General features: G+C 43.5%; 2 protein-coding genes across 5 annotated transcripts; one reads left to right on the top strand and one right to left on the bottom strand.

Moving 5' to 3' along the window:
* Positions 1–15986: 15986 nt before the first annotated feature.
* MAP3K8 (mitogen-activated protein kinase kinase kinase 8) lies at positions 15987–34313 on the bottom strand. Of its 3 annotated transcripts, none has more exons than XM_052694907.1 (9): positions 34215–34313; positions 32266–32390; positions 30985–31345; positions 28110–28274; positions 26296–26557; positions 23314–23420; positions 19741–19893; positions 18862–19108; positions 15987–17335 (listed from the first exon to the last, which is right to left on the bottom strand). In XM_052694907.1, the coding sequence occupies exons 2-9, from the start codon at positions 32298–32300 to the stop codon at positions 17202–17204; spliced, it is 1464 nt and encodes a 487-aa protein (XP_052550867.1). In that variant the 5' UTR covers positions 32301–32390; positions 34215–34313; the 3' UTR covers positions 15987–17201. The 3 variants fall into 3 exon arrangements, with proteins under 3 accessions (XP_052550867.1, XP_052550868.1, XP_052550866.1); XM_052694908.1 differs by lacking the exon at positions 34215–34313 and adding an exon at positions 33836–34158; XM_052694906.1 differs by lacking the exons at positions 32266–32390; positions 34215–34313 and having other exon boundaries at positions 30985–32252.
* Positions 34314–36653: 2340 nt separating this feature from the next.
* On the top strand, positions 36654–63941 carry MTPAP (mitochondrial poly(A) polymerase). 2 transcript variants are annotated; one of them, XM_052693814.1, is made up of 9 exons: positions 36654–36797; positions 38658–38830; positions 39347–39580; positions 39887–40111; positions 44329–44540; positions 46979–47205; positions 48620–48712; positions 48806–48879; positions 50640–63941. In XM_052693814.1, the coding sequence occupies exons 1-9, from the start codon at positions 36668–36670 to the stop codon at positions 50976–50978; spliced, it is 1707 nt and encodes a 568-aa protein (XP_052549774.1). In that variant the 5' UTR covers positions 36654–36667; the 3' UTR covers positions 50979–63941. The 2 variants fall into 2 exon arrangements, with proteins under 2 accessions (XP_052549774.1, XP_052549775.1); XM_052693815.1 differs by lacking the exon at positions 50640–63941 and adding an exon at positions 48976–50595.
* Positions 63942–70878: the final 6937 nt, after the last annotated feature.

Below are 70878 nucleotides of genomic sequence, written 5' to 3'. Positions count from 1 at the left end.
GGAAAACTTCAAGTGACTGAGAACTCCTTTCACTGGAAACTTCCACAAGCTAAAGCTTTTGCTGAGCTGCCAGTGGTAAATAAGCGGTTTGTGTATGCCTTTTATTGAGATGCAAGTTCCAGGCTTGCAGAAGACAGGACTGGTGGTTTATACTTCAAGGAAATGACATTGTATACTGAAGATTATTTTTATAGGTCTTGTTGTTGTTATTGAAACATGAAAGCGCTTATCTTTATGTAGTTTCCTCTATCGTTATCAACCAGTAGTAAACTCTATTTGATTTTCCAGATCCTTTTCAGTCGAATGTTATTTAATAAGCACTGCAGTGTATACAGAGCAGAGCAGCCAAAGGGCAGCTTTAATTTGCGGGCTGAAGGAAGTGGCATTATAGCCAGGCAGGGAGGAACTTCCTGGCCTTTTTTTTTATAAACTAATAAACTTTTTTGAGTGAAGGCGACTCCTTACTGCGTGATTTCTCTTCACCTGGTACAGGAGCTTCTTGCCAACAAAAGCAAAGATGTTTGCAGAAATCAGTTCAGCTCAGCCTTCACAGTCCTGCCTGTAGATGAAGAAGAGAGATACCAAAATGGATGCATACATGGGTAAGCCCTTGCACAGTTGTCGAGGAAGTGAGATGAGCTTCTGGGAAATCCATACTTCCTGTTTAATGTATCATCCAGTTAACAGTGTTGTGTGGCTTTACTAGCAAAGCGATGTTTATATGGCTGGATAGTGATAATCTCCAGGGTGGGATGAGTTTTGCTTCCTTTCAGGTATATTATCTTTTCTTCTGAGCCACAAGCACAGGTATTGACTTCATTTATCCTTACCGGCTTGTGCTTATTACATAACACCAATTCGTTTTGCAAGTTGTGCTTACAGGAGTTTGTAGGACTTCATATTAGCTCAAAACCCACTGTATGCTACTTCTCAAAATGTACTTTGACATTGAGAACAAGTTGTCTGTTAAAAATCTCCCCATACCAAATGTTGGACATGCCTTCCAACACTCAAAGGGATGCAAGATTTTCTTCCTGCATTCAGTTGGTGAGGAAGCATTGGGATGTAGCAGCGTTTTGGCAGAGGTCTGCTGAAATATTCTGTCACTGGGACAGTGTAGTGGCCCATGCTGGAGTGAGTGTCCATACTGGAGAGGTGGCCCATCTTGGAGTGGTGGCTCAAACTGTAGCAGTGGACCACAATGGCAATGCAGTGGCAGCCCAGGAGACTGGTGGCCCATGCTGGAATGATGGTCTCGACACAGGCGTGGTGGTCTGTGTTGGAATGGTGGCCTATGTGGGAGTGGTGGCCTATGTAGTGGTGGCTGGTACTGGAAGGGTGACCCATGTGTGAGTAGTGGCCCATGCTGTAGCAGTGGCCCAAGAGTGGCCCATCATGCCTGTGACGGTGCACATGGTCATGGGCCACCAGTGAGAGAGGACGAGTTGGCTTCCTATGCTATTTTTAGTCCTTTTCCTCTTCTCCTGGGGCCCACGCTCTGAAAACCTGTGGTATCATGGCATAAGCATTATTTCCACTAAAGCACTGTGGTGAGCCTGCACAGCTCAGGCTTCTGAACACAGGAGGATGTTTGGATTATTTCTTATGCCAGGAGAGGAAGAGCCAGGGACAGCCCTGTTGTCTTCTTGCAACAAAAAAAAACCAAGTCAGTACTTGAGATGGACTCAGAAAACTGTTTGTTTGTTTTCTGATCGACAATTTCACAGAAAAAGTGATTTTGCTGGAGGTGGGTGTTGTTTCATACATTATTATTAGGATTATTTGCTTAATGCTGGAAGAGGAGTTGTTGATAACTGCTGATCTGTAAACTGTTTTCTTGTGTATTTTACAATGAATAGACCATGATCAAACTTTTGGTCTTGGCAAAACAGAAGTGATCAGTAGTTTTTTGTTTGCAAAGTTCTCAAAAAGAGATTTCACTGGTAAGTAGCTTGTGGATTTTGAGTATGAGGCTAACTTACGACAGCTATTCTTAGGCACTGGTTTGAAATCCACTGGAAACCCCCTGCACCTAGTGGGCAGTTTCTGACAATTAATTAATTTTCAAAAATACTACTTAGAAGTGATGATACAAACTAAGGGCAGTCCAAAAGCCTTTGTTTTATAATTCTGACCAAGATTAAAATACAAATATATGTCCCAGTTCATCTCAAATAGCAATTAATAAACTCTTTTTCAATTCCATACGCCTTTGTGTATCTCCTTGTTTTTAAAGGTCATTTCCTTCATTTTATTTATTTTTATCCTAGTTTTTTTGTTTCTATTCACTGCCTTCCATCACAAGTGACCCCACTGGAAAGTCGAAGAAAGTCTCAACAAAGAGTTCGTAAATTTTTGCCATTGAAGAATGGCAAAAGAAAAAGGAAAAAAGAAAGAAAAGGAAAAAGGAAAAACAAAAAGTGAAAAAGAAAAAAGGAAAAGAAAAAGGCTGCTCAGAGCATATGGGCACAGATAGAATCTGGAGAGCTGGGGAACAGCACAAGCTGGTCAGAGTGAAGCAGGCAGGAAGGCCTCTGAGCAGTCACCTCAGTGCAGTGTGTGCAGGAATTAGGGCCCCCAGCACCGGAAAAGTGCTGCAGCCCATTTGATCTCAGCTGCCTCAGTTGCTTCCTCCTGCACTGCACAGAAAGGGAACCGGGGACTGACTTGTGCCCAGTGAAGCTTTGAGCACTGCTAGTGAAGGGCAAAAGTTGTTTGGGTGAAAGTGAGACCAAGAAACAAAGGGAGAAGTAGAAATGCTGCACATCAGCAGATGCACAGAGAGAAGAAAGTGCTGATGGCACTTGCACAGCAGCTGGTGAATCGGCAGATGCCCATCACTCCTAGAGACTTCCTGGCTCCACCCAGCTGCCAGCAAGAGCAGGAGTTTACTATTGCACTTGAGTACTCCATGGTGAAGTAGAGAGAGGAAGAAACTCAAAAGGAGGGAGTGAAATTAGAAGAAATTCCAGGAAAATGAATTTGGACTTCAAAATCAAAGGGAAAGAAAACTAAAAGCTATGTTTATCAGGGTATCTTTCCACAACACTCAGAGACTGCACGTTTGGGATCAGAGACTCTACAGAAGTGCAGCCAAAAGCATCCCATCTCCCCATCCCTGCCTGCTCATTCCCCAGATTATTTGATGTTATTGTGACATCTTTTTAAAGTCAGATAAATTTCCAGGCTGGAGTGAAAGGGAGATGTGCCCTGCGTGGGGATGGGGAAGAATACCTGGAGCAGAGCAGAGGATTCTGTGTTCCAGCTTTGCAGCAGGGCTCATCTGACACCACCTATGCCAGCCCCTCCAAGAATTGTGGCAAGCTGTGGACAGCTGTAACAGCTGTTCCTTAACCTTTTCACACAAGTATTTAGTTTTTCTTCCTGTGCATCTAGGTCCTCCTGCTCTACTGCACAAATATCTCAGGGCGTCTCTTAAAAGTTTTGTATTTAAGAAAATTCATAAATGCAATGAATGCATTTGCATCCCTGGTGGAATAATTGACAAATGCATGGCATTTTCTGCTGAACATTTTAATGAGTTTATTTTTGTGTACAGAACATGTAGCTGCTCTGTATTTTATGTTTCATCTCTGCTTCACATTAACTTTTGCATTTGATGACTTTTAAAGGCCTGACCTACATTCATGGCAGTAAAGCTAGAATGCCAATTAAATGCTCCCAATGACCACATATTTATATTGCTGGTTTAACCTGTGAAATGCCAGTGAGATCACACTGTACTTAGGGCTTTGAAGCAAGCCTTGCTCAGATCTTGCTCTGTGATGGAGAAGCACTGCCTGGTTGCTCTCTGGCTGCTGTGTCCAGAGGGGCTGCCCAGAGAACAGAATGTGACTGAGCGGCACTGTACCCACTGGAAGCACACAACCTTTGGGCCCTCCTCGCTGTCCCTGGAGGCTGAGCCACATTTTGGAAAGATGACATCCTCAGAGGACAGCAGGACCTTGGTGCACCGTGCACCAAGCCATCTCATCAAGGGCACAGCAGTGGCAGTGGCTCTGCTCTCGGTCAGTCAGTCATTTTTCCTTATCGGTTTCAGAGAATGAAACTGGCCAGTGGGAGCCGCTAAGCTCCCGAAATGTTCCTTTACGTGCGATATCACTAGATGGCGATCGAAGTTTTCAAACAAAGCCAAGTCTGAGGATTTGTGCAGGCTTATAGGTTCAGGCTTGCTCTGTCCGAAACTGATCTGGAATTCAACCTCATCTGCAGAAATATCAGCCAGGAGAGAAGAAAAGACCTCACATATTGTGTTAATATTGCCTTGTACACTGCCAGAATAACTGCCTAACTTCCCCTGCCTATATATAACCCTGTGGGGTAGAAACCACAGGTTGGGCTGTTGCTGGTCATCACTTGCTTTCTTTCCATCAGAGGAGATAAACCACAGTATACTTGTATTCATTTTAAGACACAGAAGCGATGTGCTGGGCTGGGGATGTAAAGGCAGCTGGGGGACCTCTGCCTGCCAATGTGGCCATGCCAAGAATCACATCCCATCATACCTGCTGCAGCTACCTGAGCTTGCCAGCTGGCCAGAACAACACCATGGTGCCCAGAGCAGTGTTTGCCATGTCACATGGGAACAGAAGTGTCCAGGCTCATTTCCAGGATGCATCCCAGCCCTGGCACATCTCTGCCCCTGGGGAATAATCCTGCTTGCACGATTAACATTAATTTAGCTTGATGCAAGCATGTATGTGTATAAGGGAGAATAGAGCAAATGAAGAGAGGCCATGAAGAAAAGTAAATTTAACATTATATGCAGTCAGTATCTTCTGCAAGGAAGTCACTCACCATTCTGGAGTTAAGCTACTCCCTGGGGATGCTATGGCAGGCGTATCTCCTCATTATGTGCTGTAAATGTGATTAACTTGTTTTTCTGTATAAATGATCCGTGATTCATTGTTGTCAGGCAATCTGCACAGTTTCAGTTCCAGCTCAATTTTAGAAAGGGTTTGAACAAGTTGGTGTTTTCTGGCCCATCACACACAACCGTGAAATCACACGAGGGTTAATTACTTCACATGTTTTGGCATATTACTGAAGTTTCCAAGGCCAAGAATGCCTGTTTCCCACATGTTCCTGTTTGCTTTCTGCTCTGCTGCTGATGGTGGTAGGGAGCAGAGATGGCATCCCAAAAACAAAGTCATACCTGTACCTCACAGCAGAAACAGCAGGTCCTGCTGGGGCCAGGAAACTTATCATGGAATCATTAAGATTGGATAGGACCACTTGGGTCATGTAGTCCAACTATGTAGTCCCCACCATGACCAACTTTTCCACTGCTCCTCCAGTACGCATATCCATCATCTGAAATATCAGCTTCATGGGCTTGATGGATTTGACATGTGCCTGTGCCTCAGATCTCCTCAGTGACTCAGTAAATGTCACACCTTGCTAGGGATAAATCATTGTCTCCTTTGAGTCAAGGATGAATGCAGACATAGGTAGGGTCTGGTCATATCTCTGCAGCAAGAATATGTCTTTGCTGGGGAGCGAAAGCACATTGCCATGGGCTGCTTGTCCTTGTGCCACCCTCTCAATAGTTTGCCTTTTTTTTTTTTTATCTCCCACAGCCCCTTGCCATGCAGTGAGGATCTGGATGAATTTGTGCTCCATGAGATAAGAAAGAGGAGTAATGGTCTGTAGTCTAGATGACAGTCTTTCAATTTCTAACTGCTAGTTGTAGCTAAGAGAAATGGGCACCTCAGATGCTTCACTGCCCCCCGCAAACTCTGCTTGCCTACTGCAAGGCTCAGTGAGCAAGGTGATGCTGTGCAGCATCCGAGGAATTATGTCAGCAAGCATTTGCTGTGCTGTTATCAACATGGTGTCAACATGGCTTTGGGGAAAGCCAGTACTCATTGCCAGCAGTCCCTGGAGCTTCTCTGCTCCATTTCTCAGAAACAGAAGCCCAAACAGTGTATCTCCCATCCCCCAGACCACTGTTACTTGGATGCTGCAAGGGCAGAGTACTAACTTGGTATGATGAATATTGACCCATCTGCTTGGCCTGACTCCTCCTGGAGCCAAGGATGCTACCAGGCAGTTCACACAGTCACGGAGGCTTTGCAGAGGAAAGGTCAGGATTGCATCACTCTCTTCTCCTACCAGTGGAAATGCCCACAAATCCTGACAGGCCTGAAGAGCTCAGGCTGAGATAGAAGTCTTCTGACAAAAAGTGGAGCCCAGCATCAGTGCACCCCTCTCCCATCCAAGGCAAGGTCTTGGAAGGGATCTTGAAGGACAAGTCAAAACTGCATCCTGACAATATCAGCATAACCTGGGGGGGGGGACGGAGGGGAAGGAGGGGGAGTAAAAATGGAAGTCTCAGAAGCTGCAATGCTCTGTTTTGGCCAGTCGTAGTCAATGTCAGCAGTTTAATATTTAATACCTGCATCTCAACAGGCAGCCAGCCTGCAGGCACGCGAGCTGGCTCTTGCCCTGGGGATGGTACCTGCAGTCACACCAGCTGCTCTCTACAAGCTGCACCAAAAGCTTGGATGAAGCTGGGAATTTTAGCTTTTTTTTTCATCAGTAGTTCAAAGGAGTACATGTCATTCTCTTTCTTCTGTCACCACCATTTTCATTGTCATGCTCATCTGAGCTTCTGGTTTCTAGTTACATCAGAAAACAGAAGTAAAAAAGCAGCAAGAAAGGCCATTCTCAGGGTATTTTAGGTTCAGGCAGCGTCAGGAAGTTTCAGAAACAAAATGGGCATTATGAGATAATTTGGTTTTGCTTAGCTAAACGAAAACCAAACTCTGACACTTATCTATGCCTGTGAATCAGCCCTATACTTTTTCCTCCATCTGAAATACCCACTGGTGTCGGCATCCTCAGGACAGTTCCAACTTTCATAACATGATAGACACGTAGAATATTCCAAGTTGAAGTGGACCCAAAAGGATCATTGAGTCCAACTCCTGGATCCCCACAGAATCACCCAGAAATTAGACCTTATTTCTGAGGGTGTTGTTCAGATGCTTCTTGCCTAGCAGAAAATGTTTCTGAGTAACAGTGTTTCTCTTTTCAGAAGGAATTCCTGTCTGGAGGTCTCAAAATACATAATAACTCTCATTTTGCCAAAGAACCGAGAAACATCAGATTTGCTGAACAGGAGGCTGAACCTTACCTGCCCATGCTAATGCTCTGTTGCTGGGATAGAGCCTAGGCATCCTCTGTCCTTACCTAGGCAGTATTTCCTCACATTTTCCTTCAGCAAGAAGGCCTACTTTGGTAAAAATAATGATTGTCTCCTTTTCACGGTCACTTCAGTACAGATTTGGTGTTAGCCTGTGGTCAGGATGGGGAGGGGGGGGCAGATCTGATGATGCACTGCACACTTCTTGCAAAGGAGCACGATGGCTTTTTCTGCAGAGCAAACATGTTTTCCAACAACAACGTGAAGTGTGAAATTGAAACTGAAAAGATCATTTAGGAGTAGTGAAAGGCTGTAGATTTTTCTTTATGTTACATCAAATGCCTGTGAGAAATTCATTCTGGAATAGGCCATTGCAGAACAGTTATGGAAGCTTCTTCAAGGGATGGAGTTTTAGGTGATGTCCAGTGGAGTTTTATGGCCATAGAGAAGGGCTGCACAGTCCTGGCTGTGCACTGAAAACAAACAGATGATTTAAGATTTTGTTCTTTAAGGACAGTCTGGGGATAAAAGACCTGAAGGAGGCATTCACAGAATGAAATCTATCCACCTGGAAAACTGAGCTCTGGGTCTGAGCCAAATCCAGGATGCTTCAAGTTAAATAAATAAAAAAATCCTGTCTGGGCAGGGAATTATCCTTGCAGCTCATGTTCTGTCATCTGGGCCACTTCCCATTCAGCTCCAAATTTTAACAGTTGAAAAAAGCTTGCTTTGCCTAGTCTTACAAGACAGGAAGAGGGAAATAAGATAAAGTAGGGGATACAAGAAGAATGTGTGTCAAGGAGAAAGGAAGTATCATGCTGATAAGGTCATTTATTGAGGAAACATTACAGAAAATGAGAAAATGGTGTCTATTTCCACTAGCATGGTGATGACAGGCAAAAAGAATAACAACAAAAAATAACTTCAAGAAACTGAGGAGCATTACACATAAACAGCCCAGGTAGTAAAACAGAAGAAATGAGGAGAACCTTGATCTTCTGATAAAAGACATGAAATCAGCTTGTGTGGTATAATAGCAGGGAGAGTGTCTCTTCAGGGCTGTATGCTTGATGGAGGGCAGGAAGGAGAATGGTACTACGGTGGTGATGGAAAGCATACCTCACTTTGGTAGTGGGAAAGAAAGTAATTTTGATCTGTGTTTGTTGAACTGGTCATTGAGAATTTTGTATTGTGATGGCAGTCTCTAAATACGATTACAGCAGGGGTAATAATGACAATTTCGGAGAGGAACTTCAGCTCCTGTATTACTGAATAGGCACTGGCAATGGCCTACCTTTCCCTGGCAATGGCCTACCTTTCCCTGGCAATGGCCTACCTTTCCCTGGAGGTGGTAGCCAGCAGGCTTTTCTCCTTGACTTCATGAGCTGCAAAGCAGGGCAGCAGTTCTGCTGCAGAAGCAGAGACGTGCTTGTGTTTCCCCTTGTCCTTTCTCCACATACCACTGAAAAGAGACTGGCCTCACCACTATGGCCCCCACACCTCAGATACTTATAGACCTGGATTAGATCCTCTCTCAGTCGTCTTTTCTCAAGGCTGAACAGAGCCAGTTCACTCAGCCTTTCTTCATAAGAGAGATGCTCCAGGCCCCTCACCATCTTTGTGGCCCTCCGCTGGACTCTTTCCAAGAGATCCCTGTCTTTTTTGTGCTGGGGAGCCCAGAACTGGATGCAGTGCTCCAGATGAGGCCTCACCAGGGCAGAGGAGAGGGAGAGGATCACCTCCCTTGACCTGCTGGCCACACTCTTTTTAATGCACCCCAGGATGCCATTGGCCTTTTTGGCCACGAGGGCACACTGCTGGCTCATGGCCAACCTGCCGTTCACCAGGATGCTCAGGACCCTCTCTGCAGAGCTCCTCTCCAGCAGCTCATCCCCCAGCCATTTGCTAGTATGATACCTGCATGCATGGACACAGGCCCCACCGGAGAAAAAAAACAAACAGACTCCTTGATAGCAAGGGTGACAGAATGGTCTGTGGGCTGGCAGGGCCTTCCCCTGTCAGGGATAAGTGGCAAGCTTGTCGAGAATCATAGAAGGGCTTGTGTTGGAAGGGACTCAAAGATCATCTAGTTCCATCCCCCTGCCACAGGCAGGGTTGATGACCACTAATAGATCAAGCACTAGATAAGATTGTCCTGGGCCACATCCAGCTTGGTCTTGAACACCTCCAGGGATGGGACATCCAAAACATCTAAAAAGGGCACAAGCAGCCCGGGTTTCTGCAGTTCCTAGTGGACCATAGAATTTCGAATCTCTCAAATATTTCTGGATAAAGAATGGGAAAAATGGCCTTCTCTTTTAAAGCTGAAATACAGTCTGTAAGGCCATCCAGGGCATCAAATCATACCAAACAATTGATTTGCACTGGATCAACATCAGCCAGACTTGAAAAAGTTTTCATTCAGTCCTTAAGATCTCCCTTCAACTCATCCTCCTGGAAATTTATTGGTAGATGACTTCTAAGAGTCCTGCACTTCCAATAACTCTCAATGCTCTCTTCCTCATCAGATGAGGACGATGAGGAAAGGAATGGTGAGGATGTGGCATCACTGTTGTGGGCTGCACGTCTCTGTCTCTTACACCTTCCTTTTGCTGTCGTCTGTTGAGTCACTGCTTTGTGTTCTGAGTAGCAAATGCAGAATCTATTTGGCCCTGCGAGACAAAGAATAAAGTTTGGGAAGGCTCCATCTCTGATGGGATGAATTAGTGTGCTTTCAGGTGCAAGAAGAAAACTGCAGAAGCTGGAAAAAAGAAACTGAGCAGCTGAGGGACATCAAAACAAAGAGCAAAGCGTGGGTTAAGTGGAGAAAGAACTCACCACAGGAACCTTCCTCTTTTGTGCAAGGTCTGCTTGCAGCAGTGCTGGGGGCGTTGCACAAACCAAGACAGTGCAGACATTTTCCCTGACAGTGTTTTTGCTACATCCTCTCAGTTTGTTCAAGTTTACCTCCAGTTTCTAGGGAAGTATATTCATAATGGAAAAAAAAAAAAATAGAGGAGGAGCCCTCAGACATGATGTTAGCATGACATCAGCTGATCAGTTCCTGACTTCAGTTCCTAAGCCTTTTTTAGGACCTGATTCCAGACACGTTCCTCCTTCAGGCTCTCAGGAAATCCCCCAGCTTCCAGTATTTAAAATAAAGCTAACTTAGATGTCCCAGAGTAGAGAGAAGTGCCTGAGAATGTCAGAGTTTTTCTCTGCATTCAAGTGAAGCCTGAGAGTTCTTTTCAAATTCAACTTTCCAGTCTGCCAGCTCATTTCTGCACTGTTCTTGTGCATAGAGAACTTCAGCCCAAGAGCCTCAGATTTTCCAAGAAAGTTGTTGAGGAGGGCATGAAATGGAGGCATTCCCCATAATGGAGTCACCACCCCATCTCCACCTTCATGCCCAAGGACTGGCATGATGAGGAGTTCATCCCCATCTGCTCCAGGGAACTGGAGCGGGGGAACTTCCTGCAAAGAGGCTCCTACCTTGCGTGACACAACAATTAAAGCAAGGTGATAACTCTCCCTTCCAGCTTGAAGGTTTCTGAACCACTTCCTCTCCATCTCATGTGTTCTCACTGTTTGTTTTGCCCCACACCAGAGCTCCCCCTGGGCCTGCAGCTGTGGAGCTGGCTGCCTGTGGTGAGCTCTGCAGCCAGGCATCTCCTGCATCGCACAGTGACTGCACAGAACCCCGCTGGGGAAAGCCCCCAGGGGCTGGGGAACCACAGGGTAGGGCAGAGAGCACAGAGGAGATGCTGCTGCTCTTCTTTTTCACTCTGTGAAAGATGAGCTCAGGCACAAATAAATAATCACTACACTGTGCTTAGCTCTCAACAGCAAGGAAATAAGTGGAAGCAGCTAGAAGCCCTTTACAAATAGGAAGGCATCTCATCCCTGGCAACGTGCCATATGGTGAACAGTGTGACGCTGGGAACAGCTGAAGTCAGCCTAGGGGGGCTGCAGGGTTGTGAAAGAGCCGACATTCCCTGTGATGGGAAGCTACGTGGAGCTCATTGCCAGCGGGAACATAGCTCCCAAAATGCACGTGGCTATGTGCTGGCCCAGCAGACACACAGCAGGCATGCTCTGCCTGGAGTTTCTGAAGAGCGTGCCTGGGTCTGCAAGGTGGAAGTGCAAGGTGGAGTCTGGATGAGATTCGTTTCACTGAAAAAAAGCACCTGTGTGCATGTTATAGATAAATGCATTAGGGAAACAAATACAGCTGGTCTACACTCCATGCCTTTCTCCATTTCTACCTTCTTGGTCCCCTTTGGGTGGATGCATCACTCTATGGCCTTGACTCATGAGATGGCAGTGGAACGATGGCATATTTGGATTTACAGCCTCATGGTCTGAGAGAAGAGGTGGAGTCACTGACAATGCTGGGAAAGTGGAAATAAATCATCTCTCATCCTTCCGCCAGCACAAACTGCGTAGTGGGGCTGCTTGGTGCTGGCTCATGAGCAGTGCAGGATCTGTCCCGTGGTGGCCAGCTTCCTTGGATACTTGGCATGGAAGTTGGTCCCAGCACAGGCCAATTCTGCTCTTCAACTCATTTTGGTGACTTCTTAGTTACGACAAGTCTTGTCCTGCACCAGCAGCTCTGACACTTTCAGCCTTTCTGCCTGGTTCCTCTCTCAGTAAAACTTGCCTTGCAGGGGCTGTAAGGAGGTAGAGCCATGCTGGTATCACAGTGTTTGTGCTTATGTGATTATTGCTACTTGGAGAAGCACTGACCTGTTGTGGTCCCTTCTCCAGGGAGAGGGGACAGCAGATAATTGAGCCATAGCTATTGGGCATGTCCCTGCCCCACAACACATCAAAGGATGCCTGAATGGGGGGAAAAAGGCTTCCTTCTTTAGTTTTTTCTAGGAGTAGCCTGGAGGGATAGAGAGGAGAAGACTCAGTGTTACAGGAAGGTGGAAATAATAGAAAACATTCCTGTGACGTAGCAAGGCTAGGTGTCAGAGCACTGGTGAGCAAGCCAAGGAGGATGGGTCCCACTTCTTGGGCAAATCAGCCAGATGTGAGCATGCAGGCTGCAGGGAGACAAGGTCTGCCACAGCTTTTATCTACCAGCCTCTGCTCTCCACCAGAACTGTGTGTCAGTGGGCAATGGGATGCAGCACAGCTCTTCTTTCCCCTGCTGCTTGCGGCCCCACAACACTGAGGTCAGGCAGTGAGCAGGAGGTGTCGCAAGTCCAACCTCTGCTCCACACGAGACAACTGTGAAGTCAGAACTGGTTCTTCAAGGGCCTGCACTTCCATGCTTCAAAAATTCATCAATTTATCTGTCCAAATACAAGTCTGCAAGCATAAGGTGACTGGCTTTATAAATTAGACTGGAAAATTTATGTACCTTATGTACATATGCCTTATGTACCAGTTGGTCGCTGGTATCTCCAGAAGCCAGGTATGAAGATGTTATGTCATGGCAAGTGTGTGACTTCAAAGAAACAGTCAGAGCCTCGCGGGCTGGGGCTGGTGAGAGGAGAACCCAACAGGGATTGCTGCTGGGCTGAATCACCCATGCAGGCCAATGTTCAGTCACTGCACATATTTCCCTGGTGCTTAAACTCTGCCTCATTTTGTAATCTTTCTAGGGCAGAGGTGATGTGGTCTGAGACAGCATGTGCAAGCAGAACCACATTATCACTTCTAAGAAGACAAAATGTTTTCAGAAGACAAGATGTCTTCAAGTCTTCTGGTGCCAGTTGCTCCTGTGAGCACCTTGACTGCTATGATGGCCTTACACGTAGCATCAGTTCACTAAAACCACTTCCTAAACATAGATAAGACCTTTCCTGTTTAAAAAGGCATGATGAAGTACTGTAATATCAGTAGCAGAAAACCTGGAAGGAAAGTACCAACTGAAATATAAAGGCTGAGCACACAAAAAGTTGAAGTCTAAGAGAAAGCAAGTTCCAGCTTATGACTGAAGTTCACAAGGAGAGCCATGCTGCCTTGCCTGAATCCAGAATTTTTTGCTTTCCCAGGACACTGATGCACGAATGGCCCATTGCCCACTGTCTCCATCAGGCCTCCCCACCTTGTTTCATCCCTTAGGTAAGTGGGCTTTGTGACCATGTTGGGTCTTCTTTCACACGTCCTCCAGAGGTCTCTTCTGACCTCAGCCATTCAGTGATCCTGTCATTCTTAAGCCCACAGAGCTTGTGCTACCCGGAAGCATGCATGAGAAGAGACTCATGTCCACAAGCAGCCTACTCTGCGGCCTGCTGGTTGGCTCTCCCCATCACTGCCAGCAGATGAGGTGTGCATGGACACCTGCTGATGAGCACATGGGCCAGACAGATGCCAAGTCTGGCTGCTGGTGGCTGAATGTGCACCACTGCCCAAGTGCCTGCCCAGTAAATGCCATCTGAATGTCACCCCACACTCGTCACTGAGGCAGGAATATTTTGGCCCCATGTACAAGTTAATGGGTGCAGGAGGAAATACCAGGCCTCTCCGTAAGGTATGCACGCACAGTGACACACCTCGAGGCTTCCTCCTTCTATCTCATCTCTGCCTTCTTATCAGACGTGCTTATTCACATGCATTACACAGGCAGTGAAGGGATGGTTCTGCAGTCAGCGCTGGAGAACTGCTGCACAACTGGAAAACAAATCCTGGCTGTGATAGCAGTTGCATAAAAGTACGAAGTGAGCCAGAACTTCCTGAGCCTTTTTGTCATTATTTGTGTCATTTCCCTTCCCCAAAGTGTTGCTCTTTTGGCAAGATGAGTTATTGATGTGTTGCCGCCAAGTATGTTTTCATATTTCTGTGGGGAAGTCAGTCTGCCTCCAAAGGGTAGCCTGCCTTGCTTGAAAGTTTTTACTTCACGCATAAGTTTGTTTGATCGCCCCTGAAAATAATCCAGCGTGTACCTGGAAACGGCTTATGGCTAACTGCATGAGCAGTGACACCTGCAGTGCCAAGGGAGGGTGAGCGAGGTGGGAAGGGAGCGCTGCAGGCAGGGGTGATGGGAAAAGCCTGGCAGTGGGAATCCTCACACTCTTTTTGAGGACTTCCTTTTGCCACAGACGAGCTCACCTTCCTGTAATGATACCACCCCACTGCCCACGTTGCACAGGCACTGCCAGCTGTGGGTGTTGTGGGGTGGCCGCTTGTCTCCTCCCCAGTGAGTCACTGTGCCCCAGCACCATGCAGCAGGGCTATTCCTGAAGTAGCATGAGCACAGCCCAGGATCGTAATGAGCCACTCCCACGGTCTGTCTGAAGTTTTGGGGCGTTGTTGAGTTTTGTTGGCACGCAGTTTATAAAGGAGTTGTTTATGCATTGTTCCAATTATTAGCTTTGGATGGGGATGGTTTTAGAAATGCACCTTGCTCAGCTTTCCTCAGGGAAGAGAAATGGATGCTCTGGCTCCCAACAGTGCTTTGGTGCTTGTTTAAAGGGAACAGGTATCAGAGAAGACAGGCAAGAAAGCCCTAATTTCTGCATCATCCAAATGCTCCTGCAGGGCTCTGAGAGAGAGCATGGGGAAACTCTGCAGAGGACAGCAGTGGAGGCTTCAGTCTCAGGTTGATCTCAGGACAAACTTGACTGCTAGCTCTTCTATGCTACCTACAACCCAGAGCTGTGTGTTCTCTACATACATAATTTTCTCTGCAGCTGGTGTCAGTCTCCTTGCAGGTAAAAATGAAATGACACAATAGCAATTAGCACAAAGGCAACCTGCTGGCAGAATCCCACTGCGTGGGACACAATAGCCATCCCCCTGGGTGGCAGTGTTCCTACCACTGCTTTTCATTCCTTCCCCATCATCGGTTCACTTCCATTGCTTCAAGTGCATGGGGGACAATCCCTGTGGGATACTCCTGAGAGGTACAGTATGCAATGCATCATTCTGGAGAGAAATCCCTGCTTAGCTGCAGCCTGCAGCTCATCTAAAATATCATCCTCAACTATTAGTGCCAGCAGCACTGCTTGGTGTTTAGTGTACCTGAACAGCCATCTGTTGGTTGTGTACCAGCCCTCTGAAGGAGTGTTTATCATACAGGAAGATCACATTAAAAAAAAAAAAAAACAAGCAAAAAATTCAGCATAACACTTTTCAAGCAATAGTAAAAGTTTCCGTGCAACCTTTAATTCTTACATGCACCTCATTTTTGCAGTATCTTAGCACTCGATAAGCACTTGCATAACATCCAGCCACTATTTGGCAATGATAAACATCTTAACTTTATACAATGGAAACTGGGGAACATATTTTAAACTCACCACCCCCTAAAGTTGTTTCCTATTGGTTCTGTAAATCTCAGAGATCAAAAGGCAGCAGCAAGGTATCAGAAAATTGAACACTGTTCTCTCAAGAAAAAGGTGAGTATCCAAACCATTATGGCACCTCTTCTTTAAGTCAGCGACATTGGAAATCTGATCCTCAAATATCCTGATAGCTGCAGCCAATGTAAATATGAAGGGTACTCCCCTGAACAGCTCTCCTCCAAGCTGATGGCTGTCTAGAGATTTGCAGCCAGCACTGGGCAGCTTGGCTATTCCCATCTGGTTTGGGTTTTTTTTTTTTGCAGAAATAACCATCAGAACTTAAGTGGTGCATGTTGCCCACATCTGCTGTGCAAGATTCAGGCAGTCCAGAAGGAGTGTGGTGTTCCAAGAGTAAGGTTTTGTCAGAAGCATTAATTGTTGGTTCCAAGTCCAAAATCTGTTAACAGCACCCTCCACCCAACACTTCAGCCTGTGGAACAATGCATGTAGTGTAACTGGGTTGTGGAAGGAGACATACAGGGTCACAGCCCCATACTGCTTTCAAAGAACACAGCGACCACTTCTCAAGGCACTGAGCTGGATTTATTCATTCGACCATATCAGTATCAAACTGGAAATAATCTGTTTAAGATTACATGTTAGAAAGGAGCAGCATTAAATAATGGATGTATGAAAAAGAGACTGTGCTTCAGAAAAGATTCAGTGTACAACATACATAGTATGCCATTTTAACAAAAATGCTTAAAAAGAGTCATCCTAAGCATCAAAGAGAGTTTTATAAAAGTTTACGTTCTCATCCCATGGGATGTACAGAACTATGCAGTTTGCATAGTTTTACTATCATCCAAAACATCGTGTTTCAAATGTATGAGGCACAGCAAGAACAATATAATTCCATTTCCATAGGAACATAAACACAGCTTGTCACTAATGACACGCTTTCCAAACCGTAGCGCTCACGCCAATCATACACAAGTTTAAAGCATTAAAAAGCAAGAGACTGGAGATTGCCCACTGTTACCAATATGAACTGACACTTGCCCTACCCTTGAAAACTAGCTGAGATATCCTTGCAGTAGCTGCAACATTAAAAGCTGGTGGAGGCAGGGCCAACTTGCTGTGCCACTCCCAGAGCTAACAGATACAGCCAGATACTCCCTCTGCCCAAGGAGCAGGGGGACAGGGAAGATACAAAGCTAAAACATATCTGTAACCAAGTGATGCTTTGACTCCAGAGACACCTGATATAGAAACTAGCTCAGCTTGAGGAAGCTCCTGATTTACATTGAGAACAACCAGAGACTGGCCAGGTCTCAAGACTGAAAAAAGACTTTTTGGGGGAAGGTTTTCACTACGGACAGCTCAGACAGACCAGATCTTATGGCCCGCATGCTCTTTTTTTTTTTTTTTTTTTTTTTTTTTTTCTTTTTTCTTTCTTTTTTTTTTTTATGGCAATACTTGTAAGCGTATCATATAAGCTTTACAAAAGTGTAAGGCCCAGCACAGGAAGGTCCCCCAAAAGAAGACATTCCTGCAGTGTTCTTTTTCTTGTCTTCTTGTTGGTCAGCCAGTAGATGCACCAATACCATTGCTTGAGATCAGCTTATTAGAGTCCCTAAGGGCTTAGCTTAATCATCTGTGCAATTACAAACTATTCACATTTTACAGCCTACAGTGGCAATATTTTTATGTACAGATTTGAAAATCAAGTCTTAAAATCAAGTTTTAAGAGGTAGAGGTCCATTTCTGACCTGCTGATAGAAAACGTTATTGGGTCAGTCATATTCTAATGCTGGTGGTGCCCTAACAATATTGAAGTAACCAGCAAGAGCTCCAAGGTCTATGTAAAGTGATCTTTGCCTCTTTACCAGGTCCGACTCCTCCATGCTCCCAGTGCACAATGAGGAATCTAAGAAGAAAAGACACAAAGCACGCCGTTATTGCACAGATAGCGCATCAATGCAATTTCATAGTTAAAGGCACTATTGGAATGATTAGCCTAGCATTTGCTTTTATTTGTTTGTGGTTTAGAAAGCTTCATTTTTAAAGCCAACATAAAATAAATCTCATATAAAATAAAGTGAAAGATAACAAATCAACCCATAAATCCAGGACAAAGAAAAGTAAGCAGCTTGGTACTGCAAATAGCAAGTGTGCTCAGTTGCAAAAAAAACCCTGTCTGCTGGCACAGCTACAGAGAGCTTCCTCATTCTCTGTGCCACAGCGCTGAAGGAGAGTTTGGTGCAAGAAAAAACTGCTGGTTTTCTGACAGTCGAGAATTCCCCTTCATTACAGGGGACTTTTCATTTAAGTAAACGACATCCTCTTTGTGACAGTGTAGAACAAACCTGGGACTGTCTGTCTCCGATTATTTTCTTTTAAGTCAAGGTCTGAAGAAACTTTGCAGCTGCAGAACTCCCCTGAATACTTGTGCAATGAGTGTCTTGGAATCTCAAGCACCTAAATTAGAGTTCCAATGTAATGGTCAAATATTCTTTCATCTTCAAAAGAATTGATTGAGATAGCCTGTGCTGGTCATAGGATTATGCACCAATGAGGCAAAATCCAGAAGGAGTAACACCACTATAGATGTAAAGGCAGTGATTACTTTAAATGTTTCATTTCAACAGTTACTCATTAGAGCACCCAAAATTTTGCACAGGTATCTCTTCAAGTAATTAGTGCAATTAAATGAACCACTTGTCTGGGCTCATTTTATAAATGCCCTTTATCAGGGTGATCCTAATATATTTTAGAAGTAGAAGAAAAGCATTTTGAAGCCTGCTAGTAAGTTGCTGACACCAAAATTCCCTTGAGCTTGATACTATCTGAGGCCACATATTTATGGGCTTTTTCTTTTTGTTTGTTTGTTTGTTTAACTGGCTCATGTGTTATCCTTCATAGAGCAATTATCAATGCACAAGGGAGCTGAATTCCATCCTGCAGTCATTGCCCTTTTTAAAACAAAGGGCTTGTGCTGTTGACAGCATCATTACAGTTAGATTTTATGTGTGGCTTATCTTTAAGGAGGCATAAAGTATTTATTTTCATGGCAGCTGTTGAAACTTTGCTTGCTGAAAGACAAATCGCTGACATAAATAAAACACCTGTAATATAGGGATGCATTTAGTCATCTTGGGACAACAATCTATACTTAATGAAAAACTGCCCCAAATGACTGCCAAGGCCTTTTCATGAGCCAATTCTTCTGGAGCCGCAGAATTCAGGCTAAGTTCTTCTGCTGAAGTCAATGAGTGTTTTACATAACACCTAATGAGTGCTGGGTCTGACCTAATCTGATTGGGATTTCTACTGATCTCCTTCCAGAAGCTTTCTGAGTTTAGCTCATTTCCAAACAATTTGTCAAGCTGAAGTTTGACACAATGTAAAATCTACAGAGTGCAAGGTAAGGCTGCAAGGTAAGGTATTACTTACCTGTAATGTTTTCTGGCAACTGCAGCTCCTTCCTTGCAAGTAGCCTTTTCCTTTCAAACAGTGCTGAGTCCAAACTCTGGCAACGTGGCTGGTCTTCTGGGGGTGGGTGTAAAGCTTCATGTTTCAATAACTCTGCTGCAGACAGTCTATGGTTAGGATTCCTTTCTAGAGCTGCTTCTAACAACTCCCTCATGGAAGTGCTACAGTCTTCAGCAATGTCCTCTAAAGGGGGAGCTTGTTTGTGTATCTGTTGGAATAATAATAATAATAATAATAAAGACTACTGATACAGTTACTGCAAAAACAATGGAAAAAGAAGTCACAAATAATCACCTTGGTGGTCTGGGAATTCCTCATTTACAACTTACCACATCTCCAAGCTAGTATAATCAAGTAGAACATAATATGTAACAACAGCAAATCCACCTTTTATCAGATGTTATCATAAATTTTAAAACTCAAAGCAATTCTAAGAAAGTATAAAATCCAGTGCAGCACAAATTCACCAGACTTCTGTACCACAGCCTGTGAACTACAGAATCAAGCTCTTTTTATCTGCAGCTTCTAAGCAAAACAGACCAACAGTGGGACAGAGATGAACTTGTTCCAATCAAGTTTCACCCTGTTCTATCCCTGTTCTTGCAGGAAGCCCAAGGCTTGTCAACTTGTAACAAAACCACAGAGATTACTCCAGCTCAGTTTCAGCCTTCCACTAAATGATCAAAACCTACTTCTTCCCTCCCTCCCCCAAAGCAAAAAGGATGATATCATCTCTCTGACAAATATTTTGACAGTCTTTATATGACTGAAGCTTTCCCAACAAGAGTACAGGAGCCCCTTCAATGAAAGCAGAGATATGGTTTTTCTAAGGGCACTCACAATATAGAGGTAGGATGGATATGCAGAACGAGGATATCTGTTCACCCAGGGCGGAATGCCAGTTTGCATGTGAATAATAGTAGCTCCCATGCTGTAGATGTCTGCTTTGGTTGTGTGGCCTCGGCACAGGATAACTTCGGGGCTCATGTAAATCTGTGAAACATAGCAGAAAAAAGACTATCAGCAGTGGAAAACAATAGGCAATGACCAGCCATGATATGTTGCGATTTGAAACACACACACAAATCCCTCTGATACTTGCAGCCTAGAGACCAAGCACCAGCTGGGGAACAGATTTTCTGCTCTGTTACACTGAACAATACACAACTGTTCGGGCAGAACTGGCTTTCTTAGTCTTCTCTCCACTCATTATCCAATAACCAGCACGGTGGGGAACCACCCTAAGAAATGGGGCAGCGAAGCACAAGCCAGGTCTAAGGTAAGGCACAGATTAAAAGTCAGCTCCTGCTGTGTGACCAAGCCCCAGAGCAGCTATTAAGGCAAGCTCTCTCCCACTTCTTTTTAAACCAGAAATTCCTAAAACCTTAAACTAATTTCTAAACCAGAAATTCCTTGCCGTCCAAGTTATGGTTTCCATCCAAAATTTTCCACAGAAAAGCTGAGCTTTGTCAGAGCAGTTGAAGCACTCTGAGGGCACCTCCCTGCTGGCTGAGCTGGGGTGAGGAGAGCTGAGATGCGAGAGGCACTGCCTGCCCACCGCTGCCGAGCACCTGGCCATGCGCAGGGGGAAGGTTTCAGCACCAAGCTGCCCTGCTTGTCGCTCCTGGTTTCCACTTTTCCCTCACCCAATTGCCCTCTAAAGGAGCCAAACAGATCTTTAATTAGTTCATGTCACCCTGCCACAAAGAATCACATTAAAAGCCATTAATTGAGACAAGGGCAGGAAGTTAAATCATCGCCGCATTGCTGGCCTGCTCGCTACCAGATGGAGAATGGCCACAAGGCTCACGCAAATACCATGGAATATTTCCCAGTAAATCACACATCACATCTGCAACCAGAGCTGTGGACTGGAAGCACACGCCCAGGAGCACGTCTGGAGCTGCTACTGACTCCCGTCCATTGCCCTCCCCAAAGCTGTGGTAGAAAGAGGCATCTGCCACAATTAAGTCTCACAAAGACCAAAGAGCAGAATCCCATTTTTATGAAATAATTACAACTGCATACAATGCAAACAGTGCAACTACAGTGAAATCTGTACGAATGAAAAGCAGTTACTTTCATGAGTAAAAAGGATGCTGGAAGTATAACCTGTCTGCAGTTACAGCCAGAGTGTGAGAAAGGTCAAGACACACCCCGATTGCACAAGGACAAAAAGCAAACATGAGATGTGCACCCACACTGTGATTTCAGACTGATTTCGGCTTGAGCTCAGCTGCCATCAAGGTGGGCAGCCCAACCCCTGATCCTGTCACACTGCCACTGCTCTCTGCTGCTGGGCTGGCAACCCAGCCATATCAGCCTTTTTTTTTTTTTAAAACACTGTGCTAGTTTTAGTTTAGCATTCTTGCGAATTAACCACACCCTCGATATTTAAATACCTCAGCAATATTTGCAGCTGAAGCTTGTGCAATTTAACACAGTGACAGAAACGTGGCACAATACGTAGCTAGTACCCAGACCCTCAGAGGAGAACACTGACTCCAGCTGTGGCCTCCTGAGTGAAAACCAGCCCCGGCCAGTGCAAAAGGAGCCAGGCAGTTCCTATGTATTGCTGCACGGCAGCAATACAGCCCTAACAAGGGGATGTCATTACACAGCCATATGCAGAAACAGCCCTCCTGGACAACAGCTGCATCACTTCTTAAAGCTATGTAACAGAGGTGTAAAGCTCAGGAGGACTCTGGAGCAAGAGATGAGATCTTACATGGAAGAAACAATGAGAAAACAGTGCTGTGCATCTGAAGAAAGCATTTGCGAATGACTGGACTCCACAAAGCTCAGCATGAGTGCTGTGGGTCTCGTGAGCACAAAAACTCATATGCTAGCATTCACAATGTTCCTGTAAGTCTTCGACTGGAATTTCAGCATCTCTTCTCCCAGTAATCTTTCCACAGCCTACTTGTCACCCAGCGTGCTGCGGCAGAGCACCAGATGGCCAGTTCTGAAAACCAGCTGCCCCTCTACACCACTCTGTAGGATACAGCACACCACAGGACCCTGCATGTTTTAGAGCTGCATGGACTGTCTGCTTTCTGTGGGCATGACTGCAGGTGCTCAACAATGCAAACTCATTTTTCTTTCTGAAAGGGAAGGATAAGCGTTTCTCACAATTGTGCTTCCCAACATTAACTTGACCTGTCCTCCAACAGCCAGGGTTGGACCATCACCTGCTCCACAAACCCGCAAACTGCCCACCTAAAACAACTCTATCCTTGGGAAATTACATAGCAGGGCTTCCATCTCATTTTTTCTATCATGTCCCTTCCCCTCCTTTTTTTTTTTTTGATTCTTATTAATAGCATGCATGCACCCACACACATGATCAAAGCACATACATTAAATGCCAGAAAGCATATTACTTCCAATACAGTAAGCATTTTAAACTCTTAACTCCTCTGACAACACAAACAAATGCCTGAGTATTTTCCCAAATATTCTGAAAACAAAAATCAAACAAGCTTGGCATTCTGTGAAATATGAGTTTATCCTACCCTTCCAAGGAAGCAAGATGCTCTCTGTCAGTTACATGAGTATCTCTTCTGTACACATGCCTATGCTGTGAAAGAGCATCAAAATAGTAAGTGCCAACAGTTTAGCTGGAGTGTTTCCTGTAAACAGCCTCCTGTGGCAACAGAGAGCAAGCAAAGGCCCCTTTGTAGCAGCTATCCAAGCTAATTGCTGCTGCTTCGCTGTTTGCTAAATTGCCAGTCTAGAAACACTTTGGTATGAGAGTACTCAAATGGTGAGCAGGACCTCTCTGCGTGTTCAGAGTCCAAGTCATTGAGAATGTTTAAAGCCCCTGCCTCCTTTGCTGTAACACCTAAGCATTTTACCAGATAATCATCAACCACGCAGTACATAATCTCCATAGGACATAAGGACTACAGACATGTGGGAAATGCTAAAGAACCCACAGGTTTGTTGTTTCTGTGGTTTCAAAGGTGGAGTGCTCAGCAGGTCACCCCAGTCAATGGCTGGTATCTTGGGAGAAATCTTTGACAGAGCAAAGAACTAAATTCCAGTCTGAAGCATCTCTGACCAGCAGCTGGTGCACTGCAAACCACCCTCCCCAGCACACTGTTCCTTTGTTTGGCTTCAGAGCATCCCGACTTCCTCCTTGACTTCATGTTGAATAATCACTAACAGGCGGGACAGCAGGGAAGCTAACACAGCTTTCAAAGTGCAACACCTGACTCCACTCAGCAAGTTAAAAAAAAACAACACCAAAACATTAAAAACTTACAAACAAATATTAACATCAAGTAATATATGTATTTACTCTCAAGCTCCAAAATTGAATGTGGGCATCACAGTAATAGGAGTGATACAACACTGTGCATCACTGTAATAGGAGTGATACAACAGATTTTTGTCCCTCTTTTGTCTTACCTCTGTTCCTCTAAGGTCTTTGGGATAGTAAATGTCCTCAGTCATTTGAACACTTAAGCCAAAATCCACCAACACGGCCTTAGTTGACATAAACACAATGTTGCTTGCTAAAAGAAAAACAAAAAAGTGGCATTTAAGGTTCTAGCATGTTGGGCATTTATTTCACAATGTGACTGTTTCATTTGGATGTTTGCCTGAAACAGGAGGCCAGCACAACCAGTCCCAACAGCCAGTCCTTCTGCTAGCCAGAACATGTCTGTTAGTGATCCAAGACCAATTTTTAATTATATCTCAGAAAATCAAGCAGGACTGGTTTGTTTAAAAGCAGAAATTAATGTCTGGTCATTTTTCTAACAAAACAAAACAAAAATAAAATAGAGTGAGAAACAGAGAAAATGGCTGAAGGCAAAGGATCAAGCTGGGGGATTGATGGAGATCTCTGTACAGCCAGTCTGCTGGCTTGCTCTGAAGAGCCTTCCTGTCTCCAGAGTTGCGAGCATGCTGTGCAACTATTGCTACAGACAACAAAACTGTGGTCACCAAGGGATTTCTTAACACTGGCAAAATAAATAAGAACTGAGGCCCCTCCACAGCCACCATACCTGTCAGCAACAGTGGCTCAGCATAATGAAAGAAGATAAATGCAAAAGTAAGAAAAGGCAGAGTTCCCTGTCTGAATTGCAGCACTATCTAGGAGCTTCATTCACCTTCCTTCATCAAACTCTGCCTAAGGCACAGTGTACTCAGAGACTTTCTCTGCAGCTGTATTTCTGATCAAATATTTATGAACGTAATGCTTCTTTTTAAGTCTTGAGAAATTCTTATTCATTTCTTCTGCAGCTACATATAAGTCTCCAAGTTATGCAAGAGAAATATATTTTCCCCCCAAAGCAAACAGTGGAGTCAGGTGATTTCCCATCTTGACAGTGCCCGCCGTGGCCCACCAATACAGTGGGAAGAAACTGAATTTCATTGCACTATACTGATTCCTCAAGTAATCTCCCAGAAAACCGCTTACTTACAAGTGCTATGAATAAATGAATAAATCAGTAATTTTAAGTATAACTATGAAGACACAGATTTTACACAACACATAAAAAAATCACATAGAATGCAGCATTGCCAGAAACATGGCAAGTTTTGCTGCCTCCTTGGGATTGCATTAAACTGCAGCTTCTGTCAGGCTCTGCTTCACTTCTTGCGTGACACAGCTGAAAAAGCCCAACACTGACCCTACACTCAATTAGGCCACAACAACCCCAGGCAACATTACAGGCTTGGGGCAGAGTTTCTGAAAGACTGCGTGGAAGAAATGGGCCTGGCAGCGTTGGTCAATGCTCAGCTAAACACGAGCCAGCAGTGTGCCCAGGTGGCCAAGAAGGCCAATGGCATCCTGTTCTGTATCAGAAATAGCTGGCAGCAGGTGCAGGGAGGTGATTGTCCCCTTGTACTCAGCTCTCGCGATTTAACAGCTTGAAGGGTTAAAACAACCCACTGATCTACTGCTAAAATCCAACAGAAAGTGGTTCCTCCTTCTTGGCTCAAGGAAGCCTTTCTCTCACTAAAATCCCAATCCCCCATACGTCAGCATGACGGACTCAAGAGAAGAGGATTCAATCAGGAAGAAATCAGATGTATGGGGGCTTTTTCTACATCAGGTATCTGAGGCAGAGCACTGGGTAGTACTCCAAATAAACCTTTTGCTAACATAACAGAATAACAACTGTTGGAGTTGGAAGGGACCTTTAAAGGTCATTTGGTCCAACACTCCTCCAAGGAACAGGGACACCTACAGCTTGATCAGGGTGCTCAGAGCCTTGTCCAGCCTGACCTTCAGTTATCTCCAGGGATGGGGCACCCACTATCTCTCCTGTTCCAGAAGCACTGGTAATTCCTAATAATCATCCTGTCAACTAATTATTCTAACACTTTAAGTTGAATATTTCTATTTTACACACACAGAAAAAAAAAAATCTACTTTAAGCAAAAATAAATTTACAGAGGAAATATGTCTTAATTAGAAACACTCTTACTAGAATGGCAGGCAGATTTTATCTGTTTGCAGTGAGGAGGAGATACTGGGAGGAACAGTATTCAATATTGATGTTATAATATATAATATATATAATATATATAATATAATATTATATGCAGTGCATTAAAGCTGTATGATAAAGCAATTAAATATGATTCCAATAATTTTAGTTTTAGTATCAATATATTTTGATGATTTACACAAGTTAATGCCCAGGGGATTTTAAAAACAAACAAGTTGAAATTTGAAATAATTGTTAAAAGAAAAAAAAAACAATAGAAATTATGTATTTAGTTCCAAAACGGAGTCAAACTGAGGAACAGCCATGTACAGGCACAGAACTACTAAAAGCAGGCACAAGAAGAAGACAGGAAAGATTTAGGTTGGATGCTGGGGAAGTTCTTTATCAAGAGCATGGTGAGGTGCTGGAACAGGCTGCCCAGAGAGGCTGTGGGATGCCCCAAGGTGTTCAATGCCAGGTTGGATGGGGCCCTGGGCAGCCTGGTCTATTATTAAATGGGGAGGTTGGGAGCCCCGCCTGCAGCAGAGAGGTTGGAGTTTGAAGATCCTTGAGGTCCCTTCCAACCCACACCATTCTATAATTCTAGGAAGGGAAATATTTAGGGCAAATTTCCACAGAAAGAAGTAAACTTCTGGCTTAATGCACTCTGATAATTTTGCTCAAACTTCTTTTGATTTTTATTTCAAATCTGTATTGCTCAAGAAAGGCAAAGGACTGATGACTTTTGAATCATCCTCTCTATTAACATAGCAATAAATAGTGTATATAACTTATCTGAAGAACCGACCTTGTTATCTGTTGGCATGATCCAGTTTCTCCATCCCTGTGATGCAAGGCTACGCACCCCACCTCTGTAGCAGGTTTTTAGGAGAGCCCCACCCTGATCTGGAACAGAGAGCACCCCCAAGGAACAGAGCACACTTACGTTTGATATCATGGTGGATAATCCTTTTGGAGTGGAGAAAGTCGAGCCCTTTCAGGATATGCTTTGTCACCCAAATTATTTCAAATTCTCGCATAGGCCCACAGCTCTCCAGCTTCTCCATGACAGATCCTCCCTCCCCAGCTTCCATGAAAAGATGAATGGTCTCATCCCACAGAATAGCTCCATATAATTCAGCAATGTTTTCATGACGGAAACATGCCTGTATTTCTACATCTGATGGTTTGAACTGTTCCACTGGCACCTAGGAGGTGGAAACAGAACCACATAAAAGCAGCTCAAAACCCAGGTTATTTATACTAACATTAGTTTTCCTATAGATTAAAATGGAAGAAGGAAGCAAAGGGCTTTTAACTACTTGTTTAAATATGAAGCTTTATTTTGATCTTGTGCTTTATTCTTTTCTAATCCAAATACATCCTGTTCAAAAATAAGAGAATTTTTGGAATCTTGCCTTAATAAAAAGTGCAGTCTTCCAGAAAAAGCAATGTAGCAAGAGTTATTCCCGTCAAAAACGGGTGGTTGTTACGCAAAAGCTCTATGCAAACTTCCTGGTGAAGGAGATAAAAATCCCACGGCTTTTTTAGCTAGCTTTGTGCAGCCTCATCTGCTCTACGAGAACTGTACACACTTTTGACATGTGGATCAGTGCTTGCAGCACAACAGTGCTCAGCACTGTCTGCAGACTGACAGTACTCTGCACCGTTACTGACCTTGTTTAACTCCTTATCAGCCTTATTTTATGGCTTCTGAGAAAGGAAGTCTGCTTTAAAGTGAGCACTCAGCAACACTTTATTTATTTTAAAAGTACTGATGGCAGATTATTAAAGCAATAGTTTGTTTAAAGCAATATTAAATATTAATACTAAAGCAATGTTTGTTTACACTCAGGAAGGCTATTATCACTCTTTTTATTTTCTGCCCCTCAGGCTTGTGGCTGTGAAGCAATTAACACACCAATAATTTTAGTGCAGTGAGAAATACTTTTTGCACATTCAGAAACATTAGATAACTTTAACCCTGCAGTGGGTTATGCAGGACTGGCAAACTAAATCCTTTTCTAGGCCCATAGGTTTGGCAGAAGGGCAGGACATACAACTCCCTGCCTATTCTGTTGCACGTAGAAGGCAGGTACTTATTCACGAGTGGCGGGGTATAGACAAGCATACCACTTGAGTTTTTGCTGACCCTCAATTCAGAATAGTTCATTGACAGGTGATGTTAAAAGAAAACACAGGCTTGCATTAACATAGAGGGGTGGTCAGCAATCTCCCAGAGACATCTCTCAAGCTTATGCTGAGTTAGTGTCCAAAACACCATGAGATCTGCACATAAGCTGAGATCACTATGACATAAATTCCATTGCAGTAAAAAAACACATGTTTGAAAGCCCCAGTTGAAGGGTGGGATCCCAGAATCATCTGCAGAGGCAGGGTTTCGTTATCATCTCCAGCAGGGACATGATTCGATGTTCATACATTACTGCCACAATTACTGCTGGACAAGCATAAATTCTTCCATTTACCCCAGGCACAGCTGCAGAGGGTAGCAGGCCTGCCCACAGGATAGCTATACAGGCTTCCAGACACTTCCACAGCGCTTAAACTTTTTAAGTCTCAAGGCTGAAAACAAGTTAACAATTAAAAACATCCATTTCTCTTGCTTTACGTAGGCCAAAGGAACACAGGCAATATTCAGCCCAGTAGTGGAATGTAATGCAGACACATTTAAAAATACACTCCATGCTCTATGTCACACAGTATCTGCACATAGATAAAGCTCCTGAACTAACATACCAGTTTACATGCCATCCGTTTCTTGGTTTCTCTATCTTGGGCCAAGTACACCTTCCCAAAAGCTCCCCGCGGAATAAAGTCAGAGCCAATATTCCTATAAGTCAGCTTCCACGGAAACAGGAGCACATCCGAGTCAATCTGATAGCGGCCATTCTTGGGAGTGATCTGTGGAGTTAAGTTACAATGAAATAATAAATCACTCTGAAGTTAAAACTACATCAAATCTAATTAATCTTATGCATGGGATGGAAAAAAAATATATGTTGCTTATGAATGTACACAATGCACGCAATCTGTTCAGCAGTCTTTATTTAGAAACACCAAATGGGAACAGCATGTGAGGTGTGGCATCCATTCACAGCCCAGGCATCCACGTTTCTCTCAAGTGACTAACTCACAAAGTGTAAGTTGCAATTAATTGTCTTGAAACAACAACAACAGCAGCTGGGTTAATGAAATTACCCACCTCTTGTTATTAGATTTACCCGCACACGTTTGCCCTTCCTGCAATCTGCTTACTTGTTATGCCACATAGCTGTTACTCACAGGCTATCTTCTATGATGTGAGCAAGAGTTTCAGCATTTCCTAATATCAAATGGACTGCTAGAAGAATTTCAATTTTCCATCTCATATCAGAATTTCTGCTGCTTACGAAGCAGTTGAAGAAGTCCGCTGTGATTTCACCAGCTACCTTCTTGCAGTTTTACTCTGCAGCTGAAAAGTGACTGGGAGTCACACTACCTGTTTTAGGTGGTCATGCATAGAGAGCTTTGGGTCTCTGCACTATCACCAGGGCAAGGAGGTTCCTCTACGAAGTGGTTCTGAGCATCCAAGTCAGTATCTTGCTCTGAATCGCCCTTTGGAAGAGCTCCTTCCCTCTGCACATGCCAGAGACCAAACTCCTAACTGTAGTGATGGAAGTCTTGCTTCAGGTTTGATGTTGGTTCTGAAGTCTCTTCATATTCTCTTAGCTAAAACAGCACTAATGTTTCCAGCAAATATGCTTCTTATTAAATCAGAGATATACAGCATCACCGCTAAACAGAATATTGTTAACCTGTTTACTGACGGGTAACCAAGATGCTTAAAGACATATAAAAGTAGATCAAAGATATTTATCACTGTCTGTCACATGGTCTCACTGTGCTCAGCTCTTCTGTGGCCCTTTGTAAGATAACAACATCTCAGAAGATAACCAGTTTTAGATTTAAGATGTCACGCACAGAATCTGTGCTTTACCTTGGTGGTTTTGATTTAGGAAAGTATCTAAAGCTGGCACTTGTGACTAGTATTTAAATATGTTAAATAAGTTCATTCTTACTTAACTTTTGGGAGGATAAGTTCTTAAGTGATGTGGAGGGTGCCTTTTTAACACAAGCGCTTTGCTCAGGATGAGCAGAATGAGCCTCCCTGGTGCTTATTAGAACCAAGGCAAAAATTGTACCAGCTCCTGCACCTCCCCTACGCACTTCTATGTTTCACAGGCAGAAAGTAGCTAGTCTGCATGTGTTACAACTGTCTAGTAAGCAACACGGATACAGGGTGGATCTGCAGAACAAAAGAGATCAACAAACAGCACACTGTTCGCATTTCAGCAGGCTTTGCATCAGACTAGATCCTTGCCTGACACTGTGAACTGAACGTTCTCCTGTGGCTGTAGACTGCTGTCTTCCAGCTTAAAAAAACTCAGTGTGGGCACTCAGAGGCCCTTCGCAGTGCAGTCTGTGGGGTAAGCAGACAGCCAGGAATGCTCCTGACCCTGGCTAAGGAGCAGCAGCTACATGCAGTGCAGATGTGCCTGTTGAAATGCATCCATTGGTGAGGCCCTGCCTGCAGTCCTCAGTTGCTCAATGAGTCACGTGCACCTAATAACACCTGGTCCATACCAATTGTATGCATCTATAGAAATAATATCCAAGCAAAACAAGTGTGAGTACATAAAACAGTGCCTACCCTAAGTATAGGACACATTTAATATTAGTAATTGTCATTTCAGTGTTACAATTCAAGACGTGACCATTTCGCAATATTCCCTCAAAATCAGGATAACTCGTTACGCTTTGCTGTTTCAGTGCTAAGAAACTGGCAAGGCTCAAGCAATGAATCCTCATGTACAAAACACACTGCATGCAAGAATTTTAGATGACAGATCTAAAACATATTAAGAAAACAGCAAGACAAAAATATATGAATAAACTTCCATTTTATGATTGGTTGTTTCCAAAGCAACATTTTGATTTTACTAGCAGTTCAGTGACACTAATATTCATAGGTGTTTATAGAAGAAAGGTCATTTTAGGAAAAAAATTGTTAACATCTCTCAAGACACCGCATCTATGCTTGCATTTAGCATTGTGTGATATATTACACAATATTGTATTTCTAAACATTGCTGTTGATGTTAAACACCTTTTCTCCTCGTTGTTACCGTGTTTTGCAACCTTTTGTGCAGATAATGAATTTAGAATAGATTCCAGACCTTTACTTGGGAATTGAGCATAATGATTTCTGCTACTGCATGAGCAAAGGCACTGGAGAACTCCCAGATGCTCCTTGTAAGCCCTCACATCTGTGGCTTTTGCTTTCTTACTGCACGTATTAAACTTGCCCCCAGCACTGGGAAATGCCTTCTAATCTCCAGGCTACCAACACGCAACACAGACTGCATCTTTCTGAGCAGATGTTTCTTCACTGCTGCCTGGGACTGCAGGGGCTGGATCTGATGTCCCTAGGAATCCCCTCCAGGCTCAAGCTTCTTGTTACTGCTCAGTCTGCCTGTTACAGCTGGGACTGGAGGTGATCTCCACTTAGATTCAGCAATAACTTGTAACACCTATACCTACTAATTTTCAAGTGAAAAGAAAAAAGACATACCATATTCAAGAGGATTCCAGATTCTTGTTGTCTGCATCCTTTAAATTGTTTTGCAGCGTTAGACACCTGATTTGCAAAAGCAAGCAGGTCTTCCACAGTCCCATATTTGACGGAGGACATCAAAGAAACCTCCCTCTCACAAAACAGTAAAGATTCTGCACGTTCTTCATTTTGATTTTCCTCTTCACACATCGTAATTAAGCTGTCCTCATAGACGCCAAGGTCTCCACCTGGATAAAGGTTTTCCATGATGTCTATCACTTCAGACATATTTAAATTAGTTAGCAACAAGTCAATTTCCTCTTTGCTATCACTACCCGTGCTCATATACTCCATTACTGTCCACTTTGCAAAACCACTCCTGAAAAAAAGAGAAATAAAACAAACCTGAGGACATTTTTTCATCTGAATCTACAGTAGCAAATCAAGAAGGAAAAGAAGTGATCAGAGTGAGAGTAGTTCATTGTTACATGGTTAGATTTTTAAATTACTTTGTATTAAGAAAAGTCATAACGAGTAGAATGGGTATAGAGGAGAAGAAGAAAAAGTGTCCACTAACAACCTATTTTGGAAGTTATTTGTGAACTCTTCCAACCATTCAATTTTAGACTTTACATAAAGTTTCTCAGTGAAGGTAGTGACACAGTAAGGAAGCATGAGCCAGTTATGCTTTGCTGGATATGCAAAAATGGAGCACCCTCAGTGCCACTGCAAGGACTCATCATTTGGAAATGGCTGACAAACAGGGATATAAATGCATCATATTAATTTATCCCCAAGATTTTGTGAACAGCTTATGTGATGTGTCCAGAAAGAGCAGAAGATCACAGAGCAAAGCTAATAAGCATCCACCAGTAATGAACACCTGTTAGTATCACTGCATGAAGCACCATCCATCACCAGCTGAGATACAACACCCACCTTTTCTGCAAATGACTGACTAGAATTAGACTTGAACTGAAATTTTTACCAATTTACGAAAAAAGTCAGAAATAGAGTTACTATGAAAGTAATGAACTTCTAAAGCAGTTTCAAGCACTTTACTATTCCTACTATCCCTTACTATTCCTAACAACAACTTTTAAGATACATCTCGGCCATTTGGCTGAAATGGACTTTAGCTCTAAGGAACTGGATTCAGCATCCCAAGAAGTCCTTTCTCGTCCCAGATTCCCAGATCGAACCAGAGTTATTCTACCCAAGTGAAAGGCATATACACGATCAGCCATTACCATTCTTACACACACAGTTTTCAACACGTAAATGTCTAAGTGAACTTACCTTATATTTATCCCGGTTACATCACACAAAATCATCAAAAAGGTCTCAATATAATGGGTAAAGACGTCATGTTTCTCCAACCTGTATTTACCACCGATGATAGATTCAAAGTGTTCCTTTGCAGTCTATTAAAAAAGGCAAAACAAATAAAGCCATGGCACACCAGCTCAAGCAGAAGGACTGGTTTATGCTCATATGATCATTTGTTTCACAGGCTTCATGGAAAGTAAAAGTAGTAATCACAAGGCTGAGTGAGATAACAGGGGATTTTTTGCAGAAAAAGATGACAGCTAAAAAGAGTCAAGCTGCTGTATGATCACCCAGATTTCCAGGTACTACTGCAAAATAAGTTTTCCATGGTTAGGTCTGGAGTTTTATTCTCTCTGCCTCATGCTTGATGATAGCAAAGAAGAGACGAATCTTCTTTTCCTCCAGTAGCACATACCCCATTCAGAGAGCTCTCATTTCCCTTTTTCATAAAGCACCTATTCTCAGTAAAAGATGACAAGCAAACAAAAAAATACTTACAAAAGAAAAAAAGAAAAGAAATAAGCACAACCTATTTATCTCAGGCACCACCAGCAGACTCAGTCCCCCGAGGTCATGAAGCAATGCAGCTTGCCCAGATACAGTTTCTGGTTATGATCACTATCTTACGTCCCCGCAAGGACGTGGAAGCTTTGCGGCACATATTTCTCATGGGCTGGAAGATGCTTACGTCAGCTCTAACGTCGAAGAAAAATGAGTAAATTGGTGCAGCTGGCAGAGAAATTCAGACCATGTGCTGCAAGCTCAAGAGGCAGGACAGGAAAACTCAGCATGGGCAGAACAAAAAACGGCATGAGAGAGCTGCGGTACCACATCCCCCCTTCCAAAGCCCTGTGATGGGCTCAGCAGCCTGCAGTCTACGTGCTGGCACCCAGTATCAGGGCACGGAGGGGAAACCCCCAAGCATTTATCTAGCAGGGTGCTGAGAGGGGTCAGGGTTTTGTCAGCCTACACCTATACAAGAACTAGCAGAAGCCTAAGCTGTTATCTAACCCCTAGCATCTCACCCTACCACGCTACTACCCTAAAAGCCTACAAGTGGTTACTCTCAATCATAGAGGAGATTTCTAGCCTTTGCCCCACAGCTGGGCTTTTATTTGTTGCTTTTATGATGCTGAATTATTGGGAGTAAAGAGAAAAGCATCAGCCAGTCTACTAACGGGAACTGTGGGGCTGCTTCTGAAGAGCAAGGCTGGGTTACACACCAACCTCGGGGGACTTTGTGCAGAAAAACACGAGCCTCCAGAGGCCCGTCCCTTGTGGGCAGAGACAAGTGAGCGCCACAATTAAACCAATTCACTCCTTGATAATACTTTCATACCATAGACCACAGTGCAGCTGACAGCAAACGCAGCTCTCCATAAGCTCTGTGCCTCAACATGTTCCCAAACCACAGCGTGAAGGTACTCTCAATTCCATACCAACGCTTGTGTTGGGCACTTAAATAAAGCTTTAAGTCTTTCTGTACAACCCAGGTATCCGTCACTAATCACGAGAAATCACGTCTCTAATAGTGTTCTACCTGTGTTCTCAGCGGGATTCAGGTTTTATCTCAGCTTGATCTCTCAGGTCAGTTGCTACAGCACGGGACTGCTTCTCCAATTCTATCATTATTTCAACACCATCACATGAGCCGCCTGCCGGCCAAGAATTTATTTTTCCCGTTTATGACGAACGGCATTTCCTTAAAACGATCTTTCTGAGAAAAAGATCTCCTTAACGCGACCTCATACCCGCCCTTCGCAAACAGCAGCAACCGCACAGCGGGGAGCGCAGCTCCGACGGCGCTGACCCGCTCACCCGCAGGACAGGGCTCCGCCGCCCCTCCCGCTCCGCAGCGCCTCAGGTGCCGGCAGGTGCCGCCCGCCCAAGACCCCCGCGCCACCTCGCGCCGGGCTTACCTGCGGGGCGCCGGCAGCCTCCCGCCCGTCCTCCCGCCCGCTCTCAGCCGGCGCCGCGGCCGCTCGGCCCGCAGCGGGAAGCCCCGGGGGCGGGCGGGGCGCGGGGCGGGCTCCGGCCGCGGTTTCTATTTCGCTTTACGGGAAGGCGGGAGTCAGCGCCGCCCCGCCGGGACGCGCCGCCGGAGCTCGGAAAAGCGGCGCGGTGTTTTCCGCACCCCACGCAGCGGCGGAGCGCAGCCTGGGGAGCTGTGTCTCGTCCCGCCGGCAGCGCTGTGAGTCCTGCCGCAGCGGGTCGCAGCCCCACGCGACCCAGAGCGTTGCACCCGTTCGGAACGCGAGCACGGTGTAAGCGTTAGCTAAATAAAAGTTGAGCTGGAAGTCTGGTGGAATTTAGGACAACAATGTGTAGGATTTGATGGCGGCATTCGGATTAAAATGCTCCGGGTGCCGGTACTGTTAGCTTGGCAGTTGATGCAGAGCAGCGCTTTGCTTCTCGTCCCAGCGGCGGTAACTCCGGCAGGGCTGTGCTGACCCGCGGCCTCTGCCGGTGTTTCATCGCGCAGGGAATGGCGCCTCTGGTCGCCGACCCTGCACCACGAGCAGCAGTGGGGCAGAACCGCCACACCATCCCAGGAGACAAGCACTGCCTTTTCTGTCTATTATCTGCATTATAAAGGACTGTTTGCGTCCATTACAAAGCTTTCATTACATATGTTTGGGACAGGCTCCCCCCAGGGCTTCAGTGTTGGGGCATGCGTGGCTTTTTTTCTGTTTGTCAGCCAGACACACTGAGTACCCTGTCTGAAGGTCACAGGTGCATCCCCTGCTATTCAAAACAGTTCAAAATATGGCGCAAGTGGTGTTCTGGAGTGCTCAGGGACCACGATGCACCAGGACAGCAGCAGAACAGAGCATGCAGAACCCTGCCAGCAGCACTGACCTCTGCTTTCTCCTCCAAAACACACAGGTGATAAATACGTTGGCAAACCTCCACTAAGAAATACGTACCTTCTGTGTCAGGTTTGAACTTGTTCAGTGGTGCTACTTTGGATGGGATGCCATCCAGAGGGACCTAGACAGGCTGCTCAGTAGGTACAGGAGAACCTCATGAGGTTCAGCAAAGCCAAGTGCAAGGTGTTGCGCCTGGGTCGAGCCAACCCCAATAAGTGCATGCTTAGGGAGGTAAAGATGGAACATAGCCCTGCTGGAAAGGACCTGGGGGTACTGGTGGACAGCATATGGACATGAGCCCTCACAGCCGTGTAAGGCAACTGTATCCTGGGCTGCATCAAAAGAAGTGTGCTAAGCAGGGCAAAGGAGGTGATCCTGCCTTTTCACTCTGTAGAGTGAGACCTCACCTGGAGTACTACATCCAGTTGTGGAGTCCTCAGTACAGGTGAGATGTAGACCTGTTGGAGTGCATCCTGAAGAAGGCCACAACACTTGTGGAACACTTCTACAAGGACAGGCTAGGAAAGCTATTGCTGTGCAGCCTGAAGAAGAGAAGGCTCTGGGGGATAGACTCTTTAATGGGGCTATGTCAGGGTAGGATGGGGGAAATGGTTTCAAACTAAAATAAAGGAGATTTATATTGGATGTAGAGGAATAAGTTTTTACACTAAGAGTGGTGAGGCACTGGCATAGGTTGCCCAGGCTGTTGAGCAACCTGATGCAGCTGTAGGTGTCCCTATTCATTGCAGGGAAGTTGGACCAGATGACCTTTAAGGATCCCTTCCACCTCAAATGATTCTAGGTTAAGGCTGAGTAACATATCCTTCATGCACAGCAGCTAGCACGCTGGTTTTCCTCCAGGAACATGCCTGCGTTGTTAGTTTTCCTAAACCCACAATTAATTTTAATGAAACCATTTTCTTTTTTTAGACCAGCTTCAAAGGAGGAAAGAGGAGGAGTTTCTCCCACCCCACATCAATGAATTTGGGAAGGATGTGCTGTAGGATTCCTGAGGAAGCTTATGTACTTGTTATGGACACGTGGAGGAAACCGGAGTTCACGCTCTGTGAAATAGGGTATTAATTCAAAGGCAGTGTTTTACAAGCAGTCTTCTGGGTCATCCAGGGATACAGAATCAGGGTAAGTTACACAACCATAGTCCCCACAGGACATACAAGAGTGCAGCTTGCCAAAGAGCGCTGCTAAGTAGGCACTAATCTCACCCCTAACCTATGCTACCGGTGTGCCCACAGGTCTTATGTATGTGACTGCTCGGACGCGTTTTATTTTACTTTTTAATTAATCGCTCAGATGAAAGCTATGCTTTCAGGCTCTCCACAGGCTCTCCAGGCCCACCTTTCTGCCCACATTTCCCTCCCCCCAGGTCTACACGACTCCTGCCGAGAGACGCGCGGAGGCGCCGGGTTGAGCCCCGCCGGCTGCCGTAGGCCGGGCGCTGTGCGCGTGCGCGATGCCGGCAGGCGGCACGGAACGGCCGGGCGATGGCGCAGCGCGCGGGAGGGCGGGCTCTGTGCCTGCTGCGGGGCCGCCTGCTGCCCCCCGGCCCGGCGGCCGCCCGCCTCGGCTCCTCGGGGCCCGCGCTGCAGCGGGCGGGCGGCGCCGAGGAGGCAGGTGAGGCGGTGCGGGCCGCGCCGCGCTCCCTGCTCGCCTCGGGCCGTCGTGTGTCCTCTTGGGGGGCGGGCGGACGGGCGGTGACGCTCCGGGAGAGGCCGCGGGGCGTCCGCTGGTCGCGGCGTCCCGGCTGAGACCGGCCGAGGGCGGCGGGGTCGGCGTGTGACCTCCCGGCTCGGAGTGCAGCCGGGAGAGCGGGGCCCGCGGCCCGGCCTGGGCGTACTGCGTGCGTGGAGGCCGGAGGTGGGTTAAGCGGAGATGGCCGTCCCGCTGAGCAACCCAGGGGTTTAGCTGCGCCTTCAGGACGAGTCACGGAGCAGAGAGGGCTGAGCGGTGTGCCGTGGCCGTGCTGTGCAGCTCGGTCCCTGCAGCCAGCCTGTGCCCGTGCGCCTGAGTCAGAGCTGGAAAGGCCTTCGGCGGCCACGTGTATGCTCGTGTTTCTGAGCCTGAGAGGCATTCTGTAGTTCTGTAGCGGGGAAGGCTGGGCTGTAGTATGACAGTCACACAGAAAAAACACAATTCTGTGGTGTTTCTGTCCCTGGATTAACAAGCATGCAGCAAGTTGGGTGAAGGACTACGTCCAGATTTCAGTTAATGCTCTTGTTTTGGTGTATGCATTAGGTCGTTTGTCTCACCTGGTTTGCTCCATGCTATGTGAACAGGTATGTCGGTATCACAGAGGGCAGCATTAGGGTGCATTGAGCACCGCTGGGGACCAGTAGCAGTGCAGGTGAGCACCTGTTTGGTGACTGCAAGGCTATGACACAAACCTGAAACATTGTACAGAAAAAGAAAGAAAGCAATGAGGACTGCGTCTCAAGCATTTAAAATGAACACATTCATCTGAGGACTGTCTACTGTTGATACTCAGTGACTTGTGCCTCTTCATTATTTTGATGAGAGGTGCTACGTACAACTAAGCTGTGGAAACAGCTGCTTTGTGTTTACAAGCTCGTGTAAAAGGCAGAAAGAAACCATAGAACTTCTTTTTTTTTTTTTTACATAAGTATAGATGCTAACAGGTTTGGTTAGAAGATCTTCTTCAATCCGCAAAGTCAAAGAAAGCAGCCTATTGAATCTTTGTAGCAAGTGGTAGCCACAGGGAAATAGCTGCATGCTCTCTGTCTTCCCAATCTTGAATTATGAATGGTAGTGTGAACAGGAAGCCTTAGACATGTAACATGGTGTGGTCGTTTGATTATTTGAGTTGTGCAGGTTTGCAATTATAATTCCGGTTTGGGATGTGTTTTCTGTATTTCTGGATCTTCCAGCATATCTTATTTCCATGCTGATTTTGTTGACTGTCAGCAGCAGTAGTATAGATTGCCAGTAGTGTGGCAAGGTGTGACTGTTCTGCGCGTTATTTGAAGTGAGTTGATGAAAATACAGTACAGAAAGAAAATTTTGTGTAGGAGTTTGCTGTAAAGGAAGATGATGAGTTGTAAAAATAACCAAGTGTAGAATTGTTCCAAAGGTGAAAGTGCTGTTTTTGTGGTGGCAAAGAGGCATTATCTTTTTAGAGCAGCTTGCTAACAGTGTAGCTCTGTCCGGTGCTGATGCTGGACTCACATGCTGAATGGTGAGTAGTAAATCAGAGACCAAAGATTCCTCATATCATCAGATGTCCTGTGGTATCGAGGAAGGTCAATATTGTTTCCATCCTACATTTTCTATTCTTTGTTCTTAGAAAATGTATACATTTATGAGAGAAATACACTTCTGAATGTATTTCTTTCTCTCTGGAGTTTTCTGTTTTGCTGTGATCCTCCCAGAGTGCAAGAGCAAACCCAGAGCAGAGAACAAAAATCAGTTTTATATATTTGTGTAGAAGGAAAGCTTGATGCTTGTTTCTTCTTACAGATGCTGAAGTCAGTAGCAGGAAGAAGACATTCACTGAGGTTCAGACAGAACGATTGGAACAGGCAGATCGGAGTGTGTTAATTAAGTGCCCATCAAAACTTAATGAAAAAAAATTACTGCAGTATTTATCCAGTCATGGAAACATTGACAATTACTTCTTTTTTGAAAATCGTGTAAGTAGCTGACAATACAAACTAGAATCTAAACTTGGATGAAAACAAACACAATCGTTTGGTCAAGCCTTCATACATCTAAGTTATGCATGTTAAACACAATATATTCAACTAGTTTTTGTCTTTATTATTGTTTACAAGATGTTGCACAACAAATTTGTGTGTTTAAATTCCTAAGCAATGCCTGTTTTTAAGTGAATCTCGCCAAAGATTTTGTGCCAAATGTTTGAAATTTTAATATTGCACTGCTGATTGTCTGAAAAATAGAGCTAACCCTTTGTTATGCTTCTTTTTGAAGGTAGATTTAGTGCTTACTATCAAGAATAACAGCTTAAATTTTTTTGATGTTTTGTATAAAATTATCTTTAAAGTATTAACGTGCAGAAGCTGCCATTCAGCTTCAGGACTCTTACTAATATGCCATAGTATTCCCAGGCAGATCTGAATAATGTGAGTGCAATCAGTTCAATGCTCATATGCATTTATCTAACACTGTTTCCATTTTTAATATTTTAGGGTATTCATGCTTTAATAGAATTTTCAGAGAAGAGCAGTGTAGCCTCACTACAGGCTGTTACTGGAATTCCAAGGGCTGCTGAGCATCATGTTGTCCCATATAAATCCAGACTTTTTACTTTCACGCTGAAAAACCCCGGTAGTCAAGCTGCTGAAGAAAGGCCAGTCAACCTCTCTCCTCAGTCTCACATTCCAGTGAATGAGCTTATTCCAAAGCTTTGTCGTGCAGACAGTGTAAGTATAAGTTCTCTCAAATGAAAACAAACCTTGTCCATGTAACATTTGCAAGTGGTCATGTGAAGCTTCTAAAGCATTTTTTTTCTGTTAAAAAAATCACCCCTGTTAGAATTGTGGCAATGGCTGTCATGCATTGAAACAAATAGAAAAAAATGACTGATGCTTACAATAATTTTGTCTGTAGGAAATAAACTTGTTTGAGTCTAAGTTGTTTAAGAGCAGTGATAGTAAGTGGATAAAAATATATATCGGTAGGCAGAAGATGGGTCGCTATGCTTTAGCAATGTTTATTTTCTTAAATAGGTAAGCAGTCAAATGTACACTCTGCTGGATGAGTATCAACTTACAGAAGAAAACATCAAGCTCCGATACCTGGCCTGTTCTCTGGTTCGGGATTTTGCACGCGCGTATTTTCCAGACAGCACTGTAAAGCCATTTGGCTCTTCAGTGAACACCTTTGGCAAATTGGGGTGTGATGTGGACATGTTTCTGGACTTCCGTGATATACAGAAGCATCCTACAAAAATGGTAAGATGATGCTGGCGGCTCCAGTCCTCATTCTTTGTAATAGGAAGAAAATAATTTGCTGGTTGTGCAGACTTTGTGTGTACTGTCAGACTGAAGAAAACCTTCATCCTCCAAAGCTAATTCAGCAATACCAGACCTTCCAATCCTGCTGCTTTTTTCTTTTCTGGAGTTGCTGGACTTGACCAATACTGGGCTGTGATTGTTAGGGTCCTCTCTATCCTGATACATAATAATCTTATGCATGTGTGTGTGTGTGTGTGTGTGTGCATTTTGAGAGTGCTGTCAGATCGTTTTTCCTCAGATTAAAAAGTTACTGTAACAGTGCTACAGAAACATTACCTCCAAGGGTGTGTGGAGGTGTTGGGACCTGCTGGGGTAATGCTGGTGGATAATTGCAGTTAGTGCTGTTCACGTTTGCAGTGTCTGTCCGGAGACAATTTATAGTGTTAGCATCCTATGGTTTCATTGAGAAGGGAATTGGTTTGGGTTACTCATGGAAGGAACCTGAGGGTGTGCTGGGAGTAGGACCTAGGAGTGAAACAGGAGCTGAGCCAAATAATAATGCGGACGTCCTTAGTTGTCACACTTTCCATAATGTACTTTGTAATTATTTGATTATCTCATTGATAACACTGCAGTTAGCACCAAGACAAGTGATGCTTACTAAGCAAGTGTAGAGGCTTGAAATTGAAATATGTTCACTTGAATTTGCTTACCAAATGCAGAATTTCCATCTGTATCTTGAGAAGTTGGATGGTTACACAAGACTGCCAATAAGCAATACTCAGGGAACAGCATTGCTTTCTTCAGCACACGTATTAAATTTTATCTTAACCGTGTCTTCACCCATGCGAGGATGTGGAAATCTCTGCTGTGTATCCCTGTATTGGGATTCAGGCAGCTTCAGATTGTAAAGGTTGTTTAGAATGGATTGTATCTTAGTCCTGGTGCATGTAGGCAATTCCTTTTGAATTGGAGAAGGAAATACGAAAGGAGGTGAGAATTGGGACACTTTGAAAGCTGATTTGCTCAACTTTTCTGTGCTACTTCTGTTTTGCCCTGTTTTTGATTTTTAAAGAAATATGCCTTCAATTCAGAGTTTTCATTTTTATTGCAGTGATTGATTATAATGAAAGATATGTCAGCAGAAAGACAGGATGACTGAGAGTTTGTTGGAAGGGTTAAAATCCAAGAACCCTTTACATTTAGTTGCCTCTTGAGTTTTGGGGAAAAAATCTAAGTATAAAATGCCTGTTTTCAAAGCACATATTGTAACTAGCTGAATTTGGTATTGATGCTGTGCAGCAGTAAAATCCTTCTTTCATGTCATACTTTCAAAAGAAAACTCGTACTCTGAAGGCAGTCTTGCAATGAAGAAGATGAATTCAGAATTACAAAACAGGCCTAAGGAAAAAAGGCAGTGGGTCATGGTGAATCTTAGGTGTGAAAACATCTTTCCCACAGTTTAACATTTGTTTTAATCCTTTTTATATGCATATATCTGTTGTTCAGTCAGACTGGTATTAGAAACTGTGTTGGATTGGTAAGCATATGATTTCTCTGAGCACATGTACTTCAGCAGGGCATTAATCCCAGTTCTGAGAAAAATGAGTATACCTAAAATGTATGACTTAATGTGTGAAAGCTGGAAGAGAGATCATCAAATTGGTCATTGTTCTGCAGAAGTCCTAACTGTTTTGTTTTTTGTTTTTTTTGTTTTTTAATCTTTTTAAACTGGTGAGGGGTCTGGAGCACAAGTTTTATGGCTGAGGGAGCTGGGATTGTTCAGTGTGGAGAAGAGGAGGCTCAGGGGAGACCTCACTGCACTGTACAACCTCCTGAAGGGAGGCTGTGGTGAAGAGGGATCTGGCCTCTTCTCCCAGGCAACGAGCAGGACACGGGGTAATGGCCGCAAGTTGTATCAGAGGAGGTTTAGGTTGGACATAAGGAAGAACTTTTTCTCTCAGAGTGGTCAGGCACTGGAATGGCTGCCCAGGGAGGTGGTGGAGTCGCCGTCCCTGGCGGTGTTCAAGAGGCATCTGGATGACGTGCTGTGTGATGTGGTTTAGTGCTGGTGGAGGCAATGGTGATGAGGAGACGGTTGGACTGGATGATCTTGTAGGTCGTTTCCAACCTTGTGAGTCTACGATTCCTGTATTAACGCCATGAAAAAGAACATTTGGCTGTTGATGTCATTTATCCTGAGAGGTCAACTTTTTATTTGTGGTTTTGAAAAACATTTGCAAATCAAGAAGGGAGGCAAGTGTAATCACAGCTGCCCATTGTAAAATATTTTTTCTCTTTTGTTGTTTTTTATGTTTTGAATTTTGAAGTGATGACATGCCTCCATATCATGGAGTATTAGAGAATGCTTAATAAATTCAGATTAAATTGAATGATTCGTGTCACTGCAGTCCTATTTTGTAAGATCAGTGGAACAGAAATTCTCACTTTAACATCGCTGTGCTTGAGATCAGCTTCTAAAATAGTTTTGAAATCAAGGTATAGAACAAGGAGATTTTCTTTTGATTGACATAATGAACGATGTCATTCTAATGACAGATTTCCTAGACAATAGAACTTCCCTTAGTTTTTTTTTTAATTAGCATTTCTTTACATGTTCTTAGATGCCTCAGATCACAAGGACAACTAGTTCATGGTTGCTCTCCCAGTATTTAGCCTTTCTAGAGATGTTTCAGTCCATATCATCAGTGCTTCAGTAATTAGTTCCCTTACCAAGATCAGATTATCAGCACAGCATTTGTTTCCAACTTCTGGTGGTTTGGCAGATCAGTGAATGACTTAAAGCAGAGTTCTGTGATAAGTTTAGAGTAACAACAGGTGTTTGATAATAACATTTAAGCTACCAAGGGTAATGAATTTACCCCCAAAGTAGTAGTTTGTTCAAACCTGTTTTGAGTGGCATGGTAAGAACTGATGGAGAATCACAAGTGGTGTCAGTACTTCATTCTCCCACAAGAGGAACCAAAACTCCATCTGTAAGTTCTACCAACTAGGAGCGTCTGTTTCATCATGAAAAAGTCCATCCAGCTTCTAAGATATCGAGCTGCTGCCCAGGATGCCTATGTGTCAGCCAAGTCCCTCTATATTTTTTCTCCTGTTACCTCTCTCAGAGTTCATAGTTGCAGGCTCCTTTGAGCCAGCACTGCTGTAGCATGAAGCTGCACAGCCCAGTGGGGTTAGGGACCACTCTTCTGATACGCTCACACATTTGCTAGCTCTGTTGGCAGTAAGGAAAGGTTACCTTCGTTGTTATCACGGGGACGTAAATTTCAGTTCCTGAGGTGTAACTGTAGGAAGGGTTGCAAGGTCTGTGATTTCTGAACTGTTTTGCTGGTCTGCATTCTTTGCACTGGCATGGTGACAACAAAAGTGACCACCTTTACTTGTCTCCTGGAGGACTAATTAATTCACCATGTAATGCTCTTTGTATTGTGTGAATTCATGTTCTATTCATCGTATGCTTCAGAGGGGAGGATAAGCCACTATGAAGCATCAGGTCAGCAAGCAAAATTAGCTGAGGCTTAAAAACTGAGAGAGAGTATAAAGGGAACAGATTTTGTAGGTTGTTTTACTGGGGTGTAAACTGCACGTGACAATTCAAAATTCAAAGATCCACAGGGAAATTTACGCCTGATGTCAGAAGGCAGCTGCTCTGGTGTGATTACTTTAAATCTTCAGGAAACTAACCTTCATCTTGAAGCAGCAAGCAACTCGCGTGCTGATTTTTTATTTTATTTTTAAATAAAAAGGCATTTTCCTTTATACTTGTACTGACTGGTACACTGTACTTTGAGGTTATGAAATAGAATTACTGGTGGTTTGAAATTGGCAAGTTACAGTTTGGTTGTGTTTTGTCCCTCCTGCCTTGTAATACCTTCTTCAGTCAACATATGTGCCGTCTTGAGAATCCCACATGAACTGTTTTAGGTAATGTAGTGGCATTGCACCCTCATCAGAATAGCCAACTTCACAGTAAGTTACTCACTATCAGCGTGGGAAAAATTGAATCACTGAGAAAAGAATTGTACAAGAAAAAGCAGTGTGGTTTAACTTTTTACAAGGTCTGCAGACTGCTTTGGAAAATCCACTCTACTACACTGCTACTCTGCAAACTCTTGTAATCTTGCAGAAGTATTCTTAAATTTCTCTTTAGTTCCAGAACTAACAGTTGACTTTTCAAAATCTTTCGTTAGAAAAAAGGTCCCTTTGAAATGGAGTATCAGATGAAAAGATTGCCATCGGAAAGGTTAGCAACTCAGAAGATTCTTTCTATAATTGGTGACTGTCTTGACAATTTTGGTCCTGGGTATTCAAATGTACAGAAGATACTCAACGCTCGCTGCCCCCTGGTGAAATTCTCCCATCAACCAACAGGATTCCAGTGCGACCTGTCAGTGAGCAACAGGTAAGACCTGGTTTTAAATGGTTCAGGGTGAATACTAAGTTCTGGAAACTTGTCATGAGAAGTTTTCAGCCAACTCAGTTCTGTGTTTTTTATCAAATATGAATGTTGGGTCTGAAAGGGATATTTTTGCCTATTAGAATTTTGTTTCCCAGTGTGTTAAATATCAGTTTCTCCAGTGTAGTAAGTAATTGCTAGCAAAAACTGAAAAACAGCCTTCCCAATAAGGTTGTCTTGTAAGGAACTGAAAGCAGACATGGTTCTTCAGTCATCTCTTCATGTACATGTATATGCAAAGCCTTGTTTGGATTGCTTTCCAAATTAAGCAGCCATATCATGATAATAGTAATTATCAGCTGATTTGCAGTCATTGGATTTCAAGTTATTTTGGGTTCTGCATCCTTTTTACGGGCAAAAGATTTGGAATACTGCATTAACGTTGTGCATTAGAAAGCAGCCTGAAGTTTTACTGTCATTTGTACCATTCACAACAGCACCCAGTAGAGGGAGCAGGCATCTCACAAATTGTTCTCTGCATCTTTTTTCCTTTTCAGCTTGCTCCCATGTTTTTAGGTAATCAGTGGCTGATAGTCAAGCATTTGATTTATTTGTTTTGCAGTCACTTACTTTATTAAGAAATAACCACCTGAATCCAGTATCCATCTGTTTTTAATTCTGTGATGTACGCATCACAGAATTAAAAACAAATACATCCCCATTTTTGTTTGTTGGGGACGGTAAAACACAAGTGATTATCTTTCAAAATTCTTTTCAACTCACCTTCTACTACAGATTTTGTAATTTGCACACATCAGATGCAGTCAGGTCAGTCAGACTGAATTTTCTGAATTACCCCACATTCTGTTTCAGAGTATACAGGAGTTCTGTGATATTTATATGCGATATATATATATTAGGATCAGAGGAAATGGTTTCAAGCTACAGCAGGGGAGATTCAGGCTGGACATGAGGAAGTATTACTTTTCAGCAAGGGTGGTCAGGCACTGGAATGGACTGCCCAGGGAGGTGGTGGAATCACTGACCCTGGGGATGTTCAAGGAAAGGCTGGATGTTGTGTTGAGGGACATGGTTTAGTAGGAGCTATTGGGAATAGGTGAACGGTTGGACTGGATGATCTTTTAGGTCTTTTCCAACCTTGGTGATTCTATGATTCTAAGATTTGTTCAGTATTGTCACAACATTAACATTTTTTTAATATTTAGCCACAGTGAGAGTCAGCATAGGTTTCCTGGCAGATTTTTTTTTTTTTTTTCTTTTTAATTCTCTGCAAAAGATAGTTTTGTGGGACTGTGTTAGTATTGTTGCTTGGAGAAATAAGACATCTTTGTGGACACAAGGAGAACCTCACAATTGAAACTTTAGAAATGCAGGTATTAGAAGGCTTTGATGCAGCAGCCATCCCCAAATGCCTTGGTGAATTTTTAGAGGAATTGAGTGCAAGACTGGAATTAGAGCAGGGTAGTTCAGCAAGCACTTTAAACTAGTTTTGCAATGTAAGTCTTGCTCTCACATTCTCCTTCCATTTATTATCTGTTCTATATTGCCCTCCCATTTGTACACTATAAGAAAGTTTGTACAACCATGTGATGAAACAGAGCTGATCCATCTGAAAACTTCTGTCCTTCCAGATTAGTTGTTTTGCAGCAGGACCTGGATTTGGGTAGTTATTACGAACAACATGTCAGCACAATGGATGTGGTAACACAGAAATAAGAGTGAGCACCTGGGAGCAAAGCTGCTGCTTTCAGCTGCAGTGTCTGCTTGTGTTTGTTTAAAGAATTTGCTGAACAACTTCAAATTTCTTCCAGTCACACCAATAACATTTTTAATACTTCAAAATTATTTTCAAACAAGATTAAGTGCATTTTATGCTGTCACAAACTGAATGACATCCAACTTCAAACGTTAGTTGTTGGAAAATCAATAAATTGTTAAGTCTTTAGAGTGGGATTGTAAGATAAGTTTATTTTGTATTTTTTGTATTGATTTTTTCCCCCCTCTATGTTAGGATAGGGATGTTCTCTAGTACAGTCCAAAGGCAATTATGGCTAAATTATGTGGTTTTGGCCTCGACTGTGTGTAGATCTAACTCCAAATACATAATGTTCTTTTTTCTTTTCCACTATCCTGTGGAACAAGGAAACAGGAAACAGCACAAGTGCAGTATTATTGTTTAACTGTATCCTTTTTATTATTGGCAGTTATCAGATACATTATCCTGGACAATTTCAGACACTTTCATCTGTTTTGTTTGTTTGTTTTTCATGAATAAAAGTTATGTGTGGATTTTTGTTTGTTTCTTTGTTTTTATATTGATGCTCTCTTCCCTTAGAACTGATAATTTGTGCTGAACAGCCAGCGCTGGCATCATAATAATAATTGCATAATTATTTACGTCTTACTTCTTTTTTCTTCCTCAGCATTGCTATAAGGTGTTCAGAACTCCTGTATATTTACGGCTGTTTAGATCCCCGTGTGAGAGCTCTGGTGTTCAGTTTACGATGCTGGGCCCGTGTTCATGGCCTTACAAACAGTGTGCCCGGTACCTGGATTACAAACTTCTCTTTAACCATGATGATCATGTTTTTTCTGCAAAAGAGATCGCCACCTATCATTCCAACACTAGACCAACTTAAAGAGCTGGCAGGTAAGAGCAACTGTTTGTGAAAGAGCTTGAGGCATTTCTCACAATTATTGTAACTTTGTAAGGTTAGGAATAAACCCAATCCATTCCTCTGTGCTCTCAAGTAGCAATATACATTGCCTGTGCCTGATGTTTGAGGAAACGTGTAAGTTTCATATGTACTTTTTGTAAAAGTAATTTATCCTATAATGCAAACCACATCAGTTTTCAGTACAGTGCTTAATTCTGCTCAGAGTGCCTTGGACAACTTAAAATCATTTATGTTCCCAGTGCTCTCACGCTGTTTCTTTTTGTTGTTTATTTTGCAGCAGACTCGTAAGATTTCAAATGTCTCTGCAGGTTTTAAGGATTTTGTGCAGATTGTTATATGTGCCAGGGGAAGTTCAGGTTGGAGACCAGGAAAACTTCTTTACAGAAAGGGTTGTTAAGCACTGGAATAGGCTCCCCAAGGAGGTGGTTGAGTCACCATCCATGGATGTGTTTAAAAACTGTTTGGATGTGGTGCTCAGGGACATGATTTAGTGGTGGGTTGTTAGAGTTAGGGTAGGACGGATAGGTTGCGGTTGGACTTGGTGATCTTGAAGGTCTTTTCCAACCTGAGTGATTCTGTGATTCTACAATTCTATGTTTTGTTTTAAAGACACCAAGTGTACCTGTATTCCCACACTCTTTGTAATGTCCTTGAGACTATTCAGGGCAATTGCAAATAATTTTTTACCTTAATAAGCAAGTTGTTCTGACTGTCATAATATTTCAATTTCAGAGCATGTTATCTTCAGCTAATTGAACAAAGCATGGAAAATGACATCCCAAATTCTTGATTCCTTGCTTTTTTCCACAGCTTACTGACATGCTTCCTTGGAAGCTTTGAGAAGATGGTCTGCCTTCTGTTGCTTTAAAATTATTTGAATGTTTCCATTAGCAGTTACCAACAGACTCTCAAAAATGAAGCACTTGTATACGCAGAATAACGAAACAGCTATTTATGAAATTTTTACAAGACATTCCTAATAGCTTTTCTGAAAAAGAGGATGGACGCTTGAGATTAGCTGTTGATGTCTTTGTGTAGTTATTAACCTCAGAAAACTTTACTGGTTTAGTGTATTATAAAGCTCTGTATGCAGAGATACCATGTTTGTTGCTTCAACTTCAGAGATATATAGATGTCATACACCTTATTCCTGTAGGTTTTTGAAAATACAATTTCCCTTAGTTTGTCCAAAGATTTGTTTTTCCTTTTAAATCTTTAACCATTTAATTTGAATCTTAGCCTTAAAGTTTGTTATGAGTTTGTAATTTGCATTACTTAATACGATACGTTCATTGAAATCAGTCGTGTCTTATATCTGAATTTTGTTATGTACAATGGCATTTTACTTTTTATCTGTTCAAAATACCCTTGCAATTTTTGTTTCAGATGAAAAAGACAAACATGTAATTGGAGGGTATGATTGCTCATTTGTGAGCGACTTCAGCAAGGTTAAGCCCACAAAAAACACGGAAACGCTTGGTAGGTAAATCTTCATCACCTTTGCTTTTTCTGAGCGTGCTGACAATAAACATCTCCGTAATGCTCAATGCTGGTTTGCTTTCTCTCCCTCAGATGAGTTGCTGTGTGACTTTTTTCAATACTTTGGAAACTTCGACTTCAGAAAGAATTCCATAAATCTTCGAAAGGTAAATGAATTTTAATTTCTCATCGTTATCAATTAAACTTCTGATGTCTTCAGTTTGAGAAACTGCCCGTGTTAAACGACTGCTTTCATTTTTAAGTATGTATGCAGTGTGCATTCAAATTGGTTGTTTCCAGAAACTGAGTCCTCTGCTTGAAGGAAGAGCTTTCTCCTCAAACCCTGATTGCTTATGGTAACATTCTTAACAGTGCTGTGTCAGTACTTGCATATGTTGGAAAGCAGAAATGATGCTAAGTCTTTATGATTCTTTTGTGACCACCCTATATAAAAAGTGACTGTTTTAAAAAGCAGGAACTTTTAAAATGTCACAATATTTGTCATAGCAAAAGTCAGTGACAAACATAGCACACTTAAAAACTTTGCATTTCAAGCTGTGAGTACAAATCCAAACAGTGTCCACATTAAAATTTAAACTGAGTTTTGAAACTTGCTTTTTACACTTCTGTTTCTTGCTGCAGTTACCATCAACCTTCAGTTAGCCTAGTTACAATTCAGTGAGCATGACAGATAACATGATTGTATGCTTACCAAGAGGTCTGCACTGTAATCTTGTTTTCTTTATATAATTAAGTCATGCTCTTTGGGGATTTCTGTGTGTGTATGTATATGAAGGCATAATAGAGACATATATGCAAATACAGTAACTACTAATACCTGTTCCTGCTGGGCTTCTTGCAGACTGAGGGCTTTCGTTGCTTTGTTGCTGTGTGGTCACTCTTGGTTGTGTTTCATTTCCTACTTTAGCACTAACAGTTTCTGGCATAAAAGTTGTTTGTTTTTCTGATATAGATCAATCTGGAAACTAAGTAAGCTGGATAACTGTTGTTTGCCACTACGCCTTAAAAGGCAAGTTAAAAAATAATTAAAAAAAAAAAATAATAAAAAAAACCCAAAACAACACCATAACAAACCTCCTTGTGCTGATCCTGAACTGGACAAGGGAAATGTCTACGTTGTGGATGTTCTTCTGTTTAACTAGTTGTCCTAGCCCTGGAGCAAGGGTATGCAGCATGCATGTGAACACTTCTGGACTAGCATTAGCTGCTAGGTTCCTGCTAGGGCATGCAGTGGAAGGCTTGTAGAGATGCTGTAATGCAGAGCAAGTCACCTGAGGAGTGCTGATAAGCAGTGTGATGGAAGTGTGTATAACTAGCAAACTACATAGTTGACAATAACTTGTATTTTACCATACTAACTGCATAAAAGTGGACCATGGTCTAAATAGCTCTGTACTTAAATGATAAACTGAACTGGGGAGAATTTCAGCCAGGGCAGTAATCTTGCTTTATTGTACCAGCTCTTAGTGAGCACTGTGAGAGAAATGATTTGAACAGGTGAAGCTCATGAAGTCATTTATCAGACTAGGCTGTGCATGTTAACTTGATACTCATGCTGCCCTACACAAACAGAGATAGGAGTAGATTGCAGCAAGTGGAGTTTGAGGTTTGTGGAAAAGCAAGTGGGAGAACGGCCAAAAAGACAGGGTGAGTTGTTGTAGTACATTCTTTGCCTTGAAGGAAATCTAAGTTCAGTGTGGCAAGGAAAGCAACCACAAAGAGGATTTAGAGAACAGGAGTCCTACACTCAGATTGGCAGGAAAATTAACTTGATTAATGATGCCTATTTTTTTCCCCAGAAAGTGGTCTTCTGGGTCAGAAAACTCTCAATGTAGTCACTTGAGTGATTTGTTCCTTGCTCAGCGTATGATGCATATGTGCAACTTTTTCTTCACACTATCTGCAGGGAAAGGAAGTAAATAAACCTGAGTCGTCTCCTCTTTATATCTGGAATCCTTTTGAACAAGACCTTAATATCAGCAAGAATGTTAATCAGCCACAGCTGGAGAAATTTGTTGCTGTGGCCAGAGAAAGTGCCTGGATTTTACAGAAGGAAGATAAAACTCAGCAGATGATCAATAAGGAACCCTGGGGACTGGCAGCTGTACTGATACCATTTGGAAAAAGCAATCCAAACACCATGAAGAGTAGGACAAAGGGAATGGGAAGTGAAACAATCAAAAGCCTCTTGGACTCTTTAAAGTTAAGTGATGCAAACAACGTACAGAAAGCAGTGGGAAAGTGACTTTCAGCACAGAAAACACAGTAACTGCTGTTCTGTTTTAGGAATTGAATGTGGCACAGTTTGAAGAATATTGCTTTTAATATTTCTTTTGTGGTGAAATGGAGAGTTGGGTGACCTCTGATTGTCATCGTGATGTTTTTTTTACAGGTCTACTTTCTGTACATCATCTCCTCCTTTACTCTTCACTTTTCCTTGTGTTTTGTGAATGAAGAGCATTAAAATGCAAATTTTACAGGTACATTTTGGAAGTAGACTTTGGTCACTCTTCAAAAAAGAAAAAAAAACGAACGAAAAGAGGAGCATGGGAAAAAGCCACTGGGAACTGTTTCAGTTCTTTTTGGTTAAGTAAAAGCTCAAGAAGTAACCCCCTTTCAGTGAAAGTACATCTTAAGATGAATTTTGAACCACTGCTTCTGCTGCAGTCACATGCAGGAAACCAGTAAAAGTAAAGTGCATGTGTCTATTTTTGTAATTATTTTCAATTCATGGGGCTAGAGCTAAGACAAAAATAAAGAGGATGGAATTAGATAACAGGGTTTACAGTTTCGTAGGTTATTGCTCTCCAAGGATAGAGCACCTGTTTTGTGTTGGAAAAGTGGGTGTGCTTGTGTTTACCACCTGTTCTCAAACTTCTTCAACCAAATCTTTATTATTTTTATGCAGATAGTGCTTGTTCCGACTCATCAGCTCATGTTTCTGATTTTGCCTTCAATTTAAGCTTGTACTTCATGTTCCAGTAGGGGACTTCTTTTGGTGCCCTTCTGGCCTTATCAACTCTCCTGAAAGTTGCTGCCTACTGGACAGCACCAAAACCTTCCTCTTGCTATCTCTGCTTCTCTTTTTGTCCTTTTGGGGATTTCACAGGAAATCCTGTAACATACTTGAGCCCACAGTCCTGTCTTACTTTTCAGATATTCAGTGGAGTGCTGACTGTCCATGTTTCAGATCAGCTAGGCCAGCAAGAGTCAACTTTTCTCACTGCCTTGAAGAAAGCATTGAGTTCTTTGTGCTTATACCATAAGAGAGTGTTTTTAGGGGAGTATAGAGGGGGCTGGAAGGAATGAAGACAGAAAGAGAAATGGAAAGAGAGCACACAAAGTACAGATTTTCAGGTAGATTTGTGATTATTCTGCCTGTCCAGTTTGTGCCACCGATGCATTAAAACTAAATGGCAAGCATGATAAGAACAATTACACAGATTGTTATTTTGACTCTTAAAGAAGTACTGTACAAGAATTACTGTAAATGAGAGATTGTCCTACGGATGCAATATTCATGTTTATGATAACTTTCATTTTCAGTATTTCTAGATTCTTTAATGCTGTTCTGGTATATGCTTTGTTGTGGGCTTTTCTTTTTGTTTGTCAGAACTGGTGTTATCGTGTCTCTTTTCCCTGAGATATATTTATTAGAGATCATAAAGGAAGTAATGTGTAATTCCAGAGTATCTGTAAAAACACTGCTCGATAAGGAGTTCAGCAGTTAACAGTCTAAACAGACTTTGAGGGACAGATCAATGCTACATTAATTTATTTGAGTTTTAAAATAATATTCATATGTGTCCATTTCACACTGCTAGATGTTCTATCAAAGAATGACTTACAGATTTATTATCTTAGTCACAGGAATTAATTCTTCTATTAACTTTCCTGAGCCTTGAAATTCAAACTTAGCTTTCTACTTAAAATCTCTGTGCTAGTGTATAAGCTATGACCTTTTTTGGAGGCTGGATGAAGTTTACTGTAACTTATTATTGGTGCTAATACAAATATTTTCATAGCAAGCTTACGGATGCGGTAAGCAGTCTGTTGCTAACTTAAACTTTATAGAACCAAGATATGTTTTCTTCTGTTTCCTAAGGAGTAGACTTGAAAGCTTTTTGAAGCATTTGAAGATTAGGTGACACTTCAGTACTTGTGAGTTGTCTCTTTCCCTGTTGAATAGAACAGGTAACAGATCCCCACATAGAGACAGTGTGGTAGAGAGTCTCTGGCAAGGATTAAGGGGAAGGATAGCAAACAGATTTGGTTGTTGGTTTCTGCTATCAGTCATCCATCCATAGCGACAGAGGTGAGGTGTTGTGTTCCACAAGCAATTAAGATAAATCTCTGGATTGGTAACTCATCCTTTTGGGAGACTTAAACTTCCCAGATATAAACTGGGAATATATGAGTACTGCGACAGGTAAGTCTGTGAAATTCCTAAAGGACGCTGAAGATAACTTCTTGTCACAAGTGCTTAGCCAGCTAGGAAAGCTGCCCTTCTAGAACTGTCTTGAGCATAAGGAAAGTCTTGTGGGAGGTGTGATGGTAGGTGGCTGTCTGAGCCGCAGCGATCATTAAATAGCTGAGTTCAAAAGAGGTCAGCAGAGTTACCACCCTGGATCTTAAGAGAGCAAAGTTTAAGCTGCTCAGAGAGCTAGTCAGCAGCATCCCCTGGCAATCTGCTTTAGAGAGTTCAGGAGCTCTGTGAGAGCTGCTCACTTCTTAAGAACCACCTTTTAAAAACATGGGAGCAAGCAATCCCATTGTGTCAAGCAAATAGAAGAGAATATCAGCTTTGCTGAACAGGGAGCTCCTTTTGGGACATGGGCAGAAAAATAACCTATGATCTCTGGAAGCAAGGTCAGGGAGATTAAAAGAGCTACAGTTCACAGTTGTAGAGAGAAAATAAGAAAAGCCAGAGCTCAGCTTGAGTTGACACTGGCCATTGTGTCAGCAAAAAAGGATTTTTTTAAGTGTCTCAACAGCAAGAGGAGATCTAAGGAAAACTGTTGGGCTGATACTTGATGAAGATCGTTACCTAACAAACTGGAATGAGGAAAAAGCAGAGACATCTAATGCACTTTTCGCCCTGGCTTTTAATATTAATGATAGTTCTTGGGTTGCTGGTCCTGTGAGTTGGAGGGACACAATTCGTGACTATGGGAGCATGATCTGTGGTCACCATAAGTGTAAGAGAATAGGTGCATCAGCACAGTGCTCGTAGTTTGTAGGACATGACAGGGTTCACTCCAGAGCAAAGGACCTCTCAAGAATTTACTGAAGGTCTTACATATCTGGGGAGTGGGTGTATCAACAGCAAATGTACTGAGAATGCTGAACTGGAAGGTGCTGCTGGCTCTCTGGAGGGATGAGGCCTGAAGCAGGCACATTGTAACCGAGCACTGGGCAACCAACCATCAGCAGCGTGATGTTCTACAAAGCAAAATGCTGGATTCTGCAGCTGGTACAGAGCAGTGCTGGACTCGGGTACACGAGGAGATGGGTGGCTGGAGAGCGGCTCAGCAGGAGGGGCCTGGGGCTGCTGTGACAGCGGGCTCAGCGTGAGCCAGCAGCGCCCCCTGGTAGTCAAGGGAGTAAATGTATTTTGGGGATTCATTGCGCACAGCATAGCCAGCCAAAGGAGGTAACTCTCACTATTTAGTGTTGGTGAAGCCTCACCTGAAATACTGAGTGCAGTTCTGGGCTGTATGATGTTAAAACTACATTGAGGTGCTTTGAGAGGAAGGCACCAAAGGTGACAGGGCTGGAAGGGATGTCCTGTGAGGAGGGGCTGAGGCCACTTTTCTCAACAGGAGTTGAGAAAACAGGAGGCCAGGAGGTGACCTCAGTGCTCTCTGCAGCTCTCTAAGGAGGGGAAGAAGAGGGAGGTGCTGGGCTGCGCTTCTGGGAACCAATGGCATTAGGAAAATTCCATTACCCTGAGCATGGTCAAACACTGGAACAGCCTTCCTTTCCTTAGCAAGGTGGTTGATGCCCTGTGCTTGTCTCTGTTGAAGAGACACATGGATAATACCTTCAATATGCTCTAACATTGGGTTAGCCCTGATGTGGTCAGATAGCTGAATACTGTGGTCTTTGTAGGTCTTTTCCAACTGAATTCTATTGCAGTACAATACTAAGAGAATGGCATAACAGAAACAGAAGCATACAGCCCTCTGTTACAGCTTATACCTACTTGCAGTATATTCACACTGGTTTGATGTCACATAGAAAGACTATAACAATTTTGACACTTAGACATAAGATGCTTGTAGTCAAACACCAATAAACTTTGTATTTTGTTTATACAGTTGAATGACTCTGAAACACGACTTTGGGTCAAAATGGTTTATTTGTAAATGTACATTGGCATTCAAGCTGCTTAGAATTCCTTAAAAGGCAAGGCAAAACGTGGTTGCTATATATGCAGAGCTTTTCAGCATCACGTTTCTGTTTAGACTGTCTGTCTCTTCTGGGAATAGTTCTGAACAATTGTCCTGGCTACAGTCCGACTTCTGAATAGAAAAGCTAGAAGTCCAAAGCATTGCTGCAGCAATGAAAGTGCACAGGTGCTTGTTTCAGGTACCTGCAGGTTCAGGGCGCTGGAGGCCAGCTGCTGAGCAAAGCCTGCAGGAAAAGTTCTCTTTGGCAATATGAATCAGCCAGTCAGCTTCCTTGGAAGAAGCTGAGGGCAGGGTGTGGAGGGCAGCCGATCAGCTTCTGCCAGACACAGCTTGCAGTCAAGGGAAAAGCAGTGAAACCACCTGTGAGAAGAGGATCCCTGCCTTGAGGGGGTGTATGTAGCAAATCAAGAGGATGATGTGATTATAATTTCCTGAAGGCAGCAGCCTTATTGCACTGATATGTTTAGAAGCCATCAATATGGTTCTGTCAGTAAAAACAAGGGTTGGATGTTTGTCAAGAAGAGTGGAGATGGTCTGTACTTAAAAGTTCATGGGCTCTAAACAATGTCTCAGCAAGAGTGAGGCAGTAAGTTTTAGTTCTCAAACTTGTTGCTGATACATGTGTCCTCCCCAGCAATGTAGAGTAAGGAATATAAGTAAATTAAGCACATTTTTGACCCTCTGCCCCTTCCCCTCTCTGGGAGTACTTTTTAGTGCAATCTTACATTCCCTGACTCTTAATTGGTGAGAGAAATTGGAAACATTTCAAAGTTCCTTGCCCTGAAAAAATGCTCTCTGGGACATTAACTTCAAGTTCACACTTGTTGCCAGGTTTGCTTTTTTTCTTGTTGTTTGTTTTGTTTTTTTTTTTTCCTTTTCTGTACATTTTGATGCTCACGAGAGTTTCGGGAGTGGGTTCTGCTGCAATTGCTACTATTCCACTATTCCTCTGGGGCTTCATGGGACTCCAAAGCTGTGATCTTCAGCCTTTGGCTGTGTGAGGACCTGTCCATAATGCTCTTGGCTGAGACATAGTCACAATGTTGGGTCTTCTTAGGTGGTGCTTTTCGTCTGCCTCAGTTGTGGTTTTGTCCTTTGGACTTCAGATCCTGGGATAAATCAGGTTGGAAGGGACCTTTGCACCTATTCAGCCTCCTGCTCTGGTAGGATTAGCTGTGAGCTCCAACCAAGTTGCTCAGGCCCATATCTAGCCAGGTCTTGAAAATTTCTGTGGGCGAGGACTGTACAACCTTCCCAGACAACCTGTTCCACTGTTGGACTTCCCTTAGCACCCTGCTCAGCAGGACTGTAATACATTTTCTCCATCCTGTCACTCCTACCATCTTTTCTCAGCCTGAGAGCCATGCTCTTAGGCAGACTGTTGTCCAACCCAAATGCCCAAGCCACTCCTTCACAAAAAGGGCAATCCTCTTCATCCCCAGGTCTTCCCCCCTTCCCTCCTGAGGAGCGTGTCCATCCATCACCATCATCTTGCTGTTCCTGTGTTGCTGTACCAACAGCATGAATTCCTCCCACTTGTTCCCCAGGGCTGCACACCTTTGCATCCACACATTTGAGGCAGCTTTCATCTTTTTGATATTCTTGAAATCTCTCTTGTTCCCATCAGCCTGCATCCTTACTTTCAATCACTGCCTCACTTAACTGGTGCTTACAGTAGCCCTCTCTTTACTGCTCACAGCTGAAAGCTGCTCTCACCAGCTTGGCCGAGTTACAGCCACTCATATGAGCCCGATTAGGACATTCAAATACAGCCTAAACATTAATTTTTAAAAGAATCTGGAGGAAAACCAGAGGCTGTAAACACAAGGTTGCCATGACAGAAAAGCAGCATATTGCACACTTCTGAGCTAGCTTCGCCTGTACTGTGGCATCTGCAGGGCTGCACAGCACCATATGGAGACACTGGTTCAGGTATGTACCTTTGGAGCAGGAAAGATAGGCAAAGAATATTTCAATAATTTTGCCAACAAACTAATTACAGGTCTGTGCCGAGTTCAGCTGAAGCAAGTTCAGGATTTCTAGCCTGAGCTGCATTTGAGATCTGATGAATCAACAATCAGGAAGTTTTTTTAAGTGAAATCAGCTTGTTCACTGGAAAACTGTGTTCCAAAGACTCTATCTTGCTTATCACTGAATTACCTCCAAGACTCTCTTCTAGTACAGAGGTCTTCCAGACACTGTGGATAATTCAAGGCTCCTTGAAAACAAGGATTAAGATTCACACAAGGCTAACCTGGGCCTGGAGGTAAACTCACATGCTGCTGAAGTTGCCTTCTTTGCCACTCCGATGTGAACTGAGGACTAGATGATCTCCAGAGATCCCTTCCAACCCCTACAATTCTGTGGTTCTGTGTGATTCTGTGAATAGATGGTGCCTAGTTCTCTACAACTAACAGGCAGCTTGTTTGATGCCACTATGAAATCCTTAATTACAAGTGGATTTTTAACCACTTCAAATCTGAAATCATTTGGTATCACTGTGGGAGTACAGTTCTCTGTCAAGTTTGTTCTGCAGGAGGAGATCACAGCAGGTGCATGAATGCCTTTCTCTTCACTAATTCCTTGTGGGATCTCTCCAGTACTATCATGATCATGAATACTCTTCCCTCCTACTTCTTTTTTTACTGTCCATTCTATTTTCACTGTTCCAATGCTCCATCACCCTTAAAGTTCTTCTGCATGTTTGTATGTAACTTCCTATGTTCAAGTTTTAGGCCATTACTCCTTGTGCTATACACTATCAAGGAGAACCTGGCCTCATCCATTTGCCTCCCACCTCCCTTTAGTTATTTATAAACATTTATCAGATCCCCTTTCAGTCTTCTTTTACCTAAGCTGAACAGATGTGGGTTATTCAGCCTTTCTATACGAGCGATGCTCTAAGACATTTATCGTCTTTGTGGTCCTATGCTGGACTCCTCCTAGGAGATCCCTGTCTTTTTTGAACTGGGGAGCCCAGAACTGGACACAGTAGTCCAAATGTGGCCTTGCCTGGACAGAGTAAGGGGGCAGGATCAGCTCCCTCGACCTGCTGCCCCTGCTCTTGTTAATGAACCCCAGGTCCCACAAGGGCAAACTGCTGGCTCATGTCCAACCTGTTGTCCACGAGAACGTCCAGATCCTTCTCCAGAGCTCCTCTCTAGCCAGTCATCCCATCATTAAACATTAATTTGATCATTAAACAGTAGTTTTTCATTTGGCCCATAATGTTTTGGGGACCAGCAGTGAATAAAGCTGTGTTCAAGGAAAGTGGGGTAGTGTTTAGAGCATTGCACTCCCATTGCACTGCAACTTTGTGCAGCCTGATCTCCTGCGTGGACTGACATTTCACACTGCCTTTTCTGTGGCCTGCAGAGAGATCAATTAACCAGGCTTGGTGGGCCTCACCAATTCTTCGAATGTTTTCAAGAATTTTGTTCATCTAAGACATTTGTCTGACACTGGCTGTAGTATTAGAAAACAGAAATTTGGTGCGAGCTCTTTGAGGCACTCGACCCTTTGAAAAAGATTTCTGTTTTTTACTGTTATTATGGGGAACATTATGTTCAATTTGTTTTACAGAAAGCCTTCAGAGATGGGTTTTTGTTCCCATGCTGAGCTCTCTTGTGCATACAAATTTGTAGTAAATGTAAACAGTGCAGCCCTATATTGGAATCTTGCATGGATCAACTCCCAGAATATGTCTTGTAGGTATTATCATCACAGCCCGACGGGGGAAGCCAGCGCACAACAAATCACAAAGGCATCGGCTCCCACTCGTGTTGCTCACTCTGTAGGGTGGAACAATTCCTGTAATTCTGTATCTCTTTTTCTTATGTTGGACAGAAGCAAAACTGCAGGAACTGCTGTTCCTGCGGAGAGGACTTTACATTAGACATTGGATTGTTAGATGGAAAAGCACTATTATTTAAATACTTTCCATATATTTACATCTAAACTTAGATTTTCTGAAGTCTTTTTCTAGGAGCTATCACTGGCGATTTTTAGGGTGAAAGAAAGAACCAGAAGAGTTCATATAGGTCTCACACATAAATGGTAATTACTATCCTATTATTCATCAAAAATAATGACATAGTGGAAAGAAATATGTACAACAAACTGTCAATAAAAAGTAAAATGCTTTGTCCCCTTGAAAAAATTCCTCCATTAATTTTCTGTAGTCCTCCCAGTGATGCAGTGCTTTTATAAAAGGATGGGATTTGAGAGAGCATACTGAAAGGGTAATCACAAATTAAATATATGCAACTGTGAGTATTTATGCAGTAAGCAAAAAAGAAACATCAGTGACTCCAACCTGAAATGGGATTCAGGGATTTAGTGACTCTGGAAATACAGTATAGAGAATGGCTTTGTACATCTTTAGGTGATTTGTGCCTCTTTATTTTGAAAATTATCTCTAGACACACAACAAAAGCGTGTTTGCTCTAATTGCTTGATACAGGAGCTTGGAAAGGAAGATCTCATTTGAAACGACCATAATCTCTTTGGTGGAGACACTAAAGACCTTAGCTACTCTAGCTCTGCAATGAAGTCCATCTTTAAGAGGCTTTGCCTTGCAGTTGGCTTAGGAACTTGGAATATTACCTTTCTGAATTACCCTAAAAAACCAGTGCTTACAGATAGGACCAGACTTTCACCCTTCTCCCACACAGAGTATTTGCTTTTAGGTCCTCTCTTTAGAGTAGACAATATTCTCAATCTCTAAAGTGTTTTGCAGCAATTAATTTTATATTTCCTCTAGGAGATAACACAGTAAGACGATCTCTGTGTTTGTTCAGTAAGTTGCTGTTCTCTTGTGGTGTTGGAGTCTTCAGTACGATAAAGTAAACTATCTGGTGCTTTCCTTCCTGAGATGTAGGCAGTTTTTGTTGCATACTGAAATGAGAATGCATTTCCCAAAGCAATGCTTTTAACTGTTGATCTCAGAACCCCTGATGGTCTAGAAAACTACATCTAAAGAACTTGCAAAAACGAAAAGCGAGAAAACAATGCTAAGAAAGCTGAGCTACGTGTTGGCCAGCTTAAATTCCCACAACAAAGGTGTTTATCTTTCAGGATCTTCCAAACAAAACAAAGGTCAAAGTGATCTCTATTGAGTTGTCATTAGAGATGGAGCATTTCTTGCATTCCAAGATCACTTTATGGTTAATATTTTCTCCAAGTACATGGTGATATGTGAAGGCTATGTCACTCATAAAGCATGGTTTCTGATGGAGAAAGCAGAAATATTTTTTTGGATGTCTGACAAACTCTGAATGATATCTCTTAATGGTGAGAGAATTGTTATTGTCGAGCAGACTATCTAGAGTTTCTGACCTCTGCCCTGGCAAAAAACTTGCATTTATCCTTATAAATTATATAGGGAGAATACAGACATCTCTGTTTGTCTTGATTTAGTTTTATCCCACAAGTATAGGGTTACAAGTATGTGGCAGTTAGGCATAAGTGATATGATTTTATGCTCCAAATGCTGATAAGAGAGAAGCTTCAAATCACATAGGTTAATGCAGACTTCATTCAGAGACACCTAGTCAGAATCTCCTAGACTTTTCCAGACCTACCAACTATTGCTGCAGAAGTCTATAAATACTCAGGGCTGCCAGCTGCTTGCTCCCAGTAGGAATGGATGCCTTCTTCTGAAGTTAATCTTCCTGATTCAGTGGGGACCTCTCACTGCCAAGCTGACCCAGGGGCTTCTGAAGTCATCTGTTTGTTTTATGTGATCCTTAAGCCTGAGAAGGCAAACTGTCCTCCCTATTCCCCATTCCCAGCAAGTTTTTTCCTCCTGACTCCAATAACAGCAGGACACAACCCTGACATTTTTCTCAGATGCAGAGATAGCAGCAGATGATGTTATAGTGTGGCCACTGCCACTCCTCTTATTTGCACAAATTATGTAAATGTATGGGGTGTGGTGAATGTTTTTCTCTAGAATCTTTATTCTGTTTTTCTAAAAAGATTGATGAACTTTATTATTACTTTTTTTCTTCTGGAGTTCAGTAAGCTGGAGCTTTCAAAGTTGTGCTTCACTTGCTCCCATGTTTGTACTGGCAGAAAGAAGAATTTAAAGCTGAGCCTTTTCCTGCTGGGTGTTTTTCTTCTCTGTGATAAACAGAAAATATGCAGTTGGTGTCACGATAGCAGTAGGTGCAGGATTCAACTAACACTTCCCAGCAGAAAATTCCCTGTCTTGCCAGGACATTGAGGAGACATGAGAATGATTCATTTCTCTGATAACACAGCAGGAACACAGGTCCAATTGTTTTCTATGTAGGTCAGAATGGGGTATATTGGCATCTCTGTTTGCAGACTTTACAAAGAAGTCTGGGAATGGGAAGCATTGCAGAAAAAAAACCGTGCTGCTAATACTTAAATTGTTCCCCTGGCAGAGGTAGGCTGTAAACCATTTGCTGTCAAGTACTTGCAGTCTAGCTGGCATAGCTGGACGCTGTCTGTACACCAGGAGGTTTAGTTCTTCAGGTTAAACAGCTCATCTACTCTTTACCCAACCTCTTTGATTAACATCTGGGTCCATGTCAAGGAAGGCCCCTAGAAATACTCAATCATGCTGTTCCACTGTGACTACCTGACAGCAGTTTATGTTCGTGGAGATACTTCGTGTACTTAAGAGTCAGGGGAAATTAGCAGGTTACTTGGCTCTGGCTTTTCATTGCATCTCTGTGCCTTTTAAAGTCTACAATAGTGCATCAGAAACCTGTTCATCTGTCAGTTTGGTTTTAATCTATCCAGTCAATGCCAGCTTCACCTATTGGCAGGAAGCGATGTTGGGAATAATCGTGTTGTTTAATGTATTGTAATGCTTTATTGGATGCCTCACTGCACATTGTCACAGCACGCCTTCTTGTGGGAGTCCTCTGGCTCTCCCCTGCTGTCTCTTCCTTCCAGGAAAGCCGTTTGCATTTGAAGATCAAGAGGTAAGCTTTTATCTTTGTCCCTGTGTAAGTGTGCCATGGGAGGCAGCTGGGGCTGCTTTCGTTTGGTTGCTTTGGACGACACCATCCACTCTTCAGAGCATGGAGTGCTTCTGCATGTTTCCCTGCAGTCACCTCCAGCACCGGTTTCCAGGTTTGTTCATCATGGTTCTCTGTTACCATCAGCTACATAAACAGAAGCACTAGAAATAATACTGCTCTATGCTCTACACCCAGGACAAACCAAGACATGTATTACGCCCTCCTGGTCTGGGCACAGAAGTCTTTCCTAAACGATGCATCTCCTTGATGCAGACTGTCAGATTCTTCTTGTAACACTGGGAGAAATGCACAATGCCTTATGGCATTGGGTGAGTGTGTTATGGCAAGGATTGCAGCCAGAGCCATGTTTGATTAGGCCCTGCATCGTACACAATTAAAGAAACATTTACTTTGTCCCCATACCTTGAGATCTGAATAGATTTTGAAGCAGTTGGAGGCAGCGTTCCAAGATCAGATCATACACTCGTTTGTTTTTCTCAGGAAAGGAGGAAATAAATCCTGATGGCTGGACATGATGTTGTCTGATGATCCTACTTTTTCTTGGCATGTTTATCAGCACAATCTGGACTTTTTGGAGACTGTTCTCCTCCCTCCATCAGACCTAACCATTTATAGCAATTCTTTTCTCAGAGGTACAGTTAATTATTTTATGAAGATCTGTCTCGTAGAGGAAAAATAGCAAGTGAGGCAATAATAAATTTAAAATTAAAGATGTTAAATTGCAACACAATTCAGAAGGAAAGTGGGTGATAACTGACATTTTTATTTCAGCCTCAACATAAGAATTTGATTTAATCTACTTTTTCTTATTGGTGAGGCTTAATTTAAAAAAAGCCAAGGAATTTCTGTCTACCTGTCTGCAGGTCAGTGCTCTCCTCCAGAGAAAAGCAGACTGAAGCCCTGGGTTGTATGATTGTGGAAGCAGCTGTAGCTTGAGAGCTTTCAACAGAAGTCACCAGCTGAAGATCTTGATTGTTACTGATTGTGAAGAAGGGCATAAATATGTATGATATATAATATAAATTCCAATATTGGGAAAGTTTTTGGTTTCTGCTACAGTGCTCTTGCATAAAATGCACTCAAACAGACCAAACAGAACACCAAGATCAGGCACAGCAAAGCATCTGTGTATGTAAATGCAACTTGAATTTTCAAAGGGCTTCAGTGTTGAAACCCAACCCTTGTAGGCATCTTTGAGAAACTACTGTCAGTATCAATGACACAACAGTTTATGCTGGGAAGAAGAAACAGGGCATGTCTTCTGTGGAAGCATCATGCTGTGATGAATGGCCAGTAGGTCTGGTGAGTCAGTCATCCATCCAGGCTGCTCTTTGTTTCTGTAAATGAGCTTGTGTGTATCTGGGAGAATGGGAACTCATCTGGAACCTGAAAACTAATCCAAGAAATAGCTCAGTTGGTGCTGTGACAAAAATGTAATCATTTCAGATGTTCAGATAATGGTGATGCTTTTAATATAACAGGATATTATAACCTTGTTTAACACTACCACTACTGTTTGTTGCTGAAAGGAGGGGGAAAAAAAGGAATGTAGATCATGAGATACACTTTAATCTTCCTGTTTTGATATCAAACATAGGGATAAGGAGTAGGAGATAGGATGGAAAATGACCTTTTGGTAAAACTTTGCCACTCGAACTTTAATTGTCAGGTTTAAAGATTGTATTTGAATATGAGTGGTGTAATAATTGAGCTCTATTAAGCTATTTTGTATGCATCTATTTAAAACAGAAATTTAAATAAAGCTACTTTTTAAAGTAGGTTATTAGATTTGGTCTGTTTTCTATTAAGATAAGTGAGGTCCACCTTATTTTTCTTCACTGACACTCAAGGGTGCTGCTGACAAGGTGGTCAGAATCCCATAAAGCTCAAGATTGGATTTCTGGCCTGCTCATAAAGGCTTTCTTATTCCTTCCTCGCAGATCTAGAGCAGTGTATATGTGTCTGTGGGAAAGCTTGTTGCTGTGACATAGCAGCATATTGCAGAATTAGAGAATCGTTAAGGTTGGAAAACTCTGATCAGCTAGTCCAACCCCAGCCCATCACCCGTGCCCACTAAAGCTCATCAGTGCCTCTGATACCCCCCCAGTACAGTTTTCAGAAACAAGCTCCTCCATACAATGGGCAAAAAGCCTTGAAATTTGCAGAACACTGTGTTACAGCTGTGGGGTTAGTATGGCTTTTGCACCCCGTTGAGTTTGGGTGTTGAATCAGGGCAAGCTGTCATGGACTTATAATTTTTGATCTGTATTCCAGCACCTTCCGCTCTTCTACAAAAAGCCTGATTTTGCATAGCAGCAAGCAAAGCAGCAGCTTACTTTTGATGGAAAATGTAGGAGAAAAGCTGTGAAGTGCAAGGAAGTCTATAGATAGTCTGTTATAATCCCTCTGACATTAAATATTTGGAGAACTGAAACAGCCTAGAACCATGGCATCCGTGGTGCATTTGTCACAGAACTAGGCTGAACTAGGCCAGACCCTGGCACAAGCTCAAGGCCGTTCTGCTGCTAACATGGGCCCCCTCCACAGCAGCTGAAAGCCTTTTTTCAGTGCCTGGCAATACAGCATCTCCCCTCTTTTTTGTGGATAATCAGTGGACACAGAGTAGGTGAGTGTAGCTGAAAGGGGACTGTGGAAGCCTGCAGCTCCTCTGCTCCTGCTTAGGCCCTGGTCAGTTGCTGGGTTCAATTCCAGTTGTGAGATGCAGGGCTGGAGAGCTCTTTTTTACCTGGAAATAGAAATGCTGGCCCAGAGAAGTGAATAAATCCATTAACACGAAAAGAGACTAATTCACACATTCACATCTCCTCCACAAATGCTGTAGGAGTGTTTCTGTGCTGCCGGAGCCCTGCTGGGGATACAATGCACAGCACGTTTTCTCCAGGTATGGCACTGGAGGGAAAATGTTCATCTGCAAACTGACAGAGCACAAACTGCTTATTCTGTTTTCTTCCTTTTAAGGCATTTACACAGCTTGAAGTGATTTTGGGGGGTTTTGTTTTTTGTTTTTTGTTTTTTGTTTTTCCAACACCAGAGAGCATGGGCAGACAATGTGAGAGTGACTGTATCACCCGTCACATCACGGAGCCCTGTGCCTGACAGCAGGGATGGACACAGGCTGTGATCTGCCTGCTACGAGCACTTGGATTTTGGAACTACCTTCTGTCTACTTCCTCCTGCACCTCCCTGTTTATTCAATACTGGATTGCTGCATCACTGACATCTTTGTGGTGTTAAGTTCGTGTCCTGGGCAGATTTTGTCCTCCTGAACATTCAACGGCTGGGAGAAGGACAGATCCTGAAAGCCAGATGATGGCAAAGAGTCACCTACTGTTGTGCGTGCACTGCTTGCTGCCTTCTTCATACTGAGCACCTTGCCAGCACAATTCCGCTTCAGAAATTTTGAGTTTACCTCCAGCAATAATAAAAGAAACCTATCTGCATAGCCTTTAACCATAGCCAGTCTCTGACAATGGCAAAGGTAGCGGGCTGGAAAGCTCTCTGCTCCATAGCAGGTTAGGACAGCACATCACAGGAGTCTGTGTTACACTGAGAAAGACATTGGGTGGTCTGCTCCCAGGAGTAGCAAGTCGGTGGGTGGGGAGATGCTGTAGATCATAACTTCGGATGACTTCAGTGCATCACAGAAGACTGAACTTCACACTGCTGTTCCCTGTCAAAAAACATTTACTGCTTAGCTGCACCCTGGCTGAGCCTCGTTCCTGTTGGATGAAGGTGCCCGTGGTGCCACAGGGGTCAGGCTGCCTTGAAGGGGCCTTGAAGGGGCCCATGGCCCATGAAGCTGAGCATATCCACCCTTCTGTGTGCTCCCAGCCAAGCAGCAAGTGTGTTGGTGGGCTTTGCTGGAGTGTGTTTAGAAATGTTCCGTCACAGTGCTTGGAAAACCTTGAAGAGCAAAGAGTATATTTGGCCCTTCCAGTAAAAACATCTCCTAAAAGAAGAAGATAAATCACTTCTTTATGCAGTAGGCTCACTTTCCAGAAAGGCAGTCTGCCACCAATATTTGGTGGGAGGGATATCAGAGGCTGCTCATACAGGGAGGTGATCGTCCAGAATGAAATTATGCATCTGTTCTGCCTGCTACTGACCTCCTGACATAAGCCCTCACTCCCTTGGCTCAGCTTCTTTCTCTCAGAGTGAGTCTGTGTTACTGTGCAAAAAAATTTACATAATTTCTGAGGCAGAATAGATGCTTCTGTTAGAAGCACACGCCTAAGGTGCCAAAGTGATCCCTGCAAAGCTCTGCCTGACCTTTCCTCCTGAACCTGAAGCATGAGGTTGCTGGTTAGAGAGGGCTTTGCTGAAGTCCCAAACAAGCTGTGAAACCCTTCCCATCACTCCACAGCTTTCTCTTAAGTGGAACTTGAAAAAGATTCTTCCTGGGAGGCTTGTTCATTCTCTTGCAAACACCAACCAGAAAACAATACAATTTGTTTTGCTGAATTCCCATTATTTCAAGGTAACTTTTCAAGCCCTGTTAAGTACACCTGGTAGCAGAACTGTTTAGTCCTTGTGAAGACCTATAGACTGTTTCATTTGGCCTGAGAGTTGATGAAGTCCAGGATATGAGATAATCCCTCCTTGCCAACAAAAAGCTGTTCAATCATTCATTAAAAAGTCTTTGTACCAAAAATTGAATGGAGAAATAAAAATCATATCAGTTTTAAGCTGGGTCATACAGAATTGCAAAATGGGTGAGGTTGGCAGTCATCTGCAACCTTATTGTGGGTGCTCTCTAGCCCATTGTCCAGGCCACTAATAAAGCTGCCCAGGTATTAACTCCTGGGGTACACCTCTGGCACAATGCTGGACTTTTGTCACAAATCACATCCCTCTGAGCCCAGCAGTTCAGCCAGTTCTCAGTCCATCTGACTGTCTATCTAGCCTATACTTCTTCAGCTTAACTATGAAGTTGGTAAGAGAGAGAGTATCAAAAGTCTTACTGAAGTCTGCATAAATAACATCTACCTCATCTACCAAGCCAGCCATCTCACTCTGGAAGACTACCAGGTTGATCAAGTGTAAGTTTCCTTTCATAAATCCATGCTGACTACTTGCAGTCACCTTCTTGTTCTTCATATGTCTGCAAACGGCTTTCAGGATCAGTTGCTCCAGCACCTTCCCAGGATTGAAATGAAGCTAACTGGTCTGTAGCTCCCAAAATCTTTGTTCTTGTCCTTTTTAGAGGAGTGTTTTCTTTCTTCCAGTCTTCAGCAGCCTCTTCTGATTGCCCTGACCTTTCAAAGATGATCGAGAGTGGTCTTGCACTGACATAGGCCAGTTTCCTCAGCATCCCATGACTTCCCAAGGACTTGTGTATGTCCAGCTTGTTCAATTTGATGGTCTCCAGAGGCCCATTCCAACTCCTATGATTCTATTTTCTATTGTATGTTCCCTAATTTCCTTACATACCTCTCTGGTGTAGCTTTGAAAACTTCAGCTTCATTTTCCAAAGGAGGAGCTATGGTGAAGGTTTTCTATTAACCTCATGCCAGTACCAGCACTCAAGCCACTGCTGATGTTGTCAGATCCCCAGGAAGGAGGACTGCCATCACTGCAGCAAGAAGGTGGAACGGTGCTTCTTAAACACACAGATTTAACCTGCAGCCCAGCGTGTGCCTTGCAGTACGGCAGGATTTCCCTGAAAGATTAATGATGTTAAAATGCGTTAATGGAAGATGTGAGCTGCTTTTAGCTGCACAACTTGCCACCGGTGCTGTAAAAATCAAAAAGTGATGCTTGGGGGAGATGCTGTGCTGGTTTTGGGGCCATGAGTGTGGTACGGGGTGCTGCCACCTCCCAAAATTCCTGCCTCATGCTTCAGCAGAGCAGGCGTGCTCTGAAATGACAGTTTTTCCAAACAACTCATCTGCCTTTCATGTTTGCCCCCTCAAGCAGAAGAAGGTTCTCCACATCAGAAACCATGGCAGGTTTTTCAGAAATGCAGTTCTGGCCTCTGCCTGTCCATCCACGTAGCCCCCAGCTGATGGCGAGAAGCACAAGTTCATTCCCTGTGCCTCTCTGCCTGTACTCACACCCTCCCGGGAACCAGACTTCTCCCCATCTTCCAATTGGGTGCCAAAATCTGTCCATGCCCCATGCTGGCACTTTTCTCCTCCCCAGCTTTTTCAGGGAGACTTCATTCTTCTTGTAGTTTCAGCCACTATGGGACAATTGGATTTTGGGCATTGTTAGCTGGGAATATTTTCTCTCCTTGGAGACATTATTCACTGCTCTGAGACATGAATAAAGAACAAAAATTTGGCAACCTACACCCCACTGCCAGTGACAATGAGCATGGGCCACGGGGCTGCTCCAGGGTGCTGTGGGCTGCGTTTGGCACAAAGCAAATGCCTAAGGCACAGGACACAGACAACAGGGTGGGAACATAAGATCCTCCAACAGGTAGAAGAGCAGCTCTCTGGTTTCAAGCCCATGCCCCTGATAATTTGCCACTCTTGTTGAAAGAATCAAGTTAAATGCCATGCTCTGGAGCACGCCACTTTAATTTGGAGACGGAGAGGATCCTACCAATAGGCCTGAACAGAAGATGGGAGGAATCCCATACATAATGGTTTTTCTCCATTAACAGAAAATGATTTAAATGGTGTCGATCTCTATTAATATACATCCTACCGAAGAGTAACTTCAACAGAACCCAGCTGTCAGGATTATATTATATAGGGTTATATTAATAAGGTTAATCCCTATTCATTCTTTTAAGCTTTTCCAGGTGGAAGAGAGGAAAGTGAAATAGTAAATATGGGCTATTAAAATACACGATTCAGGCTGAATTCTTTTTTGGGGGGTGTCAACTGCTGCTAGCCCCCCAAACCATCTAACACCATAAATAAATAAAGAAGGTGAAGCAAAGACCAGTGCAGAGGGAACTGGTGGGGCAGAAAACAGACAGGAGATGTGAATGGCTGTGCTCTTCAGCAGGAACATTGCTCTGCAGTGCTGCATTGCAGATGTGAAGGGCCCAGCTCCACACAGGCCCTTGCTCTGCCCTGCCCTGCCTGCAGAGCAGCACAGCAAGCAGCTGCCTGGGCTCTGAGGTTGATCATGTCTGACTTTCTGTGGCCACATGCAGTGGAGAGAGATGATTAAAGCAAACTCCAGTGCTTTCTAGCTCTCCTTGGTACAGGGATGCTGATAAGCGGTGACAGGAGCACCGCTGCTGTCCTTTTCCGTGGTGGCTATGGGAGATGGGAGTACAGATCATGGCAGTGAGTGCGGCTTCTTGCAGTGTGATCACAGAATCATAGAACATCCCGAGTTGAGGGGACACACATGGATCACTGCGTTCCACCCCTGGCTCCGCACAGGACCACCCAAACTTCAAACCACGAATGTCATGCCTGCCATATAACATAAACAACTGTGGTGGTGAGGGAATGTTTGTGCGGGTCCACAGACACCACTGGTTTCACCTGCTTTCTGAGATGAAACAGTGTCTTTTGCTTTGGGGAGGTGGAGGAAGGATTCATGTGGGGCTGCATCGGGATGTGCTGGGTTTGCTCTGTGACACACTCTTCAGACCCATATCACCTTACAAGTGTCACGTGGTGATTCACAGTGCCCTCTTGGATCTTCTGTATGCAGCCCCTTCACTTACCTAATGCATCAGCCGTGGGAACCACATGCTGCTCCTGGAGATCCTGGTGGGAAATCCCTACGCAGCACACAGAAATGTAGTAAGAACCCAGAATCCTGCAGCCAGTTTTGAAATCAAAGAGCCTGTGGGCACGTGAACTGTTTCTTCAGGGATCACAGAATTGGAGGGGTTGGAAGGGACCTCTGAGAATCGTGGAGTCCAACCCCCTGCTAAAGCAGGCTCCCTGCTGTAGGTTGTCATGGGCACATCTGCGTGTCAGCTGTGGGTGAGCTGGAGGGCATCAGGCATGTGCTTGATGTGCCTTCTGGCAGGGCAAGGTGGGCCCAGGGGTGTTGGCAGCACTGTGTTGGGATGGAGAAACAGCACGAGTGTTGTTGGGGCTGGCAGCAGAAAATTGGCTCAGGGTTTGGTTCACAAAACCACAGTCTCAGCTGGCGGTTGCAGTGCTGACATGGCCAGCGGGAAGGTGGTTGTACTCCAGTTTTAAAAAATATATGTGACATTTTCCTGCCTTCAAAGACATTGATCTGCAAAGGCGCTGTGTTTGCAGGAGTACACTCTCTCTCTCCCTTTAGCAGGGGAGGGTTTTTAGTGAAGCTTCTCATCTAACATCAGTGCCATATGGGACACCGAGCAGCAGAAGAACACGGAAAAACCGCAGCAAAGGGCGGCACGTTTTGCTTTGAAACTTCAGTAGCTGGTAACGGAGAGAAAACTGTGTTAATATGAGGTCCAGCACATCCAGATTTGGCAGCAGGAACTGCCCAGTGGAGTTTTAAATGTTTTATATATTTAAGAACAGATGTGAAACTAAAGTTTTGTTATTGCTGGGCATTTCTCAGCTATTCTTTGCCATGAGATGTTTCATATGTTTTATACTCCGACGCACTTCCCCTCCCATTGCTACAGCCCTGAAACATTTACAATATAGCTTCACTTTGTAGAAGTGGAAAAAGAAGTGTACTACGTCTCTCCCATCATCCTCTACTCTCTCTCTTCTTTCCATTTCATGCACATATACAATAACGTGATCCAAAAGGCCGTTCTGGGCTCTTCCTC

Source organism: Tympanuchus pallidicinctus, unplaced genomic scaffold (genome assembly GCF_026119805.1).
Source record: "Tympanuchus pallidicinctus isolate F22 unplaced genomic scaffold, pur_lepc_1.0 scaffold3, whole genome shotgun sequence".
NCBI lineage: Eukaryota > Metazoa > Chordata > Aves > Galliformes > Phasianidae > Tympanuchus > Tympanuchus pallidicinctus.
Note: the sequence above shows the minus strand (reverse complement) of the source record. Positions and strands in the feature narration are given on the sequence as shown.

What these genes read in the sequence shown, in the direction of transcription:
- MAP3K8 (XM_052694906.1), bottom strand. Translation starts at nt 31,389, where the DNA reads ATGAAAAAATGTCCTCAGGTTTGTTTTATTTCTCTTTTTTTCAGGAGT. An exon ending in TATCCACCATGATATCAAAC is followed by an intron (nt 23,421 to 26,295) that starts GTAAGTGTGCTC and finishes TTTTTCTTTTAG; the next exon opens with CAAGCAACATTGTGTTTATG. An exon ending in ATCCATCCTACCTCTATATT is followed by an intron (nt 19,109 to 19,740) that starts GTGAGTGCCCTT and finishes TTATTCCAACAG; the next exon opens with ATACACAAACAAGCTCCCCC.
- MTPAP (XM_052693814.1), top strand. Translation starts at nt 36,668, where the DNA reads ATGGCGCAGCGCGCGGGAGGGCGGGCTCTGTGCCTGCTGCGGGGCCGC. An exon ending in AGCTTTGTCGTGCAGACAGT is followed by an intron (nt 39,581 to 39,886) that starts GTAAGTATAAGT and finishes TTTCTTAAATAG; the next exon opens with GTAAGCAGTCAAATGTACAC. An exon ending in AGAAGCATCCTACAAAAATG is followed by an intron (nt 40,112 to 44,328) that starts GTAAGATGATGC and finishes ATCTTTCGTTAG; the next exon opens with AAAAAAGGTCCCTTTGAAAT.